The following is a 72,089-nucleotide window of genomic DNA, read 5'->3' as shown; positions in this document are numbered from 1 at the left end:
GATACCCTTTTTGCCCAAGTCGCCTTTCCAGGTTTTCGACTTGCCGGGTGTACAGTTTTTCATTTTATCCCTAATTTTTGCCCGAACCTTTCTTCTGTTTTTGGTTCGCCGGGATGCCCATTTTTGCCTGGACTATTTTGTTCTTTTCGTCCAGCGGGTCTATTTACACGAAGTATTTTTTAACTGCGTCCGCATTCACAGGGGATGGAAAGTCTTCGCCATCCATGGTCGTCAGCAACAAGGCTCCACCAGAGAAAACCTTCTTGACCACGAACGGACCTTCATAATTCGGTGTCCATTTGCCCCTACGATCGTTTTGAGGAGGAAGGATCCTTTTCAGCACCATATCATCTACGTGATATACCCGAGGTCGCACCTTCTTGTCAAAAGCACGCTTCACCCTTTGCTGGTACAACTGCCCATGATAGACGGCCGCTAGCCTCTTTTCCTCAATCAGGCTCAATTCTTCATACCGGGTCCTTACCCATTCAGCCTCTTGCAATTTCACGTCCATCAGGACTCTCAAAGAGGGAATCTGAACCTCAACCGGTAATACGGCTCCCATTCCATATACCAACGAGAAAGGACTTTGCCCCAGTAGCCGTGCGTACCGCGGTACGGTACCCAGGATACCAGCTTCGTATTCAGCCACCAACGTTGGTCCTTCAGATGCTATCCGGGCAACAAAAGGAATGTGGGATCCTTTTGGCATAACCACAGCAACACTTAACTCTTTCACCTTAACCTCCCCATCAGACATCAGAATCCGTTCGGATTCAGGGTCATGCCCCTCCTCCGGGATCGGCTACTCTCAATCTTTCGATCAGAGCACCTCGAGATGTCCTCATCAGGGAACTCAAACCTCATCGGTTGACAATTCTCAATAGCTTGTTGAGCGAGGTAATCAGACAATACCCCTTCATTGCTTTCTGAGAACCCGTCCGGTCAATACTGGATTTTCAAACCCATACTTGATCGGATCCATCTTGGAAATCCACAAAGTGGTATGAACCAGCATACACTGTCTCAGTCGGCGAGCAGCCTATGCCAAAGTACATTAAGTTTTCTCGAACCGTGAATGTACTGTTTCACAGTCTGTAAACTTTTTGCTCAGGTAAATTGCATGCTCTTTTCGACAAGACGCGTCATGCTGACCCACTTCACCTTGTAGACCCCTCGAAGGTCGTCAAGTACAAGATTGACAATTGTTCATTCCACAAGAGGTATCAGAATCAGAGGCTCCTGCGACTTTTCTTTTATTTTTTCAATGCCCCTTGGCAATCATTATTTCACCAGACCGTTTGACCTTTTCTTTTCAACATTTTGAATATAGGTTCACACCTGGCTGTTATATGAGATATGAACCATGACAGGTAGTTCAATCCTTCTAAGAAACCACGAACCTACCCCTTTCCTTTTTCTTGGTTCAGGCATTTTTTTTTTTTTTTTTTTTTTTTTTTTAGCAGGAACCCTAATTCCTCTTTTATAATGAACCCCAACGATTTACCGGATCGCATTCTGATAATGCATTGACTTGAATCCAACCTCAACTTGAATTATCTCAACCGGTCACACGACTTGCCCCGGTCTGCCGAATGCCCCCCTTCTGACTGGGACTTTGCTATCATGTCATAGCATTCGATCTCATGATGAGTTATATCATGAAACAAAGTCGCCACAATTCTCTGGTAGGTGGCACCGGCGTCCTGCTTCTCCAGGGGACAATCTTCTCTCCATGGTAGCTTGTAAGCAACGATATCGGTGTTCGACCCTGGCATATCCTGACATGACCAGGTTGAAACATTCACATGCTCTTTCAACAGGGCTACCATTCTGCTTTCAACTTGCCTCTGAAACGGCCTGAATTCTCCTTTCCCTTCTGACCTCGGCGGTGCTTGGAATAACAATCTCAATCCGCCCCTCAGGCGGCTGAATCACCTCCTCCTCCTGTTTAAACAATCTGGCTAATTCCAGCAAATCACAATCTTCTTCGTCTTCTTCTTCAGCAAGATAGATCGGTTTGTCGAATTCATATGAGGGGTAACCAAATTGTTATCAATGAGATCCGGAGAATTGTTTTTGAAGTCGGAACGAGACAAAACAAAAAGGTGAAAAATGAAAATAAACATTGCCATTTTTATTTGTTTTTAAACTGCAAAAATAGATGAAAAACAGGGAACACCGCTTTTTGACTGAAAAACATCCATTTATTAATGATGCAGAAAATGCAAATTTAAACATGAGGTGGCCCTTACAATGGACCATTACGTGTCGGGCAACACGTATGGCTTTCATGCAGATAAAAACTGAAAACAAGAAATAATACTCTTCCAGCTGAGTGTCAGTGCTGATCTGTTTAAGCCTTCCAGCTTCCTGGTACGCACAATCTTATCCATTGATCAATCTCCCAGTCACTGTCAGTTCCTTTACCCACTGTATAGGCGTGATCTGAATCTAGCATTCCGGCACTGACAAAGGTGAACGACGGACGACGTCCTCCGTTCTGCTCAGACGAGTCTTGACCTGGATGATAACCAATCCCAGACATATCCGCTTTTACCACAATGCCTATGATATGTCCCCAGCCTGGGATCCCTCCACTTCTTACCACCTCCAACGCCTGCTTGTAAGAAGAAATGGATGGCTTTTTCTCTTTCTCAACACCAATGGCATTTTCCACCTTGACGGTTCCAGCTGCCAGACTGAGTGCTTTACACCTCACATCGTCCATTTCTGCTTTCATCATTCTCTGGACCGTTTCCCCAACTACTACACCCTCTTTTGTAGCGATGGCGGCACAACAATCACCAACCCAAGAGAAAGCCCCCTCTTTCCTCCGAGGTTTTGAGACCACAGGCCTCGGAGCTTTTAACTGATCCCCATTCACCAACCCAATCATCTTCCTATCTCCGGAAATTGCCTTCATCTCCATCTTACCATGCGTGGGCATGTGATTATCATTAACATTGGGAAATTGTGCAAAATTAATGACTTTGGAATCCACCAGATCTTGGACAGCATGCCTGAATGCTTTACAGCCCTCAATGTCATGCCCTGGCGTTCCAGAATGGAATTCGCACTTGGCATTCTCATCGTAATTAGGAGGCCTCTGACCAGGTTCTAATGGAGCTAATGTCCTCAGTTGTATCATTCCGAGATCTTTCAATTTCCTCAGCAGAAGAGCATACGGTATGGGTGGCTTTTCAAATTGACGATCAGCCCCCCTTCTTCTTACTCGGTTCCCAGCTATCTGTGCTCCCAGGTGAGGTGACGGATATTTCTGTGGTGCAGATGAACCACCAGCAGGAATGGTTGCAGCGGCGGCATAAGGGTGATAGCGATCTTTACCACGTTCCTTCTTTGCCGGCACACCATTTGGCTCCACCTCCTTCTTAAGCTGACCACTGCTAGGAGGTTTCTGTGCTATAGCGACAGGAGGATTTGTTACTTCGAATGGCGGAGCCTTTCCCAGAACTTTCTCCACCATTAGCCACTTCTCTATCTTTTCCAATCTTTCCGCCGTGGCTTTCTGCCCCAAGGCAAGCCCTTGCACAACACTAAACAAATCCCTCACCATCTCTTTCAATTCGAGGATATCGGCGTTGGGCGGATTCATCCTTCCTGCGTCAATCAAAACAGGTTAGAAACTGACACCTGCAAAACAAAAACAAGTTATTATGCATGAATGCAATGTTTATCCACATGAGGGACACTACGTCTCTTGACCCTGGCATCATCGAGACAAATAATAATCCGGCATTAACATTTTGATTTGCAGCATTTGATTTCATCGTGCAGATCGGAGATATGTGATGCAGCATGAATACCCCCAACCATGTGAGTGCTTGTGTAAGTGCATACGGTAAAGCAAATAAAGCTCGAAGATCAATCACTTGAATGAAAACAACCATCACATAGCAAAAAGTGCACCAACAGTGCTATAGTCATATATCAAAGCTGACAAAGTCAAATACAATCCTCCAGAATAGGAAAGAAATGCAAGCAAGTGAATTCCGTCAACAAGCCTGACGGTAATCCAACACAAAGGAAAGATCTAACTGGATGAGGGCCCCGCAGGTGGCCCCATCTCATCTCCCATCCTCGCGAACTCGGCGGCGAACCTGAGCTCGGTGTTCTCCTGCTGCAATCTCCCAACTTCCTTCTGATGAATCTTCATCTGCCTGAAATAATGGTCTCTCTCTGCCATATAATGATCTCTTTCAGCCCTGATCTTTGCTTTCTCCGCTTCCCACTCTGCAGCTAGTACTCTGGCTCTCTCATCTCTCTGCTTTTTGACAAGGATCTGCCTCCTCTTCTCATCTTCAATCACCTTTGATGCTCTGAACAGCTTCTCCTTGGTGATGTCGTGCTCCCGATTGGACGACGCTAAGGCCTGGCTGATCTTCCCATAATAGGCTGTATCCATCTCGAAGCGCTTGGCTTCCAAGGCGTGTCGCTTGTCCTGATCTTCCATCTTCACTTTCATCTCTTGGTTGGATGTCTGAATCCGAGCAACAGTCATCTCTAACTCCGCTTTCTCTGCAAGTAACTGATCTCTGGCCCTCTTCATCTCGAGGAATTCTTCCACGCTGACAGAAGAACTTGGACCCTCGATCCTAGGACACACAGAATCACCTCCAGGAAACGGTAAAAATGTAAGCTCAATCCTCTTTCGCAACCAATCCTCAAATAGTGGAAAATACCGGCAGTTGACTTTGCCATAGGGAACCTTGCCCTTCCTCTGAATGTTGCGCCATGCCCCAGACACCTGTACCAGCTTGGCCTGATCGCCCTCAGCTGAGAAGTAAAAGGACTCCTGAATCTCCCGCTCGAGAGGAGGAACCTCCATAGCAAACCCCATCTGTCTCCTAAGAAGTGTCGGGTTGTAGTTAATGCAGCCCTGAACTCCTATGAGAGGCACATTGGGGAATCTCCCGCAGCTATATATGAAATCCTGTCCAGCCAAGCCATTATGCGTCCAAGCAATGTTATCAGCCCGCAGACCCATCAACCTAAAGGACCACTTGACACTGGAATCAATCTGAACAAAAGCACCTCGGGAAGGCAAATATCCCATGAACCATTTGAAGAGCAACTGAGAGTAGCACCTGATCAGACCACCACGTCTCTTCTCATTCCTGTTATGCACCGAGTAGTAAACATCTCCGATCAGAGTAGGAATAGGGTTTCTCTGCATGAACAATCTGATAGCATTATGGTCCACAAAATTCTTCTGATTAGGAAACAGAACAATCCCATAAATGCTCACAGCAATCAATGCACACACCGTCTTCCAGTTACCCATCGCAGCATGTTCCTTGGCATTAGCTTCCAAGAAACTCAAATGAAATCCAGGTAATTTTCCTTTCTCCTTCAAACCTTCCTTGACCATTTCCGGACTCAAATAAAGAGCACGTGAAATTCCAAGGACATCTGACTCTCTCTCAATAGCACAGAAAGGAATCTGATCTCGGATCTGCATACCCAGAATGCTAGCATAGTCTTCCATCAGAGGTCCCAACAGATAGTCTGGAAATACGAAACACCTCAGCCCTGGATCATAGAACTGGAGAAGAGTATGAATGGCACTTCTGTCACTGTCAGTGAGCCTGAAAACTGTCTTCAGAATACCGCCGTATGACTCTCTGAACAGCTCCACATGATCGGGAGTAATCAATGCTACCATATCCTTCAGCACACAAATCTCTGGGTCGAAGAAACTGTAAGCAACGTTGTCTTTCAAACCGGCCCTCATATCTGAGCAGAAAATCTCTCAACCAGGATCTCGATCCAAAATGTCCCTGCATATGGGTAAACATGTGTTAGATGCAATTAGTGCAAAATGCAATGATGCTGATGAATGAATGCAATGCGTTGCCATCCTCCAAGCCATCTGATCATTTGCACTGAATCTGGTTTCTGAACTGATCATAACCATCTGAGGAGACTGTAACCATCAATCAGACCCACGGGTTCCGAAATAAACGGAAGACAGATACATCATCATCATCACTGGTCTCTGAGCAGACATATCACCATCATCTGAATCGGCCTGGGGAATCCTGAAATAAACGGATCCCCACTGATAAATATCTCGGCCCGGGGAATCCTGAAATAAACGGATCCCCACTGATAAATCAACGGACAGCACTCCGGCGTCACGGTAATAAATGACCATAAATCCGACTTATAAATATGTCTCTGAACCATAGATCAAAAAGTCACCATCTGAGCAATGCATCTGAAATAATCAACCCTCCCCTCACAGGTAAATTCTAAACAGGTCATCCTAAGGCGGATAATAGTCTCGACAATCGGGCAGAGATACTCAATGGGTTTGCCCTTTCGGGTGTGCCATTGTAGCTCTCCTGAGATCGTTTAAACCAAAGATCCGGGAAATGATCGGTTACCAGAGTCAACAGCTCAAAAGACGTAACTAAGCCAAAGTGAAATATTCCACAATGGAAAGCACTATCGACTGAACCTCGTCCGGCTTGTGGTATGTCACGTTGCAACATTATACTGAAATAGCAAATGAGGAACGTGAGACCCACACTAATCCTAAGTGTACACTCGGGCCTGGGTTTTAGCCCCGCTCAGAACACCCACCCCAAATAACAGAATCACCTGCATAGAGGACGGCAACAACATGATAGTATGATGCATGCAAATATTTAATGCAAATACGGTGGGTTAGAATAATAAATGCAATAAATAACACATACAAGCAACCTAAACCAACCCTAGAACGCTAGGAAGGACTCGCTTAGGGAAGATGGACCAGCACAGGTCTACATCCGTAGTCCCCAGCAGAGTCGCCAGCTGTCGCATCCTGCGAAAAATCAACCGGCGAGACTCAAAGATAAAACACACACAGAGCCGCCACTGCGCGTTATTTATCCCAAGATAGGGAAAGGAAACGCTCAGAGAAACCTGGAAAGGAAATGGTCTCGCGACCAAAGAGACAGGGTAAGGGAGTCGGTTACGCAAGGGGAAGGTATTAGCACCCCTCACGTCCGTCGTACTCGACGGGATCCACGTCCTAGAATAAAGAATAGGTTGCTAAAACATCACACACACACACGGGGAACGCAGGTGGGGTTAAGAGGAACGAGCTCGATAAGGTATCGCACCTTATGCCTACATATCTTGTCTGGAACAAGAATCAGAGCCACTGTAGTTCGGCTTACGCACGCCAAACAACACAAAACAACACAAACAAACAAGAGTGGCAAACATGGAGCCCGACAACCACTTGATGGAATTACGTCGGCATCCGAACCAAAACACGCTCAAAAGGGCAAACGTGGAGCCCGACAGCCACTCCTGGGCTTACGTCGGCATCCGAACCCAAACATACAATCAGATAACAAGTAAACACACGCAAAAAAGAAAAAAGGCGCCCGGAGTGGTCTCGCACGACCACCTGCCTACATACCTTGTCTGGAACAAGGATCAGGGCGATGTAGTTCCCCTGAAAGGGACTAAATTGCTAACCAGAAACCGGGGAAAGACACAAGACTAGGGAGCTGAGACTCGAACCTAATGTTGTCATGCATCGTTTACCCTAAGTTCAGTTCTCTATCCTACTTGCATAAGCAAACTATCCTAACCAGGAAAGAAGCTAACACACAACCATACAATCATATATCAAATGAGAACAAGCATCTCAAACAAGCATGTCAATCAGATGTCCACATAGCACGCACTATAGCCAAACAAGGGGGCTCACACAATAGGTTTGACTGCCGAAGTGAGTCGTCTGTACGGGCTGGGTTTGCTCTTAACCTTGCCATTACGAGGCTAAGGTGAAGCAGATGAAAGGATGAAGTGAGGATCAGACCTCACAGCTCTTATCCCTAACCAGGGAGAGCTTCTGACAAATGAGCATGGGTCCAGAATAGGGGAACCCTTCTATACTCGAAGACACTGACACAATGTGCACTGCACAGGATCTTGGGCTTGTGATCTCAATGCTACAACCATGTAATGGGAGCAAGGAGAAGACTCAACTGAATAGTGGGGGGTAGACTGCATACCCCTACCTTCCACCAATTGCCTTATTTGAAGGACTTTACCTGCTTGGGCTTAAAAATAAACATACACAATCATCGCCTCTTAAGGAGGACTTCAGACATTCATTTGCCCGGCCCGGTAACAGCCGGGTCTCCAGACTACATGAAGTCAAGAGGACCTACCTCAATGCAAGTTGCTTAAGCAAAGCAAAGCAATAGTTCACAAGGAACTGAGCAACTAAAGTACCTGGAAACAATCAAACACAGTTAGTAATCAGACAGACAAACCAAACAGCAAGTGTTCAATCAATCAAACTATACAAAGCAATGCACAATAAAGCAAGCTCGAAGCTCAAGCCTAAGCTTCACCACCTACAAAACAATGTTATGTTAGTGTACAAACATCAACAACATCAATTAAATTTAACTTGATTCATTCTCCATGTGCATTATGCTTTTGATCCTGAAAAATCAAGCAAATATTAGCAACTAGACCACTAGGCTAAGCCTAGGGTCCAAAAGCAAGAAAAAATATTAAACAGCAAGGCATTCACCAACCAAACTCAAATTAATGTCAAACAAGAGCAAACACACTTGGTCTCATGTTTATATCATTCATCATGCTCATGTTATGCACAAAACAATCCACATTGGTCCAAATGAAGCATCAAACATGCAAACAGAATTATTGCATTCAATTCCATATCAAAACAAATCCAAAAAATCTCAAATAAATTATACCTAAACAGGGGATATTCAAGGTCTACCATGTCAAATTTGAGCTCATTTGGGCAAATGGAACCATGTCAATGAAAATCAACAAAAACAGACACAATTATAGGCTCCAAATCACAACATCAATACATGCTTCCACTTCAAAAAATCATAACTCAATGAAAACAAAAAAGAAATGGATGAGACCAAAACAGGGAAGTCCTAACATGTGTCTACTACAAGCATGCCAAATTTCATGTCTATACAATACCACATGAGCATTTCTCAATCAATCTACCAACCTATGTCACACAAGCTTGCACAATTGGTCAACAAAAATGAAAAATCACAATCAAATTGAAAATGCAATGTAAAATTCTACAAAAATTCACAAAGCTTCCTAACATGTTAACTAAGCATCATGCAAAATTTCAATCAATTTCAACATGTATAGGTCACTCAAATAATTCCAGCAATTTGACATCAAGAGGTGTGACACAAATTGTCACACCTAAGTTCAATAATTCATAACTCCATGGCCAGGTATCAAAAATGCATGAAATTTACATGGAAATGAGCATCATCCAGTCAAGAATCATCACAAAAATTGGCAAGAATTTATTTTACATCATGTGCATTTCACAAGCCAAATGGTAAAAGGTATCAAAAATGGACATGTATTGAAGAACCTTAGGGCAAATGAAAAATATACCAATCACAACTTTGACCAATAGGTCAAAAATATTCTACACTCAATAACACAGTCAACAAAACAATTTCCATATTTTTCTGATTTTTCTACATTTTTCTATGAATTTTTTAATGTGCTAATATATTTTTTAAGAATTAAAATGAATCAACTTAAATTAATTAAAATGCCAATGGCATTCTTGTAAATACCAATGGCGCAGGCGGTAAACATGTTTTTTTAAACTTTCAAATCAGATTTTGGATCAAACTGCTATTCTTCATCGTCTTCATCACACAACATTTCCAGAATTTCAAAAAAACGAAGAACACCAAATCTTCACTAAAATGGACGTGCATATAATCAATGGACTCGTATGAACATCAACAACACGAATACGAACTCATTACAACCTCAAAGCTCCTATATCAAGCGAATCGAATCACTTAGGGTTTTGGCACAAAATTTCAATCCTAGATTTCTCCCTACACAGTCATCCATTTCGTAAACCACAAGCATATCCATGACCTACGTGACAAGCACTTTCAAACGCACATAAGCAATTAAAGAACCACGAGATTCGAAAAACCTTCAAACCTGGATATGGCAGTGTCGATTGTGACGTTTCCAAGCCTATGAGTCCAAAACAGCAGCACAGCAAGCTTCAAAAAGTCGAGTTCCAAGCTCAGGTTCAATTGGTTCCACTCCTAGCATGCGAATTCTCGATTTTCCATTGGAGATGCTTGCTTGGACAGTGGTGATTCAAGGCTTAATTGATGAAGAAACCTAGAAACAGATGGAGTGTAGGCTATTACAAGATCAATGCAACAATAATTTTGCAATTTGATCAAAGATTGGTGAAGATTTGTGGATTTTGGTTTTGGAGAGTTCTTGAGGGTTTGAGAGAATTGGAATGGTTCTTGATCTGGTTTTTGAAAAGTGTGCCTTCTGTTATGTTTAGGCCATGATTAAGTTTATATACATGAGCTTAATCCATCATTTAATCATGTAATTAACAATTTGGCATTGTTAGTGAAAATGCAATTCCCAAATGAGGGTAAAAATGGAATTTCCTCATGACAGCACATGCCACCTGTTTTGACAGCTCATGCAACCTCCAAATACCATATGTGAACCATTGCAACTTGTTTCAACTTCATTGGTTGTGTATTTCTCAAATTCACATGTGTATGGCAAAATGTCCAATTTTATCCATTGCATTCTTCAAGCCAAATTCCAATTTACAAGGCCTATACATGAAGTGATGATTCCAACACACTCCAAATTCCATTTATGAGGTGTAGCAAAAATCCCCACTCAAAAATTCCAATTATTTCACAAGTTGGACAATTTTGCCCCTGGTCCAATTCAGCTGTCCAGTTGAAAATTGACTTTTTGCATTGACCACTTTTGGAAAAATCCAATTATGCACCCTCAAAGTACATGTCAAATGGAGTTTGTACATATAAATAACTTGCAATTTGGACAAACCATGTGGAAATTATGGCCTCCTGATTACAGGTCATTTTTGAATTTCACTGAGCCATAATTTTCCAACCATACATTGGATTTTCAAGTTCTTGGACTTTTTGGAAAGGTGAGAACAAGATCTACAACTTTCATGTTGAACAATTTTTAATTTGAAGCTTCCTTGGACACGTGGCTTTGAGGTCAAAAACTTTCCATTTTTGGAAACTTCAGTTACAAGTCACTTTCTATTTTTGGCAGTTTTTGTCCTGACTTGATTTTCTTCATTCTTAAGCTTTGAGATGTCAAATAACACTTGTTCCATCATGAATGAAGTGTGTCCAACCCATTTCCACCTCCAAATCCATCAGATCATGTACAGTTGACCACAGTTGACTTTTCAACTGACAGATGAATCTGGCAATGCATAGATCAATTTAAGCTCCAACCTTCAACTGAAATGGCTCAAGCATGAAACCTTAACTTCAATAATCACAATATAATCCTAGAATGATCCTCAAAACCATCATGAACCCCATCTCCTGATCCAGCCCTGATTGGCCCAATGCAACTGATTAGGGTTGACCAGTGGTCAAAACCCTAATCTCAAGGGATCTTCTTCAATCTTCTGATGACATCCAACCATGATGATGATGATGTATCAATACAATCAAGATGAAGACCAACATCCATTGAGAATCATGAAACCCTAATCTCACAGCCCAATCCTCAGATGGCCATGATCAATCAACAAACCCTAGGCTTGCACTTGGACTCTCCATCTCCTGATCAAGACTTGGGAGAATGGCTTGCACAATGTAACCACATGCTATGCAATATGAAATGCCTAATGCCCTAAAATGATATGCAAATATGTTAATGCTAGTCCCAAGAAAGGAGGGCAAATTTTGAGGTGTTACAGATGCATGCAGACATTAATGCAAATATAGATACACACTGGTTAGAATAATAAATGCAATAAATAACATCACAAGCAACCTAAACTAATCCTAGAACGCTAGGAAAGACTCGCTTAGGGACGATGGACCAGCATAGGTCTACATCTGTTATGTCCCCAGCAGAGTCGCCAGCTGTCGCATCCTGCGAAAAAACAACCGGCGAAGCTCAAAACAAAACACACACAGAGCCGCCACTGCGCGTTATTTATCCCAAGATAGGGAAAGGAAACGCTCAGAGAAACCTGGAAAGGAAATGGTCTCGCGACCAAAGAGAAAGGGTAAGGGAGTCGGTTACGCGAGGGGAAGGTATTAGCACCCCTCACGTCCTAGGTACTCCTAGGGATCCACGTTCTAAAATAAAGAATAGGTTGCTAAACATCACACACACACACGGGGAACGCAGGTGGGGTTAAGAGAAGGGAGCTCGATAGGACATCGCGTCCTATGCCTACATATCTTGTCTGGAACAAGAATCAGAGCCACTGTAGTTCGGCTTACGCACGCCAATCGACACAAAACACGCGAACAAACAAGGGTGGCAAACATGGAGCCCGACAACCACTGGATGGAATTACGTCGGCATCCGAACCAAAACACACTCAAAAGGGCAAACGTGGAGCCCGACAGCCAATTACTGGGCTTACGTCGGCATCCGAACCAAACACACAGAAACGGCAAACGTGGAGCCCAACAGCCAATTACTGGACTTACGTCGGCATCCGAGCCAAAACACACAATCAGATAACAAGTAAACACACGCAAAAAAGAAAAAGGTTGCCCGGAGTGGTCTCGCACGACCACCTGCCTACATACCTCGTCTGGAACGAGGATCAGGGCGATGTAGTTCCCCTGAAAGGGACTGAATTGCTAACCAGAAACCGGGGAAAGACACACTACTAGGGAGCTGGACTCGAGCCTAGTGTTGTCATGCATCGTTTACCCTAAGTTCGGTTTTCTATCCTACTTGCATAAGCAAGCCTATCCTAACCAGGAAAGAAGCAAGCACACAAGCATACAGAATATAAGCATACATCAAATGAGAACAAGCATCTCAAACAGATATCCACACAGCACGCACTATAACCAAACAAGTGGCTCACACAATAGGTTTGACTGCCGAAGCGAGTCGTCTGTACGGGCTGGGTTTGCTCTTAACCTTGCCATTACGAGGCTAAGGTGAAGCAGATGAAAGGAGGAAGTGAGGATCAGACCTCACAGCTCTTATCCCTAACCAGGGAGAGCTTCTGACAAATGAGCATGGGTCCAGAATGGGGGAACCCTTCTATACTCAGAGACTCTGACACAATGTGCACTGCACAAGATCTTGGGCTTGTAATCTCAATGCTACAACCATGTAATGGGAGCAAGGAGAAGACTCACAGAATAGTGGGGGATAGATTGCTTATCCCTAACTTCCACCAATTGCCTTATTTAAAGGACTTTCACCTGCTTGGCACAAAAAATAAACAACCACAATCATTGCCTCTTAAGGAGGACTTCAGACATTTATTTGCCCGGCCCGGTAACAGCTGGGTCTCCAGACTACATGAAGTCAAGAGGACCTACCTCAATGCAAGTTCCCTAAGCAAAGCAAAGCAAAAGTTCACAAGGAACTGAGCAACTAAAAGTACCTGGAAACAGTCAAACACAGTTAGTACTCAGACAGACAAAACTAAACAGCAAAAGTTCAATCAGTTAATCTATACAAGCTAATGCACAACAAGGCAAGCTCAAAGCTTAAGCCCAAGCTCCACCACCTACAAAACAATGTTATGTTAGTGTACAAACATCAAACAACATCAATTGCATTTAACTTGGTTCATTATCCATGTGCATTATGCTTTTGATCCTGAAAAATCAAGCAAACATTAGCAACAAGACCACTAGGCTAAGCCTAGGGTCCAAAGGCAAGAAAAAATCCCTAAACAGCAAGGCATTCTCAAACCAAAGTCAAATTAATGTCAAACAAGAGCAAACACACTTGGTCTCATGTTTATATCATTCATCATGTTCATGTTATGCACAAAACAATCCACATTGGTCCAAATGAAGCACCAAACATGCAAACAGAACTATTGCATTCAAATACACCTCAAAACACTTCCAAAAATTCTCAAATAAATTACACCTAAACAGGACCTAATCCAGGTATGGCACACCAAATTTGAGCTTAATTGGGCAAAGGTAACCATGTCAATGAAAATCAACAAAAACAGACACAATTATATGCTCCAAATCACAACATCAATACATGCTTCCACTTCAAAAATTCATAACTCAATGAAAACAAAAAAGAAATGGATGAGACCAAAACAGGGATGTCTCATTATGTGTCTATTACAAGCATGCCAAATTTCATGATTATCCAATACCATATGAGCATTTCACAATGAATCTACCAACCTATGTCACACAAGCTTGCACATTTGACCAACAGAAATGAAAAATCACAATCAATTTGAAAATGCAATGTAAAATTCCACAAAAATTCATATAGCATCTCCACATGTTAATCAACCATCATGCAAAATTTCACATTATTCTACCAAGCCTAGGTCACACAATTAAATCCAGCAAATTGACATCAAGAGGTGTGACACAAATTGTCACACCTAAGTTCCAAAATTCACATCTCCATGGCCAGGTATCAAAAACTCATGAAATTTACATGTAAATAAACATCAATCAGTCAAGAATCATCACAAAAATTTCCAAGCATTTATTTTACATTATGAGCATTTCACATTGAGATTGGCCAAAGGTATCAAAAATGAATACATGTGAAAGAACCCTAGGTCAAACAATATTTTTGCCATGCACAACTTTGACCAATAGGTCAAACAAATTCTACACTCAACAACAAAGTCAACACAAAAATTTCCACATTTTTTCTGATTTTTCTACAATTTTTTATGAATTATTTCATGTGTTTGTAATTTTTTAAGAATTAATTAAAATTAAGCAATGGCATTTTGGTAATTAGGTTGCGCGGGGGCGGTAAACGCCGTATTTGAATTTTCAAATGGAAATTTGGATTAAACATCAAATCGCGCAGAACTTCATCGTCTCCTTCCCCAGCCACTCAAGAACACTCAAAACTCAAATCAACACCAAAACGAACAAGTGGATAACCGTTCGAATCGTCTGAGCCTAAGGATCACGAATATCAACTTATTCTTGGCTAAAAGTTCCTAAATCGGACGAATCGAGCGAGCTAGGGTTTGACATTAAAACTTTGAATCTAGATTTCGCGCGCTACAGGTCACTATTCCACAAACCAAGCACACCACTACACTCTACGTAGCAAGCTCTTTCAAACGCACATAAGCATGAAGCAAATCATGATGATCGAAATTCGAAGGTACCTGTTATGGCAGTGATAATCGAGCGGTTCTTTGTGCGAATCAACCTCAAACAGATGCAGCATACACTGGTGGAAGGTGAGTAGAACGCTTGGATTCACTTGATATCGCTTCTAATGCTCAAGAACTCGATTCACCATGGGAGATGCTTCACGTGGACAGTAGTGTTCAATGGATAATCGATGAGGAAAACCAAAAACAGATGGAGTATTCGAGGATTTAAGATCAACACCACAAGAATTTCTGCATTTGATCAAGAAATGAGGAAGTTTGATGGATTTGAAGTTTTTTGTGTTCTTGAAGAATTGAGAGAATTTGAGAGGTTTAGATCTGAATTGTGGTGAAAAATGATTCTTCTTTTATGTTTAGGAAGTGATTAAGAATATATATGTGACCTTAATCCATGATTAGCCAAGTTAATTAACCAAATTGGAATGTAAGTGAAAATGGTAATTTTCAAGAGAGGGTAAAAATGTAATTTCCATAGGACAGCTCATGCCACCTCAATGACAGCTCACACAACATCCAAATGCCATGTGTGAGCTGTAGAAACTTGTCTCACCCTCATTGGTTGTGCAATGCTCAATTTCACCTTGTGTTTGCATTTTGTCCATTTTACAACTTCCATTTTTCAAGCCAATTCTCAAATTATGAAGCCTAGCCATGAAGTGATGATTCCAACACATTTCAAATGCCATTCATGAGGTGTAGCAAAAATCCCCACTCAAAAATTCCAATTATTTTGAAAGTTGGACAATTTTGCCCTTGGTCCAATTTAACTGTCCAGTTGAAAATTGACCTTTTGCATTGACCACTTTTGGAAAAATCCAATTATGCACCATGAAAGTACATGTCAAATGGAGTTTGTGCATATAAAGAACTTGCAATTTGGACAAACCATGTGGAAATTATGGCCTCCTGATTATGGGTCATTTTTGAAATTTACTGAGCCATAATTTTCCAACCATACATGGGAATTTCAAGTTCTTGGACTTTTTGGAAAGGTGAGAACAAGATCTACAACTTTCATGTTGAACAAATTTTCATTTGAAGCTTCCTTGGACACGTGGTCTTGAGGTCCAAAACTTTCCATTTTTGGAAACTTCAGTTACAAGTCACTTTCTATTTTTGGTAGTTTTTGTCCTGACTTGATTCTCTTCATTCTTAAGCTTTGAGATGTCAAATAACACTTGTTCCAACATGAATGAAGTGTGTCCAACCCATTTCCACCTCCAAATCCATCAGATCATGTATAGTTGACCACAGTTGACCTTTTCAACTGACAGATGAATTTGGCAATGCATAGATCAAATTAAGCTCCAATCTTCAACTGAAATGGCTCAAGGGTAAAACCCTAGCCCCAATAAGCACAATATAACCACATAATGAACCCCCATAGCCATCACAAACCCCATCTCCTGACTATGCCCTGACTGGCCCAATGCAACTGATTAGGGTTGACCAGTGGTCAAAACCCTAATCTCAAGGAATCCTGCTTCAACACTTGATGATAATAAACCATGATGATGATGATGTATCATTGCAATCAAGATGAAGATCAATGTCCTTTGAGAACCATAAAACCCTAATTCACAGCCCAATCCTCAGATGGCCCAATGATCAGTCAATAAACCCTAGGCTTGCACTTAGACTTCCTCATCCTCTGATCAAGACTTGGAAAGATGACTTGCACAATGTAACCACATGATATGCAATATGCAATGCCTAATGACCTAAAAATGTATGCAATATGTTAATGCTAGTCCCAAGAGAGGAGGGCAAATTTTGAGGTGTTACAGTATCAACAGGCACATATGTGTTTGTAGGTTTTGTTGTGCCTCGTTCTTCCATCATGTTGAAGGAGAGGAGCAATCCAAAATACAACGGAATTTAAAAATTTCTCCTTTAGTGATCCTTATGAGTGGGCATGATTAGTGATATAATCGTTACCTCTTGTGGCGATTGTAACTTTTGATGCAGATCTACGGAGCGATCACGAACGTTGAACGATGACAACGCCTCTACTCAGTCCACACGAACGGATTCCTTCAATCTCAGTGCTACCTGCTACGAATGAAGGCTTTGAGTGAGAGAGAGAGAAACAAAATTGCAACTGCACAATTGCTTCTGCACAAGGGTTCTATTTATAGAACCACTTGTGTGGGCTGCAAGCTAAAAAGCCCACTCAAGTGTATGTGGTCCATATCTTATAATATGCCAAAATCACTTAAGCGCGTGGTACCTTACCATATTTCGTATTCTACTTAAGTACATTGTACCTTACGATGTCCTACAATTCACTTAAGTGCACCGTACCTTACGGCGTTCCTTAGTTACTATACCACTCATCAATCCGTCCTTTTGTGTGTGACCCTGTAGGTTTTCGCGGCATTGACAATTATATTAAATCACATATTTAACATAATAAACAGTGAGCGGTATCTAGCAACACATCACTGCTACCCAAGACACGAAAATGTCATGTGATCTGACAAATCCTTTTGTGTAATACTTATGTGTACAATTACCCTTTTGCCCTTATGTTTATATTGAACACAAGGCATATACCGTGTCATCCTTGTCCAGTTCAATATTTGGCCCATAGACATTTATCATGTTACGCAAGATGGGCAAATTCCATCTAGGTCACCCATGTCCCTCAGCATGCTTCGTGGAGTATCCTTTAAATGTCTTTATGATCATCCAGTTACGGACAATGTTTGATCAACAATAAGGCATTCAACTCTAGATCTAGAGTCCATAGTGGTTTCAAGTCGAAGGGTGGTATACACCATTATCACCATGAGAATAACTTATGACACTTTGCATAACATTCTATATAGTATTCTCATAGTGGGTCAATCCAGTATAAATATTACTCTTAATATTCATACCTATGTTTAAGACTTGATAACTCCTTATCAATGATCCATGAGATGTGATTATCAGTCTATATACATAATAGTCTTAATGCTTTAATGTTATCCCACTTCACAATAAAGCTCGATTACAGATACTTTAAGAATAGTGTCCTTATGTTTAATGTGATCTCATGATTAAGTCACACTTGATACATTAAACGAACTAGCTATTCTATGGACTTTATTAAACAAACATAATAAAGAAAAAACCTTTTATTATTAATAAATAATTCGATACAAGTACCAAAAGTATTGGCCTCTAGGACTTACACCAACAGTTCTGCCACCATGTTGAAGAAGATGACTAAGGCGGTTGATGGAATAAAAAATGGTCGTGGTCCATGTTAGTTTTACTAGGACCCCACGGTGGGCGCAAATTGTACTTGCTAAAAAAGTATAATGAGAGACAATCCTTAATTGTGTAGGATTGTGGGGGTTTTGGGTTTTTTTAGTGTGGTGAATGCTCGCCTACGTACGATTGTGGAGAGTTCCTATATGTATTTATGAGGGGATTTTTGATCCTTTCTCCTTCCATAAACAAAGTATATATATATATTATATATATATATATATATATATATATATATATATATATATATATATATATATATATATATATATATATATATATATATATATATATATATATATGAGATCTCCTAGGCATGGATCTGAGGCCCAAAAGAGTGGTTTCTCCTTCTTTCTATCTAGGACGAGTGAGTGGGAGACTGAGTCCTCCCTGAAATCATGGGAAAAGTTCCGACCCACGCGCTCCACGTATCTTGTCGACTATATCAGTGGGAGAATACGGTTTGATTTGGGCGACTAAGCCCTGACCCAATGTGGCAACTAGCTTCGAGAGCTCCGTAACACATTGTTGGGCGACTCACCTAATGTTGCCTTGACTCATGTCCTTTAAACTATTCCTTCTAGGGCCTAGTAAGATTTTCCTAGTCCATAGGGGTCCAAAAGATGTAAATCCTAATGATTATGAATCTTAGAATTAAACATTTGATCATGTAATTTATTAACACCGACTAAAACCTCTTCGAACTTCCTAATCATATAAGTGGAATTTTGAGAATTCTATTTGAACTTGTGTTATTTCTTAAAATGCATATCTTCCTGGTGTGCTCACCTTTAGAATTTCTAGAAGACTTTGCACACTCTACAAAAGTTGTTAATCTTTGCTAAGTGCTACTCCCTCCGTCCTAGAACGAGTGATCAATTTAGAATAAAAGAGTGTCCCAAAATAAATGATCCATTTTAATTTTCAATGCACTTTTTTCAATTTTATCCTCTATTTAATATTATTTTTATCATTCTCAATATTTAACAAAGACATTTTAATAAAAATATAATTGTCACTCTTTCATTTATTCATTTTTTTTAATCAATGTAAAATGGTCAACTGAATCGCTCATTGTGGGACGAAAAGAATAATCGTCAAAGTCTAGATTATAGAGGGAATAATATTTCTTCACCAAGTCGAAAAAATGATATAATACTCTGTTTGTTTAAAAAGAGGAAGACGGCTAAAGTTATTGAAGATCGAAAATTTCTCTGTAGAGACATTTGAATATTTGTAGAGTAGAGACCTCTAAGATGACACTAAAAATTCTAGGTACGGAGAAAAAATATTTACCATACTATTTAAAATAAATTCATTTATTAAAAAATATATAAAATTGTAATATATATTTAAATGAAATGAATGAATATCCAATTGACAAATTAGATAATTTCTATGATTAGTGGATAATTTTTATGATTGGTGGATAAATTTTTTCAAATTGTCCTCTCAAGCTCTTGTATCCAATCAAAAGAACAATTGCTAACAAATAGAATGTTAAAGAATAAAATTAACCTATATGTTAGCTTCAAAATAAGCATAATATATTTCTTTTATCTTATTCCTTGCTCTTTACCCTGTTTTCCCCCCTTTCACTCTCATACTATCTTTTCCCTCCTCCACCCAACCTAACTCTTTGGTGAGTTAAAGATTGACCCTTCATTTCAATATTTCATTGTAACTCTCCTACTAATATTCAAACTCATTTCAAAGTACAAATGAATGTTTCTGTTCTTTTTCCTTTTTGTAATTCTTCTCTTTCACCTATTGAATCCTTTCTTGTTCCAAAGAAGATCACCTCATCAAGCTTATCTGATTACAAAAGAATCTTGAGAGCACTCCTCTTCAAAGAATCATACTAAAAAAAATCAAACCCTTTCTGCATCCTAAGAAACTGTTAATATTGAGACATAATATCCGGTTCAAACCTGTCCATGATCAAAAGACAAACATAATAAATACAAACTGTGTACTTAAGTTGAAATGAATCTTAAAAGTTAAGAAAGATTTAACATGTCATTTACCTAAATGTGTCTGCCTTCATTGAAGCTGTTGCTTTGGTTTCGATCGTTGAAGCTGTTACTGCGGTTTCGATCATTGAAGCTTACAGCTCTAAGTTTCAACTCTCCCCTGCTGGTTGTCATCTCATCCAATATCTCTGCATCATAGTAATCTTCCGAGCTTCCTTCGGTATCACTACCACATGGCTCCTTATCCTGATCAAGTGTATTCAAAGAATACATGATTACATGTAATTTTGGTCTCTTTTCTATGCAGTATACTCATAACAAGAAATGAATACTCATAATAATCGGTACCTTTAGTGACATACTACGTGCTCCACGTGGAGCACCGATAACTTCCTCGTATTCGGAAGCATCTAGTTCCTGAAGATCGTTAGGATTGAATAGGTTTGGTAGAACGTGTTCTCTTAGAACTATGAGAAGGAAGAACGGTAGCGGAAACAATATTCCACCAATAGGTATCCATGTGACCCCAAAACAGAACAGAAAATATGCGAACTGTAAGGCTGTAAATCCTGCTATGGTTTTGAATGGTACTGTCTCCACGAATGAGGCATGTGATTCTTGCAAGATTCTGTCCAACACAACAGACAATAACAATAATTAGTACTACACTAGCTTCTACATTGAAAAAAAAAGTTAAAGCACAAGGTTATTTAATTACTTGTAACGTCGGCTTGGGGCGATGAAGAGGAGCAATAACCGTTCCCAAAACTGATTCCCCGGAAGACTATCAATTGCCATGTAAGCAAAATAACCCCATAAAACTGAAGTTGGTATCTTCTTGATAACGGAGATGCCTATTATTGATAGGCCAACCAGGAGGGACTGCAATAAGTTGGTCATTCTTTGTTCATTAACCCGGACCGGTAAATTGGCGTCTATGTATTTCTCAGGATCAAAAGGTTCCATTGCACCGCCCTTGGTATCAGATTTCATTACAGCTGCTTTCAAAGTCTCCAGTTCTTTAACCTGTTACGATTTGAAAACCAACACTAAATGTATTAGTATCAACCCAACAATACACACAATGAGCTATCAATCCAACAATACATACGCTAGGGGCTGTATCCATTTCAACGAACACAGCTTGCATTTTCCCGTATAACTCTGAGCTGGTACTGTGTTGTTCCATGCATTCCTTGGCGCTTTTCACAACCTTCTTTCGGATTAGCTGCAAATCAATGATGTTGCACAAGGATATAAACTGAGTTGGAGTTTAAGAGGAAATTAAGAACCAAGAGTCTTGATGCAAAAAATATTGATGCTTATTACCTGCCTCTTAAGAACTGCCAAACTCTTTGTATGCATTGGGGACTGTGGAAGGACTCCATTTGAAGGAGGAAGGCCAAGGAGACCACAAATCAAAGTCATTATTCCAAGTAGGAAAATATCAAAATGGTAGGCAGATGGTTTTTGAAGGTTGAATTCTTTCTGTTGTGCCATCTTAGAAGCCACGCTATGATCGAAAAAGTATAAACCCGCTATCATCGAAGCTGGAATAACTGCCCCAAATATATAAACCACAGGTACCTTCCACATATCCTGCAGTTTGTAGTAACTGTTAGACTTGGATAGATATTAGGACTTTCCTAAACTAAATTGATCCCAGGTTATAGTTAACAGTGTTGAACACCGACATGCGTCTTGAATATGAAGTGTTGGTGCTACACATGCGTACATTACATGGACAAAATCGACAGTACTATGAAATCAATGTACCTTCACTACGGTCCAGTGATAAAGAGATGCGGGTTCCCAGGGAAGCGGACAAAACAGCCTTCTAGGAACATCGTGTGGAACGGTGCTTGGCTTTATATAAGATACTGCAGTCCACAACACTACCATCATTGGAACCCCATAATCTGCAATAAAGCCCCGTAGCTTCCCTGAATTGAAATGCAAGAATAAAGATCAATGGAGTCATAAGGTAAATCAAGTGTAAACGACACAAAAAACCATCTGCATAACGTTTTGGAATCACTTACTTGTTCCATATCGCCATGTTCTTGCTTTTCTGCTTTTAAGTGCAGAGACGATTAGTCCTAGAGAGAAAATGACTGCAAGTAATCCATTTGTATACTGCCATTGAATTTGCACAGAGGAAGGATCTTCAACCTTGCGATTGCTGAACTCACCTATCAGTCCCTGCGGTTCAAACAATTATTGTGTCAATTTGATTGCCAAACTCACAATCTATACATTGTTTTTGCTTGGAAGAGGAAAAAATCATCAACACCTTTATAGCCTCTTGAAAGAAAAGAACAGTGATAAGCATGCCAAATAACTCCCCTGCAATTCTTGTAAATCTAGTGATAATATCGCAAGCATTAAAAACTGCAAGCAAAATTAACATGAACGCCGTCCAAAAACAAACCCTGCAACACAGAAAGCAAGATAGATATGTATTGTAATTTATCAAAAATAAAAAATAAAACCTAGAAACAGAAATTAGTATAAAGCTGAAATTTCTTACCAACCAGCCCAAGCTAGAAAGAGCTCAGCCCCCAAATCAGGTGTATTTTTGCAGAAATTGTAGAGATAAGTATACATTATAACAGTCGGTTCCGCAACTCCTAAAATCAACAAAGGCTGGCCACCTATAATTGAGTGGATAACTCCACAAATAGCAGTAGATGCTAATGTTTCGACCGCGCTCAAGCTTCCATTTGTATCCCTACTAAGTTGCTCTCCAAATGCAATAACAGGAAGTGCAGAAGCAAAGAATATGTAGAAAGTCGGAGCCAAAATACTGTCATTGTTCATAAATCAAAATCACAAACACATATCAATCAAAAATGTTGCTAACAAATCGAACAGATAACAAAATTTCTAGTCCTAGACAGTATGAAATCGAAATCGAAATCGAAATCGAACAAGAACGAACAAACGAATGCATTACCTAACACCAGAACAGATTGCACAGGCCCAATCTTGTTTATAGCATTTAACTCTTCCTTGAACATCTTGAATGATTCCTTGGAACGGTGCCCCCATGTTAATTTCCACCAACAGCTGAAGGAGGAAAGTGTATAGTTTCAGAAAATGTAATGTGTAAAGTGAGGAAGTTCAAGTTCAATTTATGCTAGTAATAATGAAGTGAGTTTATTTGCATGTTAATTAAGAAGAAAGAAGGAAATGAGTGAAAGCGCGTTGATGACTATTTTTGACAGTAAAAAAAAACTCATAAAGGGACAAGATTGACACTTTAAAACAGTTGGATGCATGTGATTTTCAAAATGCATTTAGATAAATAAATAAAATGGTAGAGAATTATTGTCATTATTTCTATTTCATGTTTTCCATTAAAGTGGGACCTAGAATCATAAATGTGTTTTTACTGTATAGAACGAATCTAAAAAAAGGAGGGACCAGTCAAAGTTGAGAGACGCAAAGAGTAATTAAAAATGCAATAAAGGTGGTGTCCCATTTTTCGAAGGAAACGAAGAGGCACCGCGAATGTTGAAGGAGAGGAGCTTCAGCGGCGGCGCGTAGGCGGCACGGGCGGACCCTCGGGGAAGAGAAGGAGGGTCCCCGGAGAGAAGGTGGGTGTGGGCGAGGAGAGAGAAAGAGAGATGAAGGGGAGTGGTGGTTGCATGATAAGCGGGATTTGTGGGGTCTATTTGTAAACATGGGAGATCCATTTCATCATGCTGCTCTATAGGATGGAAACTTAGTTCCTACTAATACTAGTCTATAAGACTATAAGAGATGAACTTATAAAATAAAATAAATGGAGAACAAAATAAGGTATTGTGTATTATTTCATAAAATTAGCTATTGATTTAATTGATAAATTAAAATAATATAACTAATATTTGATTTATTTCGATTTTTATTTTGGGTAATTAATATGAGTCTAGAAGGTCACACTTAAATATATTTTTGGGTCAAATACTAAAGGAACATTCTAAAAGATATTAAGAGTTTTTTTTTTTGACACTTTTATCTCTACAACTCTCATCTCTATGATTTTTTGATAATTTAAGTTTAACCTTTTATAAATTTTATTTTAAATTTTTTTACAACTCTTTTGAAAATAAAAACTCAACCTTTGATGTAAACTTGTAACATATAAATTATGATTTGATTTTGAATTTTTTTTTTATGAACTAATAATGTGAACAAAGTGAAAGATGATTAAAATAGTGTTAAAGAGATGTTTGAGTTAGATTGTAATTATTATAATCACATGCATACTCATGTTAATTTATATATATTTTAGTCAGAATAGATTATCACCTAGCTATTGCTCAATAATATTATGCATTAATATTATTCATGTCTAAAGTAATTGTGTGATATCAATTTCATTGGTTATTCGGCGATCTTTTAATATTAGACTTAAATAATCTTTTTAAATCTTTTTATCTTCTCAAAGATCGAAACTCTAATAATATCATTGAGATAAGATCTATGAAACAAAAAACATATATTAATGGTGGTTATCACATCCACCTCCATTGATTTAGAAAAACACATATCAATGTGTCTTTATCACATTCACACGGACCAAGATCTCTCTCCAAGCCTGCAAGGGTACCACCATGAATGGGTTTTATAAAATTTAATGGGTATAATGAATTCTGAAATTAAGAAAAATGGTTTTCTTGATAAAGATATGAAGATGAATCTTTTGGTCATGTTGATTTATTTGGATGTTTGACATTGTCAAATCATACAAAAATGTGTGCATTTAAATTTGGAAAGCTTATGCGAATAAAGTATGATTTGATTTTGAAAAATGATGTTTACGCACTAATAATGTGAACAAAGTAAAAGATGATTAAACTAGTGTTAAAGAGATATTTGAGTTAGATTGCAATTATTATAACCACGTGCATACTCATAATCAATTATACATATTTTAGCCACAAATTTATATTATTATCCGTTGCTCAACAATATTATTCATGCCTAAAATAATATTGTGATATCAATCTCATCGTTTATTCGTCGATCTTTTAATCTTATAACCAATATGATAGTCCCATAATTCAACTATATATATATATATATATATATATATATATATATATATATATATATATATATATATATATATATATATATATATATATATATATATCAATCTAAATCTATCTCTAGAGTTTAGCTTTTTTTTTATAATAACTATTATAAGTTTAAACTTAAAAAGTGTAATGGGTTCACAAATAATATTATAAACAATCAAATCATTTTAGGCATAAGTACATATCCTTGGTTTCAAGAAATTTTATAGAGAAAAAAAAGGAGTGAAAGCTTTTCTCTATGTATGAATGTGTGTGAGTATGTGATTGTCATAGTACGTAAAGATTTACTCTTAACCTTTTATAATTTAACTTATCGTTCTAAGATGTGACACACAAGATTAGATGAACTTCCACACTTTCACAATCTTTAGATTTTAAAAATTTCCTTGATTGAGATATATTCTTGAGATGAAACTTGAATCAACTTACTGTTGATTATTGAGATATATTCTTGATCAAGTGTCATCATTAGAACTTTTACTTTGAAAGATGAAATTAACTCTCCTACCACTTAGAATTCTCAACATTCACGAGCAGTTTGACCTATGGAGTTGTCATCTTCATCGTCTTCAAATTTGATGCTTCATCATTTGGTATCATCAAAACCTAATTGATGTTGTACCTGCAAGCATATAAATCCATAGTAAGTTGCGTCCAATAAAAGAAGAATCAAAATTTAGATTTGAGTTGCTTAACAATTGATTTAAGTTTTCAGTTTGTCTATGATTATTTGTAGTATAAAAAGACACTTGGGAATTTCAAATTAGTGGCAAACTAACAAATTTATAATGATCCACGATTAGAGACTGGACTAGTTGCAAGCGAAGACAATGCGCCGAATCAGTATAAATACCGATGTACAATTCTCTTTATCTCTCTCTCTTTTAATTTCTGTTTAGTTTTCATGATTTTAAATTATTTTTTTCGCTTTCTAATATTTTATGATTTTAGGGATTTATCGCTTTCTAGAATATATGTTGTTAGGTTTATTGTTCATTGAGTTTTAATGTTTAAGGTAAGATTTGTCTGCTAAATATTCTTTCGGATGATTATATCGGTACAAACTTATAATATTAAATTATTAATTCGATCGGTAAAATTCTATTCAAATATCTTATTGTGAATTGAATTTGATTAACTGACACATCGTGTGTTACTAATTTCATCCTTATAATGTTCATTGTATTTTTTGTTCATTGAGTAAATCATATAATTTGTCTATCGTGTGTCTCTGCAAAAGTTTCGTTTGCGCGCAATTTTAATATTTTGATTTTGATTTTTTTTTTAATTTTTTAATAGGGAATGTCTATTCAACACCCTTCTAGATAAATTTACTCTTATCTTCAACCCAACAAATTCATTTTATGCATAAACATGAATTATTTTTATGTTGCTTTTGTGTACAAATAAGTGAATAAGTGCGTGTAAAATTAATAGTAATATTAAGATATATAACACATTTATCATCCCTCTCAAACTTAGCATTTTGTTCATTCTAAAATAAAAGTAAAGACAAGTACACATAAGCAGAGCTAGATTCAATGTTTTGAGGGGAAAACATATAGATAATAAATATATTTTATTGTAAAAGTATAGCAACACTTGTTATTCACATTTTTGCCTAAAAATATTAATAAAAAGGTTACTGTAAAGTTCAAACTTTCGACCTTCATAAGACAAGACAACACACTTATCACTCGACCAATTTGAATTTAATGTAATCTCCGCGCAACAAGTATATGTGTATAAAACTAAATATTTAAAATTCCATATAATATATATTTTTTAATATTTAAATAATTTTTGGGGGTGACCATGGCCATCTTATGTCCCAACGTGACTGTGTCATTGAGCACTGCCACTCTTTGTCTCAACGTGACTCTTTCACTTAGCACACATGATTTTTAAATTATCAGCCTATAATCTCAACAACGTAGGATTTTTAATCTAACATGGTTTTTCAATTTCTTATCAGCTTGCATGGACTGATCTAACTCAAGATAATCAAATGACACAATTAATATAAATCATATATAAGAAGAAATTGCTACTTCAAAGAATACAATCTAAATTTTCAATCCAAAGTTAACCAAATAAAATCACTACCTCACAAGTGTATCAACTCAATCAGAGTCCGAGTTTTGATCAAACATGCAAAACATTTCACATCAATCAAATTGATTTTCATTTAAATCAATGCAAATAAATTTTCAATCATAAATCATTGAAATTTTTTCATATTGTAATGCGGTCAGACTCAGATGTAATCAATATTACACGTAAAACCATTTTACAAACATCAAGTGTACAGATCTCTAAGTATGCAGAGAACAGTATCCAAGAGACAATCAATAAAATCTTCAATAATTTAGCTTTATTACTTTCAACGTCCAAGTTCATTTTCATCTCTTTATTTTCCTACACTCAAAGTCTTTCATAATGCTAGTTAAATCATTCACAACCTCAGAGCAATTGCAAGTGCTTAGGATTCTGAACTCACTTGATATGTTGAGAACATCTGGAGGATGCTCCTCAAGTTCATCATCCCATATAAATACCTTACAACTTCTCACTGCCTACGAATTTGAACAATGAACATTAACATAATCATATGAACAATGAAAAATCAACAATGAACATTATCATAACCAGACGAATAATGAATAATGAACAATAAACAAGTTAAAGTCAAACTTACCCCCGAACTTGCACATTTTCAATATCTCCTTTTAGGGTTTTTATTGGAATTGAACATGAACATCCTCATTGATCTATTGTAACCACATTTTGAGATTTGAAACGAGGTTGAGTTCCCATCAGAGGAGGTAAACATGTTTCAATGTGCAGAAATGGAAGAAAGAAGAAGATAATGCAAGAACAAATTGGAATGAGTAAGATGAATTTGAAATATCACTTTCTTTTGGATTTGGTCCTTCCTTTTAAAACAATCAAGATTGTGGGCAGAGAGAAAATTCTGCAAAAAATATTCTTCTTCATCTCCGACATTCTTTTCTTTCTTTCTCAATCGTTCTTTTCTTTTCATTATCATTGCATGGTTGATAACAATCTTGTTCATCAAGATTGATAGAAATTCTCAATAGGTTGTGGTGGATTTCCAACATCTGGTATCTAGAGCTCTAGTTTGAGCGATTTGTGGGAAGAAAATCACGATGGAAACGAATAATCCAAACGGGCATTTTCCAGCGAATCTTCTGATTCTCAAGAACAATAATTATGAGAATTGGTGTAAGCAGATGAAGGTTGTGTTCTGTTATCAAGATCTTTTGGATCTTGTGAAGGAAGGAGTAACAATGCTTGCAGAAAATGTGACGGATCAATAAAGGAATGCACATCAAGAATTGAAAAGGAAAAATTATAAAACTCTCTTTATAATCCATCAACTTGTTGATCCAAATAACTTTGAAAAGATTAGTGATGTAGAGTCAGCGAAAGAAGCATGGGAAATTCTGGAGAAGTTATTTGGAGGCGCGGAGAAGGTGAAAGAAGTGAAGTTACAAACTCACAAAATGACGTATGAATTGCTTCAGATGGAAGACAATGAAAGCTTAACTGATTTATTCACTAAGGTTACGAAACTGGTGAATCAAACCAAGGTATATGGAGAAGTGTTGACATCAAGATTTGTTGTTAGAAAGATCTTGAGGTCGTTGGGTCCAAAGTTCGACCACGTGGTAGTAGCCATAGAAGACTCGAAATATTTGTCAAAACTGACAAAGGAATAGCTTCAAGGGACGCTTGAATATCATGAACAAAGAATGTCTGAAAGAGCTGCATGAAAGTTGAAGAGTGGCGTGGCTTTGCATGCGTAATCAGTAAAAGAAAGGAAAGGCAAAGGAAGCTGGAATGGAAACAAAAGCAGAGGAGGCTACATTAATTCGACTGGTCGGAATCATCAAGAAGGAAACTGGTCGAATCAGAGAAAACCTTGGAATCAAGGAAACCAAAGAGGTGGTGCTGCAGGTAGAGGAAGAGGTGGTGGTCGAAAGCCATACAAGAGTCACATTCAGTGTTACAATGGTCAAAAGCATGGTCACTATTCTAGTGATTGTCCAGAAAAGCAGAAGAATCAAGAAACTGATGCAAAGCTGGCGAAACATGAAGAAGTAAAGATGTTGTTGATGGTTACAACAAGAGATGAAGAGGGATTCAAGGACCAGTGGTACTTGGACTCAGGATGCTCATCATATATGTTTGGAAGGAAAGATTGGTTTGTCAACATAAAGCCCTAAATGAAGAACATGTTGAAACTTGCAAATGACAATACTCTAGCAGCTGAAGGTGTTGGTGATGTTCTGATTATGAGGAAAGTTGGCAAGAGGTCAGTAATTTCAAATGTGTTGTACATACCAGGCATGAAGAGCAATTTGCTCAGCATATGGCAGTTTGTCGAAAAGAACTACAAGATGTCGATCGAAGACAAGATGATGAAAGTTCTCGACTCAAATGGAAGGTTGATCTTGAAGGCTCAAATGTCTTAGAATAAAACCTTCAAGATTGAGCTTAATGTGATGGAGCATAAGTGCCTTGCAGTAGCAGCCAACAGAGATGAATGGTTATGACATTATAGACTTGGCCATCTCAATTTCAGGCATCAGAGATTTGAAGAGAAGAAATATAGTTTCAGGATTACCAGAAATCCACATTTCAAACAAAGTGTGTGAAGAATGTGTGTAGGCGAAGCAACACAAGAACAACTTCAGTAAGGATGCAGGAAGCAGGTCAAAGGCAATTCTTGAAGTCATATACTCGGATGTATGTGGTCTTATCCGGGTAGATTCGATTGGAGGTAACATATACTTTGTTATAGATGATTTCAGTCAAAAATTGAGGGCTTACATGATCAAGAAGAAAAGTGAAGTAATCGAGGTATTTACCAAGTTTAAATCTATAGTCGAAAGACAAAGCGGTCGAAAGCTCAAGATTCTGAGAACTGATGGTGGTGGAGAATATGTGTTAAAAGAATTCGATATATTAAGTGTGACAGAAGGGATTTTGCATGTGGTGGTGTCACCTATACTCCACAGTATAATGGAGTCGCATAAAGGAAGAATATAATCATCATGAATATGGTGAGAAGTATGTTGAAAGGCAAAAATCTACCCAAAGAATTATATGGAGAAGTTGTGTCGACTGCAACATATATCCTGAATAAATGTCCGATGAAGAAGCTAGAAGGAATCACGCTAGAAGAATGTTGGTCTGGTGTCAAGCCTAGCTTGAGTCATTTGAAGGTGTTTGAATCTATAGCACATAGACATGTGCCAGATCGGTTGAGAAGAAAACTTGATAACAAGTCGAGTCAGATGATCCGGATAGGATATCATTCAACTGGAGGATACATGTTATTCGACCCAGTGAACAAGCAATGGTGATCAACATGGACGTGATCATATGTGAGTTTAAGTAATGGGATTGGACTGAGAATGTTAAGAAGGATTCAGTGAGAATATTATGTGATGAACCAACTAATGAAGTCGAAAGAGAAATTTGACAAGAAGTCAGAGGTGAAGCAGGCCCAAGCAGACCTCAAAGAACAAAATACATGCCTATAAGGTTGCAAGAATGTGGGATTACATCAGATGATGTGGTCAATGAAGAAGGTGAGCTGGTACGTTATGCTTTCTACGCAAATGTCAAACCAGTTAATGCAGTTGAGGCATTGAAAGATTCGAAGTGGGTGAAAGCAATGAACGAAGAACTGAAGTCAATCGAAGTCAACAACACTTAGTCACTTGTCGAATTGCCCCAAGACAAGAAGGAAATCGATGTGAAGTGGGTATACAAGGTGAAGTTGAATCCTAAAGGAGAAGTGACTCGACACAAGGTGATACTTGTGGCGAAAGGATTTCTTCAGAAAGAAGGAATCGACTTTGACGGAGTTTTTGCACGTATTGCTAAGATCGAAACAATCAGGTTGGTTGTTAGTCTAACAAACTGAACAATTGGCAGATGTGTCAGATGGATGTGAACTGTGCATTCCTAAACGGACTCTTAGAAGAAGAAGTTTATGTTGCACAACAAGCTAGGTTTGTGAAACAAGGCGAAGAAAGAAAGATGTACGGGCTGCATAAAGCCATGTACGGACTTAAATAAGCTATAAGAACTTGGAAAAAGAAGATATATGACTTTCTAAGGGAGAAGGAATTTGTGAAGTGCACAACTGAACATGGAGTATATGTAAGAAGAAGCAAGAGTGAATTTCTTATACTATGTCTCTATGTCGGTGACTTGTTGATAACACGTAGCTGTAGGAAGGAGATCGAAGACTTCAAAGGTGATCTCAACAAGGAATTCGAAATGTCAAATCTGAGTGACATTTCATATTTCCTTGACATCGAATTCTACAAGAGTGGTAGAGATTTGATGATGCATTAAAGAAGGTATGCAGACGAAATACTCAAGAGATTTGAGATGCAAGATTACAACCCAACTTCGACTCCAACTTAGCCCATATTACAATTTTTGAAAGATTCAGATGAAGATGATGTCGATCCAACCCAATATAGAACACTTATTGGGTCACTTCGATACCTTTATCACACAAGGCGTGACTTAGCATACAGTGTAGGTATGGCGTGTAGATTCATACATAAGTCAAAGGTATCACATCTAGCACCGACAAAGAGGATACTAAGGTATCTGAAAGAAACTCTCAAATATACCATTTTATTTCATGCAGCTGATGAAGGAAAAAAATGCAAATTAGTAGGATACACCGACTCAAGTTGGTGTAGTGATGTTGAGGATCGAAAATCCATAGTTAGCTATGTGTTTATGCTAGGTGGTGCACCAGTTGCTTGGAGTTCAAGAATGGAGTCAGTAGTGGCATAATCGTCGTGCGAAGCAGAATACATAATTACTTCCCTTTGTGCATGTCAAACAACGTGGATGGTGAATCTGGTCGAAGAGATAACAACGAAGAGTCACGGAGCAATTACCATGAAAATCGACAACATGTTAGTTATCAATCTGGTGAAGAATCTGATAACACGTGGTCGAAGCAGGCACATCGAAATGAGGTTCCATTATCTTCGAAAGCAGGTAGTAGATGGGAAGATGAATTTGAAACACTGCAGAACTAAGAATCAGATTGCAGACATCATGATGAAGGGAGTGCAAGTCAAAGTATTTAGAAGACTGAGAACTATGATGAATGTAGATAGCTTAGACACAATGAATTAGATGGTCTGTTGAATTGTAATTCCTTGTGTCGAAGCAGGTTGCTTGACAGAACAAGGATGTGTCAAATAGCCTAGTGTGTCGAGTTGTATTAGTGTGTCGAAGTATGTTGCTTCACACAGGATTTCAACTTAAGCCTATTTTTTAGTAGTGTTAATTATTTTAGGCTTTTATAGTTTTGTACTTTAGCTTAAGGAGTAAGCTAAGCGAAATCTAAAAATAGGATGAGTAACTCTTATTCTTTATATGAACTCATAACATTGTATTCATCGAATTTTACAGTTGTAAATTGAATAAAGAAGTTTTCTATAAATTGTGGACAAAGAAAAAACTCTGCAGAAAATATTCTTCTTTATCTCCAACATTCTTTTCTTTCTTTCTCAATCGTTCTTTTCTTTTCATTGTCAGTGTGTATATAAATTATAATTTATCATGTCATTTTAAATTTTTAACGTTAGGAAAATCCAAGGATGATATTATTGAATTAAGAGATAAACATATATTTATATTAAAACGTGTACAAGATTTATTAATAACATGTATATATAATAACAAAAATAAAAATGTAAATATATACTATGCGGATATGGAACTAATGAAAAAAAATCTGAAATCTAGAAAGAATAGATTTGATTGATTATGGAACGAATCTCGTGTGAATGTGTTTTTTTTCTTCTTTCTTTCTGCTTCAAAAAAACATTAACAGTAGAGAAAAGATAATTTTAACCAAATGAATATGGACATCGATTTCACAAAACCAGATAAAAAACCGGATCCAAAACCATTGTCAATATCCAACTTTTAAAAAACCAGATCTGATTATATTTGTGGTTTGAATGTAGAACCGGATATTGGCAGTTGGCAACAATAACATAAATCTTTATTTGTTAAACTGTCGCAATTTATATTAACATTCCCCGTTACATTCTACACTCATTTCTATACAATCAAAATGGCATCAGCAAGCATGTAAAGCAGAACTACACAAGTTACAAACATCAGTAAATCTAATAAAGCCTTTTGCATTCTTGGTTCTCACTTACAGCTATCAAAAGCACATAAACGATAGAGCTTCACGGGTACGGCCCAGTAAACTCAACGCTGTGGCAGCAATGTGATGTCCCGTCAACCCCGCTTTGTCAAGCTGTTGATTTGGTGTTGCATGTTCAATGTAACTGTCAGGTAAGACAATTGGACGCCACTGGAAGAGTTGATCCCGAAAAACAAATCAGAATATCAGAAACTCGCTCACAAGAAAAACAAAATTGAGTCATGCCTTGCCAGAGAGGTTATGTCAATAATTACCAATAGCACATTTATAAGCCCCGGATATTTTTGAAAGCATAAAACAAGGTACAACCTTCCTACGCTGTTTAAACTAATAATTACCTTAATTCTCTGGTCAAGAAGTCCATCAAGAGCAATAAATTGAGCAACGTGGGAACCAAATCCTCCAATAGATCCTTCCTCAACAGTAACTAGAAAAGAATGGTGTTCACAAAGCTCCCTCAGAAGCTTGATGTCTAGGGGCTTGCAGAACCTTGCATCCGCAACAGTCACCTCAACGCCAAGATTTGCAAGAAGAGAATGAGCATTTAGACAGTTATGAACCATTGATCCATATCCCAGTAAGACAACATCTTTACCTTCAACAAGAACTCTTCCCTTTCCAATCTGTGTATGAATAAATTACAACAACTTCATAATTAAAGAAAGGAGATACAATATTTATGACAGATTTTTGGAACGTAGAAATGAATGACACTTTGTTAAGTTAGAAATTAGTTTTTCCTTTTCAAAGTAATAAGTGTCAGCATAACTCAAAACTATCAAGAAAACAATGTAGCCCAATTACCTCAATTGGGACTCCATCATCTATAGTGTGGCCTTTATTAACCAAGGCACCCCTAGGATATCGAAAGCAAACTGGCCTGTCATTAATGCGAGTAGCAGTAGCCACCATGTTCACAAGTTCAACCTCGTCAGATGGTGCCATGACAATCATGTTTGGTAAGCACGACATGAACGTTATATCAAATGCTCCACACTGCACGGGACCATCCGAACCTACCAATCCTCCACTTGTAATGACAAAACGCACTGGAATTTTCTGTTGATCAACATCATGAACAACCTAGACATGACATATAACATGTTCAAATTCATAACTTAAACCATTATATAATGTGCACTAACTATCTATTCAGCATACAAGTAGAAAGTGTCAGATAATTAATTACTTTCTCAAGAAAATGTCAGATATCCTGAAGTCCAGACTCTCTTAAGATTCATAAAGTACAATCCCCTTCAACCTTTACAATTTGGCCGTTTAGGCATGAATCAGATATGTAGGACTGTTACCACTTTCCTTCATTTTTACTAAAAACATGGCAAGCTCGAAATATATCTAGGTCTAAAACAAAATTTCAAATAGATCCTTTTAAACCTTACTAAAATAAATTAGGGGATTTCATGAGGAGATGAGAGCCCAATTTTTTTGGGGAAAACTTAATAAAATGAACAATTTATTCATATGAAGAGGGGCAACTTTTTAGAGCAAAAGATCATAATAAAGTTAACAATTCACTTTTATGAAGTGAGGGTCTAAAACAAAAGCTTTAGTAGTTCTATGCAGTGACCTGCCCTGACTAAAGATATGATGTTTTCTGAGAAACTCTTAGAGTCTGTTAACAACATATAGTGGTTATCAAGATAGATTAGGCTGAAATAAGGTTGGACCTGATCATAGGCTCTTTGTAAAAAGGAAGAAGGTATAATGCAAAATGGCTTCAATCCACCACATGACAGACCAGAAGCAAACGTGACTGCGTGTTGCTCAGCAACTCCCATATTGAAAATCCTATCTGGAAATTTTTCCCGAAACAGTTCAAGTGATGGCTCTGATGTGATTCCTGCATGAACAACCACAATATCTTTGTCTTTCTCAGCTTCTGCAACCAAAGACTCCACAAAGCAATCGCCATATGTTTCAGGCCGACCAGCATTGTTGAACAAAACAGAACTAACATTATCTGAAAAGTTAACATACACTACTAATTAGAAAGTGAATGGACAAATCACATATTATTCAAGTATTCAAATATTCAAAATATTGAGGAAGTCAAGCAAATTCCTGGTATTCAAAAGCATGGTACTACACCTATAGAAATATTAATTATCCACCAGATGCCAAATAAATACAGTGTTGGTTTCACCTCATATCAGGAAAAGGTAAAAAAGCTTGGAAGTAATATTTAAATGGATAGAGAAAAACCTAAGAAATAATTAGGAGAAAACTTTTAGGCTCTGTTTGGAAGAAAAGACTTAGGAAGGAGAGAAGAAGAGGGAAAAATAAATAAATCTTTCACATTTTTTGAGAGAATGTTTTTATATAGAATGATAATGAATACTTATTATTTATAGATATTTAATATTAAAAGTATTATAACAACATAGGTTAGATCTGAAGAACACCCTCAATGCCCTTCCCTCCCAATACCTTCTATTCTTTCCACTTCATATTGTTGAAAAGTCACACGTTGAAAAGGATAATGTCTCAATATATGCTTATAAGTGAGGGATAATCATAACCTTAAAAATCGATTTTGTAGGGATGAGTTAGGCCAATCACATTTCTTAAGATGGTATCCGAGCCTATCCAAGATCTGTTGGGCCACCTGCTATTAGGTTTCAACTATCGGACCGCCCACCATTTATATCCATGCTCTAGATATTCAGTCCTGAGCCTGAGGGGGTGTAAGAGACCCGCATTGAAAAGGATATGTCTCAATATTTGTTTATAAATGGGGTAATCCTCACCTTAAAAGCCGATTTTGTAAGGTTGAGTTAAGCTCAACCACAATTCTTAAGACCATCCTTTATTTTTTCTCAAAGTGCTTCCCACCCCTTTCTCCTAAACTCCCAAACAAAGCCTTAGAGTTTTGTTCTATACCATAGTTCTACAATGGTTATGTCTCATGACCATTTTAACAAAAAAGTATGCAACAAAAGTTACTGTCTTGTCCAGTTCCTGGCAAATTGTTATTGTCGTTTTAAGCAAATCAACAGACTCCTAAATTGAATTATCATTTTAATTACAAGAAAAACCACTTTACAAAAAGAAATAGTATGCAGTGGAACAAAACATATGATACATTTATGACAGAATAGCAAAAGCAATACCATCCTGCTGCTTGTCTGTTATATTGCTTTTATTATTGTGTTCTTCAACCTGATTTTCATCCGTTACTACATGAATCAGGACAGGACCCATCGAATCCAGGGAAGCTACTTCTTGAAGAACACTTATGAGATCTTCAATATTGTGTCCATCCACTGGCCCTATATAATACAACCCAAGCTCTTCAAATAGAGTAGAACCTAGTGGACCCATCATACCACGAGCATATTCATCTACTTTAGCTGCCAATTCATGCATGCCCCTGCCAATACGTTTTGTAACACCCTGTGATAAAGCAGAAAAATTGCCACACACTTAAATATAACGTGAACATGTAGAGTGAACCATTTAAGATTTAGAGACTAGAGGCCAAAGAGGGATTATCATAATTACTTTTAAGACGGATCACTTATTTAGAATGAGAAAAATATTGAAACGCGTAGTGTTATATTTGTAAAGGCCCTGAAAAGGGTGGGGCTTTGCAGCCCCTAGGAAAGGTGACGACCATATGCTGCCCTCCAAGAAGTATCGCCTCGCCCCAAATACCCCCACTCGTCCAGTTATGGAAAATGTGGGACAAGATGTTTCTTTGTCAGAGAGAAGTAAGGGTAAGTCCTTCCTAGGAAGTAGGGATTCAATGGTCTGCCATTGACTGGGTGGACGGTGATTCTTCTCGAGAAAACCCTAGGCCCAAAGGCCTTCATAAATAATTCTCCCCAATAGGAGAAAGGGACATCTGATAACTTAACACAATACCTAAAGCAACACGCTTACATACAGAGCCTCTCACCTTAGATGAGCAAGTCCTCTACACCACCGTAAACACTATAACACCACCGTACAAGGCTTCTCGCCGCCATGGGCAAGTCCCTGCCACCCTAAAGTGTTATGATCCTACTAAAGCCTCTGAGTATCCTCTACCCTTGTAGGAATACCACGCACACCTGTACGTTTTGACCGGTACACAATGCTAGAGCAAAGATGAATACAACCATTAAGAAATACAACCGAGCATTTTTGTTTTTGGAGTTGGTGGGAGAGGGAGATTTGCACATACATTTATGAATAAAACTATCAGTTTAGTCCTTAAACTATCAATCTCTCTCCAATTTAGTCCCTAAACTATGTAAATATAATAAATAGTCTCCAAAGTATATAAAATTCATCAATTTAGTCACTGCTACTAAGATGTAATGGACAAAATTGACATACTTTTATGTACTTTAGGACTGAATTGACCGACTTTCATGTACTTTTCTACTTCTTACATTTATATACTTTGGATTAAATTGAAGAGAAAGTGATAGTTTATTCACTCATTTATATTTCCTAAGCCACACAAAGACTGAGCTGAGTAGTCACGTTAAATCAAAAAGGAAAGCAATGTATATTTCTTACAGGCCTTAAATCATTTCCTAATACTTTTTATTTATTCGTTTTATAGTATTTATCTATCATGCAGACTTTCTTTTTATCGAAAGCCCATTTAAAGTAGAATGATGTGGCATTGTCACGTGGACCCTGCATGCTAGCAACACACACTGAATGCTGATTTACAGCTATCTTGCATTTTCTCTGCAAAGGAGGAGAAAAGGATGCATACCTTAGCAGCTTCTCTAAACCTTCGGAAAGATTTACTGGATTGGAGCCTGCTAAGAGTACTAGATAGGGCATTGACAGAGGTTTTTGGGCCCTCCTCAATTTTGGAGAGTAAAGAATGGCGGCTATCATTCAAAATTACGACCATATTTGAGTCCAAATATCCCGCATTTCCCATTGCCTCATACACCTGACCAGACATAGTGGTCCAATTGCTGATAACTGCAACTATACGTTCTCGTCTCCCTTTAATATCCCGTGCAACTGCCATGCCTGAAATTAAATATACTACATATTAATTTGAGGACATTTGAGGTTTCACCTATAGGAATTTTATTAGTTCATATAAGAAAGAAAATGTGAAGTGGTTATATTCATTGATAAAATATATAATCATCAACCCACATGCATATACTCAGAAGAGTCAGAACAGTAAATGACAATTACAGTAACATAAACAAAGCCTGAGTAATGTTCCAAGAGAGAAATATAATGCACCTATTATGAAAAATATAAGAAAAATATAAATTACCAAGTCCAGCAGATATACTGTTGCATCCATGACCTGCACCAAATGAGTCATATTCACTCTCAAATCGAGAAGTAAAACCAGAAAGTCCATTCTTTTGTCTGATTGTCCTCAACATTGATCTCCTTCCGGTTAGCATCTTATGTGCATATGTCTGCAGACAAATACAAATAGGTTACATTACCTGTAACACGTTTTTCGTTGAACTCCCTGAAAAGGGAATATATATATTTGTTGCAAATGAACTACACAAAAGAACAATGTTAACAATTTGTAATTTGCAATCAACTTTCCACTACTCAAACAAGAAAACTTGAAATGAAAAGGGAGCACTGGCATTTTTGCTATAAGAAAAATCTTACTTGATTACCGACATCCCACAGTATCTTGTCTACCGGAGCATGGAAAACATGATGCATTGCAACTGTCAGCTCCGCCACAGCCATACTTGGGTTTGGGGATATTTGTGTACATGACAAAACAGAAGACAAATCTAAACGGATTTCAGCAGCGAGTTGTTTCAACTCCTGCAAAAACAATTATATAGATAATCAGATACTTCAGGATTACAAGTTCCATGTAAGGTGATAGCAAACAGGGGGAATTCTTAAAATAAATGCTAATGAGCTGCTTACAACTGACCCTAAGGGATAAGTTCTTCAAGCAAAGAGGGCTTTCAATTGTGTCAAGAATGGGCGTTGGAGCTTTCTCCCAGTAGAAATCATCAATATCAGGCCGTGCACGTACTCGATGAACTAATCCCTGAATCCATGAACATGATCTATTAGATACTACCAACTCATCACTCTTCCAGTAATGAACTGCATATCAGCTTCTGTTGTATATAACATTCAACTAGGATGGTAAATACCATAACATAGTAAAATTAAGATCCATTATGAATCCATAAAGCCGTTTCAAATCCTACAAATTCTTATGATATAAATCCAAACTAGAGTAGTCAATAGAAGCACTATAGCAGAGCAGAGGTAGGCCACTATGGGAAGGGCATTAGCGGGGCAGAACACTATAGCAGCCACTATAGGGTAACTAGAGGGATAGCAGAGCGGAGCGGTTCCTGGCCCGCTATTCTTTTCCCCTCTGAAAATCGAAATTACCCCTTAAGTTTAAAACAGTTTAAGGGTAATTTTGGATTTCTCAATCAAACTTGAGTTGAGACTCCTCCCTCATCTCTCTCTGCACTTTGTTCTTCCCCCTTCCTTCTATCTTCCCTCTCAGCCATCATCCCCCCTCTGAATATTTTATGGATTTTGAGTTATTTGTTTAATTTTACATTAAATGCTATATGTTTATAATTATTATATGTAATTTGTCCAAAAAAATGATCAAATAGAAATCATCCCGCTTTTACATTAAATATATGTTTATAATTATTACTCTCTCCGTCCCAAATAAGTGTTACTTTAGCAAAAAGAATTTTGTCCCAAAATAAGTGTCGTTTTATCTTTTCAATACAACATTAATTAATTTATTCCAACTTTACTCTTAATTATTATTTTCTACACTACTTTCAAATCACCAAATCTTCCTAATCATTTACGACAATTTATAATAACCAATAATAAATAAGGGTAGTTTTGTAAAATTGTTATCTTTAATCATTAATTTTCTACTTCTCTTAATATGTGCGGAAAAATCTTAAACGACTTTTATTTTGAGAAGGAGATAGTATATGTAATTTATCCAAAAAAATGATCAAATAGCAGTCATCCTGCTATCCCACTATCCACACTTTTGGGGGCGGCCGCCCCGCGCTACTATCGGGATTGACTACTCTGATCCAAACTACCAAATTTTGATTACAAAAGTCCTTTTGAAGAGTTGTAAAACTCTAAAAGCTTTTTTTATGCCAAAAACAATCCAATACACTCCCTTAGTATCTTATCATCATTCCAAAATGTGCCATAAGTTCTACACCAACCTCGAACTCGAAAATAATACAACACCACCTTAGCTACCACTCAATTTCAATCTACATTACTAACTTGTAGAAAGCCTTTCAAATCTTAGATACTAAACAATAGATAGAAGTAAAATGCATTAAAATTCCCCATTGATCATCATCTATGAAGCTCGGACTCGGACACGACACGGACACGAGGACCCCGTTAATGTAAAAATCATAGAACACAGACACGACTATATATATTTTATATATTAATATAATAATGCAATTTATGGGCAAAATTTGTATAGAGCTTAAAATGAGAAGCAAAATTTATGTTTATTTAAAATAAAACAATCAAAAATTCTTTCAACACTTTCAAACAAATTTTAAACATGATAATTGATACTCATAAATAACTTGTGAAAACCGAAGCAATGGTGTATAAAGATGAAAATAATCGGAGAAGATAAAAGAATTTTGTGGAGACAAAAGCAATGACATATAAAAAAATAAGAAATCCTAATTGTGTTGTTTTTATAATAAAGAAGTGGAATATGAAAGCTAAAAAACATATTTATTTTGAAATTTTGAAATTTTTTTAGGAGGGCTTTTTTTAACAAAAACTTCTTGAATTTTCTGAATTGGATAGTGTCTTTATTTGAAATAAGGTGTCGTATCCATGTCCAGAACAACTAAATTTTTCTTTTTTATTGGACACTTCAAAAACGTGTCTGACACGTGTCGTACGTGTGTCAGGTACGTGTGTCGGTGTCTGACACGTGTCCGACATGGCGACACGCTGTGTGAATGGCATGTCGGAGCTTCGTAGATCATCATTCATGAGCCTAAAACACCATATCAATTATCTAATTTCATTTCCACTTGAAATGATTATCGAAATCTTACCAAATGAGAAAGTAACTAATTGGTCCTAACCTAATCTAAGATCGAATGGAGTAATATATCATTAGGCAGCATGCAATAAGATAGAAAACAGAGATACCTGTGAAGAAGAATACAAGGTGATTCTGGAAAGGTCTACGTGAAAGGGAAAGTGGGAGATTGAGCAATCCAATCTGCGAATTAGGGTTTGGGAATGGAAATGGATTCCAAATGGTTGTCTAGCAGAAACAGTAGCCATTCAGATTGTTACTCAAATCTTCAAACTTCCCAATTTTTTTCTTCTTATCTTCCAGAATCGAAGTTACTAGTTGTTTGATTCGAATCAATGTAACATCAACCAAAAAAATTGATATAGGATAATTTACGAAAACAAATTGTTAGAAAACGAAGCAAGAGACGAATTTGCCCAGAATCGAATACTCTCTCGTTAACATTGCGTTATGTGAAAAGTGGACTAAGATCATTGAATCAAATATAAATTATGTTATTTGTCCAATTAAGTCATTTCAGTGGATTGCTTCCAGAAACATTACCTATATTTCTTAAATCGCATCATCCAACTTATTTATTAATTTTTTAAAAAAATTTAAAATTTTCTTCAATATAAATTTTGACTTACTTTTAATTTTGTGTTATAAATAAATTAAGAGAATTTTGTATGTGGAAACGATTTTTTGAGAATTTAGACAAATACTGAACAACTCCTCTTCTACGATTGAATCTTCTTAACTTGAATGAAACATTACCAAACAATTGAAAATAGATATTTGTATTTTCTCAAAGTTTATCATGTTCAATTAAATTACAATTCAAATTAAGATAAGACTCCTTTTTCTTTTATATTCCATCCATGTCTCCTCTTTTTTTCTGTGTTTGTAAGAATCATCAATAAAATTTAGTATCATTTGTGCATCTTGTGAATATAATTGTCGACAAGAACATGAAAAAATATCTTTATTACAACTTTCAGTATTTCAGGTGTATATGTGCTTAGTGTTTTTTTTATCATATTAACTTTGATAGGACGTGTATGATGTAAAAAATAATTTATGATTTGAGGTTTGATATTTGGAAACTTATTTTATCTTTCTTTTTTAATTTCAAAAACCAACTTTGATATATACAAAGTAAAAATATAGAGAGAGGATTATGTGAGAAATTGTGTAGTATTTTTATTTTTATTTTCAATAAATATTAATCATTCATTACATCCAACGTTCTATCTTTTTTTATGCCTCACGCATTTGTTAGATTTATCTATTATAATAATATATTATTATAGTATTTTAAAAATTAAAAATATGTTAATGATAAACACTCTTTTATCATTTTATATAAAATTATTTTTTAAATAAAAAAATTAACAAAAAGAATATGGATTTTTTTTAAAATAACCAAATTTTTCAAAAAAAAATCTGAAATAATCAATTTTTTAAAAAAATAATACCAAAATAACCGAATTTGGTAGAGGATGCGCCAGATGGATTGGTGCACCTCCATACCAATAAGAGGAGGCGCCAGTAGCATTGACACACATGCATTGGGCCTCATGAGGAGGCACCAATGCCTCTGGCGCCTGAGTGTATTTTTAATGGTGGGTGTATGCGCCAATTTATCTGGCGCATACACCCCCTCCTATTATTTTTATATTATTTTTATTTTATTTTTATTTATTTTTATTTATTTAGTTATTTAATTTATTTATTTTTAATATTTAATATTTATTATTTAATACATAAGAAATAATAATGAAAAAAATAAATTCATTAAATATGTAATAATTAGTTACACTGGATAGACAAAAAAACTAATGACTCGCCCGATTATAACGTCCCCCGATTCCACATCCCAGTGCGTTAGTTTGTCTTCGAGGTCTCCCACGATTTTCTTAAGGTGTTTGTGGTCTTTGGGTGCTGACCTGATCGAGCGATGACTGGTTGGAAGGTCCGGCGGAAGTTCCAACGGTATTTGACAGATGTGTCATCATTTGCTCCCAATATTCGGAGGGGTTCTGGCCAACGGCGCTTTCGTAATGGAGTTCGGCGCCCATGTCATCGTAGTTAGGGCATTGGGGTTGGGTGAATTGGGGACGGTATAGTTGTCCAAATTGGGCCATTGAGTCGTTTTGAAAACGAAACAATGGTTCCTGGGGCGTACTATAGTTAAACAGTGGTTGGGTTACGATGAAGTGACCCATATGAATCATTTGGGTTATAGACGGTTGTGGTTGCGGGGTTTGATTCTTGGTTTTTTGTTTGGGTGGGTGGTATGAATGGATTGCGACGTTGGATGGTTGGTTGTTGGGTGGTTGGCATGAATGGGTTGCGATGTTGGGTGTGTGGTTGTTGTGTGTATGTGGTTGGTTGTTGGGTTTGGGTGGGTTCACGTTGGTGTTGGATGGGTTCACAATGGTGTTGGGTGGTGAATTGATGTGGGGCATACTATGACGAAGCAAATTGGCGCGGATCCATCAAATACCGCGGCTCAGATATAAATTGTTGAGTTGTTACAGACCTAAACCATGCCATATATTGTTGAGTCGGTCTTGCACCTTGGATGACTGGTCCGTTCAAGATGTGTTGTCGTCGATTCCTCCATTGACGACACATGTCTTTTGCAAAGTCTCTCTAGTCAGAATAATCTCACTGTGCATCGACCCTTTTTTGATGCCAATTCTCCAAACACGTGGGAGATTCTGGAATCTGTTGTAGCATTCCGAACTGCAGTTTGACCCGTCACTTTGGTGCATTTCCACTGTAGTGAATCGGATAATCAGTGTCTTCGCTGTCCAAACTGCAGCATCGTCATGGTTCACATCATGATTCAAACCCAGATATGGCCTCCAAACAAACTGTAAAACAATACCAAATCGTTAGATGAAAAATAATTTGAGAAGTATTTTTAAATTAAAATATAGTTTGGTAGGAGTATTACATCGTCATGTCCAATGTGGTCCAATAGATTTCGATAGACTACAATAGCGTGTTTCGGACACCTATTGTAGTTCATTCCCCTTACTGACCACCTAAGATAATAAAAAGAAGTGAAAAATATTATTTACTATTAATTATAATAATAAATATAATTAACTAAATGGTGAATGGTAAAGTGTTAGACTTACTTGGTTGCAAACGGGAACACGAATGGACGCTCATTTATCAGGGTGAGCGACGGCATTCTAGACCACCCCCAAGCTTGAAGCAAATAAGCACATCTGAAACAAAGAATAGAAAAGAAATTGCAGTGTAATAATGTGGGTCAGATCATCTATAAAAATCCGGTTTGGTTTGCAGAAAACCAGGTAAGATTTTATCAGAAGAAGATTCGAGATGATGATGATGTTCAACATATGTTTGGCAGTCACGAACAATCTGGTTACAACGATATAGAGTTGTATATATTACCACATCAACAACAGGAGTCTCAGTACATTGATCAGTCACAAGTGTTTTGTGAGACTGATGACGAACAAGTTGAGGTGAATGTTCCAGACGATGAAGAAGAGGAACCTGAGATCACAATTGATTCGATGGTGAACGCTGAAGAGGGAGAGAGGCCAATACCAACAAGTCATGTATATTGCCCACCCCAACACATAACAAGGTTAAATTTGGGTTCAGATGAACCTTTGGCAGATGTATGATACAATCCTTACGTGCAAATGTAAGGATCTCTGAAACAAGGAGACACATTTCGCACAAAAGAGGAATATGTAAAAACCATTTAGAAATTCCACATGCAACTATCTGCAGATTTCAGAGTTGACAGAACTGACACATTGAGGTATAAAGTTTATTGTCCGAATGAGCATTGCCTTTTTAGGTTGTCAGCTTCATACCGGAAGAGGAGCGAGTCTTGGGAGATTGGATCAATGGGTCCAGATCACACATGCATGCTGACAAACCCAATGCAGGATCATCGTAAATTAAGCTCTCAGCTAATATGCGATGAAATATTGCCTGTTATTGGCGACAATCCGTCGTTAAAGATGAGTACAATAATCTCGCATATTAAGGCAGAGTACGAGTACACTCCATCATATAGGAAGGCATTGATAGCTAGAACAAAAGTTGTTGAAAAAGTGTTTGGCAATTGGGAGGAGTCTTACAAACAACTTCCAAATTACCTGTTGGCTCTAAAACACTATGCTCCCGGGACAATTGTCAAGATGGAAACATTGCCTGCATATACACCAGATGGTACGTGTGCTGTTGGAAATAGAATATTTCACCGTCTATTTTGGGTGTATCAACCGTGTATCATAGGTTTTTCTTTCTATAAACCAATTATACAAATTGATGGTACATGGTTGTATGGAAAATACTAAGGAACGTTACTGATGGCAGTGACACAAGATGGGAACAACAATATTTTTCCAATCGCCTTTGCCCTAGTTGAAGGGGAGACTGCTGATGGATGGAGTTTTTTCCTAAGAAATCTCCTATTGCACGTTGCACCTCAGCCTAACTTGTGTTTGATCTATGATAGACACCCCTCAATCATCAATGCATATAATAACATTGACAATGGCTGGCAAAATCCTCCTTCGACGCATGTGTTTTGTATTAGACATATTGATCAGAATTTCATGCGGGAAATCAAAGATAAGACGTTGCGTAAGAAGGTTGTCAATGCAAGTTACGCAATATCAGAACCTTCTTTCAAACACTACCGTGAGGAAATAAGATTGTCGAACGAAGATGCGGTTCGGTGGATCGATAGTATTCCGTTGGAGAAGTGGACTAGGGCATACGACAACAGTCAGCGTTGAGGCCACATGACAACAAATCTTGTGGAATCAATGAACTCTGTCTTCAAAGGCATCCGTAACCTACCAATAACCACTTTGGTGCAAGCTACATATTTCAGGCTAGGGGCGTTGTTTGAAACCATACGCTCAAAATGGAGTTCAGTGTTACAATCTGGACAGTTGTTCAGTGTTGCAATCTGGACAGTTGTTCAGTGATGCTTCAATGAAATTCATCAGACATGAAGCTACCAAAGCAAACACACACGTGATTACGATATTTGATCGAACTAAAGGTTGGTTTAGTGTTACCGAGTCCATGGATCACAATGAGAGCATGCCGATGGGACAGTACAGAGTCGAACTAGATAGAGGTTGGTGCGACTGCGGAAGGTTCCAAGCCTTTCGTACCCCCTGCTCCCATGTCATTGCGACGTGCTCAAAGGTTCAAAGAGATCCATCCTACTTGCTATCTGAAGTTTACAAAGTCGATAGCCTTTAAAATGTTTATAAAATTAGTTTTTCGGTAGTGGAAAAAGAGGATTATTGGCCAGAATATCAAGGGGACATCGTCTGGCACAACGAAGTTATGCGAAGGAAGAAAAAGGATCGCCCTAACAGCACCCGGATTCAAACCGAAATGGATACGGCGAACAAAATGGTTAGACTATGTAGTTCATGCCGTCAACCAGGTCACAATCGTAATAACTGTCCTAGTGTTGGAACGAGCACAACCAGATAAATTCAAATATACCTCTGTTGCTATATATGGAAAACTAAATTTATTTCAAAGTATCTCTATTGCAATATATGGAGAACTAAATTTACTTCATAGTAGACGTCTGTGACGAAAAGACAGTTGTTCATAAAAAATAACACAAACAATTAAAATAACTAGAATACAAAAACTATGCGATTACAACCATCAAAACAATTTTGAACACGTAATGCATCATCCTACGAGCGTCTTAGTCGGTCTTAATATCCATCCATTCGCGCACTTCTCCGTGTTGGTTGAACGTGGACACAAGCCATTGTATTCTTCTAATTCGTTCACCCTCTCCAATTTCTCCCTCTAACCAACTGTACAACGTCCGATTAAGACGTTCAAACGTATCTGTGTTCCAAAGTTGAACCTGTATCGGAGCCGCAACGACAGAAAATATTACATCAGCATTTCGTTTCTGAATGTATGCAGACATTGTTGAAACAAAGAAAATTGAAATTGATGGTTGAACTAGACTAGGAGATGAATTTGAGTGAAAATAATTGCATGCAAGGTGTGGTATTTATAGAGACGGAACATCTATTGGATAAAACACGTGGGCGCTAGTTGAATTGGCGCCCACATGACCATTACAAGCAGGCGCCACATGAATTGACGCCCACCTTTAAAAATGCACTCAGGCGCCAGAGGCATTGGCGCCTACTCATGAGAGCCAATGCAGGCGCCACAAGCATTGACGTCTCCTCATGAGGCCCAATGCATGTGCGCTAATGCTACTGGCGCCTCCTCTTATTGGGATGTGGGTGCGCCAATTCATCTGGCGCATCCTCTACCAAACTTGGTTATTTTTGTATTATTTTTTTTTTGAAAAATTGGTTATTTTAGAATTAAAAAAAATTGATTATTTTGAAAAAAAATTCAAGAACATGAGTTTATTTTTTAGAAAACATTTATGTTACCTAAAATAAATCAATAGAAAAAGAAAAAAAAAATGTAGGTTTAAGTAGTTAATGCAAAATTATAATATTTTTAGTTAATTAAATAAATAAAAATTAAATAATTAAATGAATATGAAAAATTAGTTAATTAACATTTATACTCCAAAATTTTCTTCAATAATTTAGAAATTTTTGTAAATTCAAAATTATTTCAATAAATCAACAATTTTATATATAAGATATGATTAAGAAACAATAAAGAAAATTAATTTAAAAATAAAAAATAAAAAATAAAAAAACATAGGTTTCATTTATAAAATTTGTTGATTTATAATATCAATAATTTATTATATAATATTTCATGAATATAAATATATATTATCGTTATGAGTTGAACATTAAATCATCGTATTACATTCATTTAACTCACCTAACACATTAATTAATTGAGCTACTTTTACCAATAAAAAAACATGAGTCTTGTGGGAACAAAATTTATATATTACTTTTGTCTATTAAAATATTATAATTAACAAATAGGATTGAAATATTTTTAAAAAATAAAGAAAACTAATGTGGGTTTAGTTTAATTTTTAATAATCACTTTAACAAAAAAAACAAATAATTGATAAAATGATTTCATTTCAATTTAAAATCGGTAAAGAGTTGATTTGTATTCATAAATCGACTATAGTCAGTCCGCAATTATAAATTAATTTTATATGTTTAACTTTTTAGAACCAACTTTATTTAAGGAATTTTTTTTAATTTCTAAATAAATACTTTTTAGATTTTTTTTTTTGGTTTTAGAAAACAATAACAACATTTTTACTACAAATTTTTAGAAAACAATAACAACATTTTTAGTACAAGTTTTTAGAAAAATAATATTTTTTAGGAATTTTTAATTTTTTTTCATAAAAATAATTTTTTAAACAATGGAATATTTGGTTTTTCATTATTTTAAGGAAAAAAAATTTTAAAAATAATTATTAAAATTGTATTTTCATAATAAGATTTATTTATTTTAAAGTATTTCTGGATTATGTTTTTTAATTTTTTTATATTAAAACTATTAAAAAATAATTTGTTAAACAGTTTAAACGAATTTTTAACCTAAATTTGGTTAGCTGAATTGCTTTTAATATATGGTTCAATTCATTAATCATTTAAATGGTTCCGTTTTTTTTTATTCGGGATAATTTAGTTTGGGATATGCTTCAATTAACCATATTTTTGCACATCTTTAATTTAACTAATTAGTGGAACAAAACTTAAATCTTTATAGCTAATTAATGGAAGAAATGTTTTTTTTAGTCAAAAATGGATAGAGTGTCGTTGGTATAAATGGAAAATAGATACAAAAATAGTTAAACACCAATACAACTAAAATCTCACATGTTTATTGATCGCGCCTTTATGAGTCGAATTTGGGGTACAAACTGCAAGTGCATAGTTCTATCGCGTAGTTTTAAAAGATATCGATCCCACAGGGACTTATGAATCGATATACCGTTTTCTAAGGTTACTTCGTAAAGCTAGGGCGGATGATACTTTGATTGTTCGAAGGAAAAGTTAAAACTAAAATAAGATCTAGATTAAATATCAATTAAGCGGATATCGGTATGTAGTTTGTCGTAATTAGGGAATCAAATCTTCGTTGGTTTCTTGGTTTTTTAAAATAAATCTTTTCAGTAAATACTATTGATTAAAAGTCTTTTCTCAAACTTTCGCTCTGTTGAATAGACTATGACTTTATATTAACGCAGCTGTCACTTATTGCTTAAGTCCAAAATCACTTTTTGAAAACAACAGAATCTATAGAAACTCTTTTTAAGAAAACACTAATCGTTTAAACACCCTCGTCTCAAACTCTCGCTCTGTTGACTTAGATTATATAATTAAATTCAAATGCTTAACTCTCGTCCTCACATTTAACTTTTAAAAATACTTTTTGAAAAAGATTAGAATTTAATTAACTCTAAAAATTGTTTTCGCCCTGATTTAGAATTAATGCTCAATTTACTATGTCCAGTTAAAAACTCAAACTCTCGTTCTATTGAATTTAACTTCTTTATGTCTTTTACTCTCGTACAAAAACTTTGTTATTAAACCTGTAAATTGAGACCATAAAAAGAGTGACTTTATTTTTAAACGTAATTTAACCAACTTAGTTTTGATTCCTTCATTCCGCTTACTTTACATACCGATACCTAAATAAATTAGCCGGACATGTTAAACAGACCTAAACAATGCTTAAATAAATCCATCTCAGGCAAATAATATAAATAAACAATAAAGCAGGGCATATATAAATTCAAACAATAATTAAAGAACCTGAGTAATTAATAGCAGTCTTGAACACTCCACCACAGACCGGTTGGATTTGTTCTTGAATTCTTCAATCGGACAGGAAAATAAAAAGTGAAGGAATAAAAATCTAGGATCTAACGTAAGGTTAGATCTAGTAAAAGGTACACAATGATTTCCGGTGTAGAAACTATTGTGTGAAAAATTAATTAAGTGCTTAAAGGAATTGCTGGAAAGGAAAAATAACAATTGCAAATGAAAGTAAAAACTGTAAAAATAATGCTGTAAAGTATGCTTGCACGGCTGGAAGAGAAAAAGCACGAAGAGGAGAGACCGGAGAGAGAGCGCAGGGTTTGCCAAAAGCCACTATTTATATTACTCACTTTTTGTAACGGTTTCCAAAAGCTTTCCGTGTAAAAATCCTCACGTTCCAATAGTCAAGCGTAACAATAGGCTTCAACGTGCCTCTGTTGCGCTTCTGAAGCAAAAAATATAGGAGAATGATGTGACGTCCGTCACACCATGTGTTACGCTCGTAACACAAGTAGGCAGGGCGTGACGCTCGTCACACCTTGTGTGGCGCTCGTCACAGGCGCAGCGCCTGTGCTTTTGGGTTGGGCTTTGGCTTGGTGGAATTTGCTTCTTTTCATTTCTTTTTTGCACCTCCTTTTCTTCCTTTTTTCGCTTGTGCTTCAAATAAACTACCTGAGATAAATAGAAAGCAAAATACCAAGTAGTATCGAATAAAATGAAATAAATTGAAGTGAATAATAATATAATTTAATTAAATCGAGTCCTAGAATGTGATATTATTTCATGTTATCGAACTCCCCCATACTTAGACCTTTGCTTGTCCTCAAGCAAAATACAGTATAGAAATCGTTTAAAAATTTAGCCAGATGAAATTTCAAAACACACATCAATTCGTACTAGGTTGCAAGTAGATTTTGTTTAGGAGTAACTTGAGTTTAATCTTGACATCAACAACTACCGTTACAACCTCAGGTAACCTCACCTTATGCAAACTAGTTCGAGTCATGCCATTATAGCTAGCCTAGTTCTTTTACTCTTATTTCACCCATTTTCATTCTAGCGAAATCACATTAAGCCCTTTATCGTTTCACGCACATAGTGGAGTGACCGGTTAGTGATTCTGATCCCTTTTTTAACTTGAAGCTCTGGTACATTAGTCGGATAACTTCGTTATTTGGTCCATTGCAAATTGCGGGGGATCGGACCGTAGTCCGCCCTACCAAGTTCAGCACCAGATACCTGCCGAACCAACTCGTAATGGATCTTTCGTATTATGCTTTCGTATGATCTGCAACCTTTAGATTAAATGATCTGGTAAGGATCACCTAACTTAATTAGTGCATTTCCTGATATATATATATATATATATATATATTATATATATATATATATATATATATATATATATATATATATATATTTATTTATTTTTATTATTTTGGGAATCATTCACTTATATTCATCGGCCCTCCACGTAGTTTGCTATTAAGATGGTGCTGACTTCTTGTATAAACTACTCGGGGTTACCATAAAGTTAAAAATCCAGGGACTTGTATAACAAGTACCTTTTTGATCTAACATGTTGAGGTTTGTTTAGAGTGTTGGGGCGGTAATCATTTTTGTCTTAATTTGTCTCAAGTTTGAGAAAATAGGCAACCTTTATACTTACTGAGTGTGTTGAATTTTTGTTATGGCTCATGAAGATTTTGAGGGAATAGATAATAGAAATTTTTCACACTAAGGGCTTAACTTAAAATAAATCTATATTATAAATTTTTTTTTATAAGGGAAATAACAATGAAAAGAAAGATACATACTTGAAAAAGGGAAGATAGAAAGAACACGGTTTTCCCCCCCACACTTAAATGAAACATTGTCCCCAATGTTTCAAAGAAAACAAAAGAAATACAAAAAAAGAAAAGAAAAGGAATCTAAAGTCAATGCTGCCTTCCGCCGCGTGTTCTTCGACCTGGTGATCTTTGACGTACTTCCAAATCATCAAACCTGCTGAGCAACTGAGCGAACCGCTGATCGGTTATTGCATTCCTCGCTTCCTGTTGTTGTTGCATCTGGCGCATCATCTGCATCACTTCGAGATTCTGCGCTTGCATACCATCGATAGCATCCATGATGTCGTCGTTGGTTGCTGACCTTCTTCGTCGACGACGTCGTGAGGATGGACCAGCTGCATTATCGGAAGGGTTGAGCGGGACTGATTGTTGTGCAGGAACCTGATCACCCTGCTCCATTTCGGCAAACTCGTCTGAAGGCGGGTTTACTTGTGTAGGCTCGGTGGCTTCGGGAGCATTCAGATCATAGATGTGGCGGTTGGGATTGGTGACATTTGTTAGGGCAATGTTGGGTAGAACAACTCTTGGGACTTCCTGGTTGTTCACCATAAGGTAATACCCTCCGCCTACCCTGTTTTTGATTAGGCGGCTGGACCGACAATAGCTTATATCCATCAATAGGGGTGGGAGAGATTGTAAATTCTGAAGTCGATCCCCAAGATTTAAGCCAAGTGCTATGGTGGTGATTAATCCACCAATTACAAAAGGTTGACGGCCTCTAGCACATAGGGTGCGGATATGATGAAATAGAAAGGAGGCAGCGTTTACCTGTGTATCTGTTGCAAAGACGCAATGGAGGAAAAATAATTCCTTGGCGTTGACTTTGCTGTTGTTCGGTCGACCAAAAATAGTGTTTTGCAGGATGCGGATGAAGTACCGGATGGTTGGGTTATGTATATGTGAAGCAAGTAATACATCCCAGTTGTTGGTTTCCACACCGGAAATTTTTCTAAAGAGGTCGAAGGCATTTATATGCCACTGGGAGTTCGAAGGTATCCTAAGGTGGACTTGACCTTCTACAGGGAATTGTAGCATGGTGCTCAATTGGTTTTGGGATAGGGAGTATTCGGTGTTGAACATACGGAAGGTTGCGGTACCGATTAAGTACTCGTCTTCACCGGTGGGAGTGTTGTACGAATAAGAACTTAGAAATTCTAAGGTTAGGGATGGGTAGGTAGGTTGATTATGAGTGCAAAGAAAGGTTAAATCAGCAAGGCAGAGCATCCATTCTATACCTTGAAGTAATCCTAATTCTTGTAAACAAGTTAAATCAGGGTACCTGGTGGATTGGACGCCTCGCTGTTGGAAACGCTCGAACTGCTCCCTTTGATGATTATCATCTTCGGATCGGAAGATGATATTTTCGAAATCTTGGTTTCCCGCCATACCGATAAGTGGTTTGAAAGAAGTAGAAGGTAAGAAGATGAAATATATTTTATAGAATGGTTTGTGGTGTATGAAGAAAGGTATGGTGGGTATTTATAGGAAAGGATTTGGAAGTTGGAAAGGGAGTGGTTGAAAAGTAAATAAATGTGGGTAAATGTGAATAAATGGGGAAGGTAAAAAGGTGGGATGGTGTAACGGTCTTGTCCCAACGGTTAGTAACGTTCACATAGCCAGAAGGTGTCACGCTCGTGACAGGGGTGTTACGGGCGTGACAGACACTCGGTGTGACGTCCGTCATGGATTGTGTGACGCTCGTCACACAGTCATTCTGGCAACGTACTTTGTTTTTACCATTATATTTTATTGTTGTTATTTTGTTATGCATATGTTTTATTTTATTTTGCTATTGTGATACTTTTAAATTGCCTTGCATGCTATTCTACTTTCCATAATATATATATATATATATATATATATATATATATATATATATATATATATATATATATATATATATCTTTAATAAGTCATGTAGGTAGTAACAGTAGAGAGCATTATTGATAGATATTTGCATAAGTCATAATAAAGTAAAATAAATCAATAGCTTCATAAAATAATCATAATGTAACATTGGAAGACAAAAACAAAAATGCGAAAGAGAAACAAATACTAATATTAAAAATAATGTAAAAACTAATGAATAGCCTAAACTAAAACTAAGTAACTAAGAAAAACAACTTCTAGCCACTTGCGGGATCTCTGGCCGGAGGAGCAAAGGAGTTAACACGGTTTAGCAACTCGTGGAATTGATTTGTCATAGTGCTCATGTATCCCAGAAACTCTTGTCCCATATTAGCTAGCTCTTCTCTGAGGGCGTCCTATTCTGACATCAAAGCTTGAATGATGGTGTTATAATTATCTCCGGGCATATGATGTCTAGGATCAGGTACTGCCGACTCTTCGGTCGGGACAGGTTGAGGAGGAGGGTCAATATCATAATAACCAGATGGTGTCTGAGGGTCAGATTCAGCATAAGGAATCTGGTCGTCACAAATCTCGTAGTCCTGGATGGATTCAGTAGATCTAGCAGGGGAAGGTGTTCCGTTCAGGTTGTAGAGCCAGTTACTGCGGTTATGAACACTAGTCCTCGGGCTAGGCAAGGTGAATAGGCAAAGAACTTGGTTGTTAATTATAAGCTCAAACTCTTCAGGTCCTAGGTTTGCTATAAACATAGTGTTGAAGAGGAAGGGTATACTCATAGTCGCAATGCCACAAAAAGGGCTTAAGTCAAGCATAGGCTGACATAATCTGATAGCATTACCAATCATGGTTATCAATCCGCCTATTTGAATTGGTGCTTGTTCATCTTGGATAAGGTGGTCAAAATTTACCAACATAAAAGTGGCACCGTTTACTGGACGGTTCTGGGAAGCGCAAAATATGATGAAGAGTTCATCACGTGAAACTGAGGTACTATTTGACTTCTTCCCGAAAAGGGTGTGGGCCAGGATCTTATGGAAATAACAAAAGGCCGGGTTATGTATGTTTCCAGAAAGAAATTCATGTTCCTCGGGATCGTCATTTTCAGTCAAGCTTCCCCAAAAAAAGTTCAAGTTCTCTATATTCAAAAAGGTCTTCTTGGCTCACTGTGAATGTATCAAAAGAGGTAGGAAAACCTAAAAGGTTGGTAAAGTCTTGGATGTTAAATTGATACTCCATGTTGAACATTCTGAACTGAATGAAACCTCTGCTTATTCCTTTTCCATGGCTGGGTAGATAGATAAGAGAACTAAGGAATTCTAGAGTCAGTCTCCGATAAGTGACGAATTGTCTACGGATAGGGGTGGTTTCCCACCCTATTGGACTCAGCAAATACAAGACACTCTCTCTTAGTCCAAGGGCAGTCATTGCCCAATCATCCGCATACAAACTAGGTAGCATCTCTCTTTCTACTAGTTCTTCAAACCTTTGTTTCTGAGCTTTCCCTCTGAATTTGATACCCATACGGTCAATTTGGCCCATCAGGTTAGTGTTAGCTAGAGAAAAGAAAAACAAGAGTTTTAGTCAGGATTTGGCCAAATGCCGAAAGAAAGAAAATTTTTATAAGTTAAAGTAAATTAAGAATGAATACTAAATAGAATTTAAAAGAAAAAGAATAATTAAAGAAGAAATAAAAATAAAATAAAAATTTGTGGGTTGTCTCCCACGAAGCGCTTTGTTTAATGTCGCAAGCTCGACATAAAAACTATCAAATATAATCTATAAATTCTGGAGGCATTTCGTCTAAGTGCAGGACTTGTGAATCTTCATTGTTCTCTGCATAATGATAATGTTTTAGACGCTACCCGTTTACGATAAATGGTTCTATAGATTTTCCTTTAATTTCCACCGCTCCACTTGGAAAGACCTTGGTGATTTGGAAAGGGCCTGACCATCTAGAACGTAGTTTTCCTGGGAATAACTTAAGTCTAGAGTTGAACAAAAGGGCTATATCGCCTTGTTTGAAGATTTTTCTCGATATACGTTTATCATGCCATTTCTTCGTTCTTTCTTTGTAGATTCTGGCATTTTCGTAGGCGTCTTGTCGAAGTTCCTCTAATTCGTTTATGTCAAGAACTCGCTTTTCACCAGCGGCCTTATAGTTTAAATTTAGATTTTTAATAGCCCAGTAGGCCTTATGTTCTAATTCTACCGGGAGGTGGCAAGATTTTCCATAAATAAGCTTAAATGGGGTTGTCCCTATGGGAGTTTTATAAGCAGTTCGATATGCCCATAAAGCTTCGGGTAGTTTCGATGACCAGTCTTTTCTTGAGGTGGCGACTGTTTTTTCTAATATTTGTTTAATTTCTCTATTAGACACCTCCACTTGTCCACTGGTTTGAGGATGGTAAGGTGTTGCTACTCTATGTCTCACACCATACTTAAACAGTAGTTTTTCGAGTATCTTAGATATGAAATGCGATCCACCATCACTGACTACTATTCTCGGGACACCAAATCTTGGAAATATTATATTCTTAAAGAGTCTAGTTACTACTCGCGTATCGTTTGTTGGAGAAGCTATAGCTTCAATCCATTTTGATACGTAGTCAACCGCCACGAGTATGTATTTGTTACCGAAAGAGGATGGAAAAGGTCCCATGAAGTCTATTCCCCACACGTCGAAAATCTCTACTTCCAAAATGCCTTTTTGTGGCATCTCGTCACGTCTAGATATGTTTCCTGTGCGTTGACATCTATCACATTTCTTAATAGCCGCATGCACATCCTTCCATATGTTTGGCCAATAAAGACCGGCTTGTAGGATTTTGGAGCAGGTCTTGAATGTACTTGCATGTCCACCATAAGGAGCGGAGTGATAGTGTTGGATTATATTTTCTACCTCTTCTTCAGGTATACACCGACGGAAAATACCATCGGGGCCTCTTTTGAAAAGTAAAGGGTCATCCCAGTAATAGTGTTTTATGTCATAGAAGAATCGTTTCTTTTGCTGGTAGGATAAAGTAGGTGGAACTATTCCGGCAGCTAAATAATTGACGAGATCAGCGTACCATGGTGTAACAGATATAGCTAAGGTGGTTTCTACCTGTTTATCAGCTTTATTTTCTTCCAAAGTAGCTATAAGTTTATCGTACGAGAAATCATCGTTGATCGATGTTCTTTCCAGTTCCAGGTTTTCGAGTTTAGAGAGGTGATCTGCTACTACGTTTTCAGTTCCTTTCTTGTCTTTGATTTCCAAATCGAACTCTTGTAGCAACAAGATCCACCTTAGGAGTCTAGGTTTAGCATCTTTTTTTGTTAAGAGGTACTTGATAGCAGCGTGGTCAGTGTAAATGATTATTTTGGCTCCGACCAAGTAAGAACGAAATTTATCTAGCGCAAATACTACTGCTAAAAGTTCTTTCTCGGTTGTGGCGTAATTCATTTGTGCTTCATCTAGAGTTTTACTTGCGTAATATATGACGTGAAGCTTTTTATCCTTTCGTTGTCCTAAAACATCACCCACAGCGTAATCACTGGCATCACACATTATTTCGAATGGTTCATTCCAATCTGGTGTCTGCATTATGGGCGCGAAGATCAATGCTTGTTTAAGCGTTTGAAATGCTTCTAAACATTTATTGTCGAATATGAATTCAGCATCCTTCATCAATAGTCCGGTCAAAGGTTTAGTTATTTTAGAGAAGTCTTTAATGAATCGTCGGTAAAAACCGGCGTGTCCTAAGAAGCTTCGCACTTCTCTCACAGTTTTCGGAGGTTGAAGGTTTTCGATTACCTCTATTTTGGCTTTGTCTACTTCAATTCCTCTATTTGAGATGATGTGTCCTAAAACAATTCCTTCTTGTACCATAAAGTGACATTTTTCCCAATTAAGTACTAGGTTTACTTTTACACATCGTTCTAGAACTCTTTCTAGGTTTTCAAGGCATTCTTCAAAGCTTTGTCCGCATACGGAAAAATCGTCCATAAATACCTCCATGATGTTTTCGAGAAAATCGGCGAATATCGACATCATGCACCTTTGGAAGGTTGCAGGAGCATTGCACAAGCCAAACGACATTCGTCGATAAGCGAAGGTACCAAAAGGACACGTGAATGTTGTCTTTTCTTGGTCATCAGGGTGAATTGGTATTTGAAAGAAGCCTGAATAACCGTCTAGATAGCAGAAATGAGAATGTTTTGCTAATCGTTCTAACATCTGGTCAATGAATGGTAAAGGGAAATGATCTTTTCGGGTTGCTTTGTTTAGTTTCCTATAGTCAATGCACATTCTCCATCCCGATTCGATTCGTTTGGTTATAGTTTCTCCTTTTTCATTTTCAATAACTGTTATACCTCCTTTCTTTGGTACTACGTGTACCGGACTAACCCATTTGCTATCAGATATAGGATATATGATACCTGCCTCTAATAACTTGGTTATTTCCTTCTTCACTACCTCACTCAGGATCGGGTTTAGTCTCCTTTGGTGTTCCCTAGAAGTTTTACAGACTTCTTCTAGCATGATGCGGTGCATACAAATAGAAGGACTTATTCCTTTAAGGTCGGTGATGTTGTATCCTAGTGCGGTTGGATATTTTCTTAAGATATGCAGGAGTTTTTCTGTTTCGAGTTTTCCTAGGTCTGCATTAACTATCACTGGTCGTTCAAGTTCTAAGTCTAGGAATTCATATCTCAGATTTTTGGGAAGTGTTTTCAGGTCTAGGGTTGGTTTGTTAAGGCATTGTGTAGGGTCCGGTGTTATTGCTAAACATTGGTTAAGTTTGTCTTCTACAAGATAGTCAGATGATTTGTCATTTTCTAACTCTGTTTCTTTTATGCATCATCGATGATATCCATGAAGTAACATGTGTCTTCTATTGCAGGTGCTTTCAAAAATTGGGAAAGAATGAACTCAATTTTCTCTTCTCCTACTTCGAAAGTGAGTCGTCCTCGTTTTACGTCTATGATCGCACCGGCGGTTGCTAAGAATGGTCTTCCCAATATAATGGGTGTGACTTCATCTTCTCTTATGTCCATAATTATAAAATCGGTTGGAATGTAGAATTGACCTATGCGCACGGGAACGTTTTCAAGAATTCCCACAGGATATCTAACAGAACGATTTGCTAGTTGCACAGACATTTTAGTTGGTCTTAATTCTCCCATTTCAAGTTTCTTGCATATGGATAAAGGCATAACACTAATACCGGCTCCTAAATCGCATAAGGCTTTATCTATGACAAATTTTCCTATGTGACAGGGTATAGAGAAACTACCTGGATCTTTAAGTTTAGGAGGCATATTCTGGATTATAGCGCTACATTCAGCAGTGAGTGTAACGGTTTCGCTTTCTTCAAGTTTCCTTTTATTATAAATAATTTCTTTTAAGAACTTAGCATATGAGGGCATCTGCGTAATAGCTTCTGTAAAAGGAATTGTGACGTTTAATTGTTTCAGTAGGTCAACAAATTTTTTAAATTGGCCTGCATCTTCGGTTTTAATAAGCCTTTGAGGGTAAGGGATAAGTGGTTTATAAGGTGGTGGAGGTACATAAGGTTCTTTCTTTTCTACGGTTTCCTTATTACTCTCTTCCTTTTCCTTAGGTTTATTTTCTTCCTCAGTTGACTTTTTAGAGTTTTGGTTTTCTATCCTTGGATCAGACGGTCCTTCCACTTCCGTTCCACTTCTTAGTATGATTGCATGAGCGTGGCTTCTCGGGTTAGGTTGGGACTGTCCAGGAAATGTACCAGTTGGGGCAGCAGTAGGCGCTTGTTGTTGAGCTACTTGTGATATTTGCGTTTCCAGCATCTTGTTATGGGTAGCCAGGGCATCTACTTTACTTGCTAGTTGTTTAATTTGTTCGCCAGTGTGTACATTCTGGTTTAAGAAATCTTTATTGGTTTGTTGTTGAGAAGCTATGAAGTTCTCCATCATGATTTCCAAGTTGGATTTCCTAGGAACGTTATTGTTAGGTGTAGATGGGATCGACTTTTGATATCCAGGAGGTATAGCTGGGGCTTGATTTGGAGCTTGTCCAGGCGCGTATAAGGCATTATTACTCTTATATGAAAAATTAGGATGATTCTTCCAGTTGGAGTTATAGGTATGCGAGTAGGGATTTCCTTGAGCATAGTTTACTTGCTCTGCTTGGATTCCTGTTAGGAGCTGACAATCTGCAGGAGTGTGACCTTGGATTCCACAGACTTCGCAATTCTGAGTTATGGCAACCACGGTGTCTGGAGGTGATACATTTAAACTTTCAATTTTCTGGGCCAAAGCTTCCACTTTTGCATTAACATGGTCAAGGTTACTTATCTCGTACATGCCACTTTTCGCCTGAGGTTTTTCTACCATTATTCTTTCGCTTCCCCACTGATAGTGGTTTTGGGCCATGCTCTCGATAAGTTGATAAGCATCAGCGTAAGGTTTGTTCATAAGTGCACCACCTGCGGCGGCGTCTATTGTTAACCTCGTGTTGTACAAGAGACCATTATAGAAGGTATGAATCACTAACCATTCCTCTAAACCATGGTGTGGACAAAGTCTCATCATGTCTTTGTATCTTTCCCATGCTTCAAAAAGAGACTCGTTATCTTTCTGTTTAAATCCATTTATCTGGGCTCTTAACATAGCTGTTTTGCTCGGCGGAAAATATCGGGCAAGAAATACTTTCTTCAACTCGTTCCATGTGGTGACTGAGTTAGAAGGAAGAGACTGAAGCCATCTTCTAGCGCTATCTCTTAACGAGAAAGGAAAGAGACGAAGTCGAATTGCCTCTGAAGTGACACCATTAGCTTTAACAGTATCAGCGTATTGGACAAATACGGATAAATGAAGGTTTGGATCCTCGGTAGGATTTCCAGAGAATTGGTTCTGTTGCACTGCCTGCAACAGTGAAGGTTTAAGTTCGAAGTTGTTTGCTTCGATTACGGGTGGAGCAATACTCGAGTGCGACTCATCTTGCGATGGAGCAGCGTAATCTCGAAGAGCACGAGCTGGTTCTGCCATCTCGGGTATCGGTGAAGGAAAAAGATTTTTGAGATCAGGAATTTCGACTGGAGGGAGATTGTTTGCAGCACGATATTCCCGAATTCATCGTAAGACTCAGAGATATAGTTCGATGTCGTTGATTCGTAAGTAGAACGACTCGCCTTGTGAGCGAGTGTGTGGCATACAAATCAACGAAAGAAATAAAAATAAAAATAAGCCTTAGTCTCTACAGCGTAACAGAAGAGTTACGATATCGACTAAATAAAAGTCCCCGGCAACGGCGCCAAAAACTTGATCGCGACTTTATGAGTCGAATTTGGGGTACAAACTGCAAGTGCATAGTTCTATCGCGTAGTTTTAAAAGATATCGATCCCACAGGGACTTATGAATCGATATATCGTTTTCTAAGGTTACTTCGTAAAGCTAGGGCGGATGATACTTTGATTGTTCGGGGGAAAAGTTAAAACTAAAATAAGATCTAGATTAAATATCAATTAAGCGGATATCGATATGTAGTTCGTCGTAATTAGGGAATCAAATCTTCGTTGGTTTCTTGGTTTTTTAAAATAAATCTTTTCAGTAAATACTATTGATTAAAAGTCTTTTCTCAAACTTTCGCTCTGTTGAATAGACTATGACTTTATATTAACGCAGCTGTCACTTATTGCTTAAGTCCAAAATCACTTTTTGAAAACAACAGAATCTATAGAAACTCTTTTTAAGAAAACACTAATCGTTTAAACACCCTCGTCTCAAACTCTCGCTCTGTTGACTTAGATTATATAATTAAATTCAAATGCTTAACTCTCGTCCTCACATTTAACTTTTAAAAATACTTTTTGAAAAAGATTAGAATTTAATTAACTCTAAAAATTGCTTTCGCCCTGATTTAGAATTAATGCTCAATTTACTATGTCCAGTTAAAAACTCAAACTCTCGTTCTATTGAATTTAACTTCTTTATGTCTTTTACTCTCGTACAAAAACTTTGTTATTAAACCTGTAAATTGAGACCATAAAAAGAGTGACTTTATTTTTAAACGTAATTTAACCAACTTAGTTTTGATTCCTTCATTCCGCTTACTTTACATACCGATACCTAAATAAATTAGCCGGACATGTTAAACAGACCTAAACAATGCTTAAATAAATCCATCTCAGGCAAATAATATAAATAAACAATAAAGCAGGGCATATATAAATTCAAACAATAATTAAAGAACCTGAGTAATTAATAGCAGTCTTGAACACTCCACCACAGACCGGTTGGATTTGTTCTTGAATTCTTCAATCGGACAGGAAAATAAAAAGTGAAGGAATAAAAATCTAGGATCTAACGTAAGGTTAGATCTAGTAAAAGGTACACAATGATTTCCGGTGTAGAAACTATTGTGTGAAAAATTAATTAAGTGCTTAAAGGAATTGCTGGAAAGGAAAAATAACAATTGCAAATGAAAGTAAAAACTGTAAAAATAATGCTGTAAAGTATGCTTGCACGGCTGGAAGAGAAAAAGCACGAAGAGGAGAGACCGGAGAGAGCGCGCAGGGTTTGCCAAAAGCCACTATTTATATTACTCACTTTTTGTAACGGTTTCCAAAAGCTTTCCGTGTAAAAATCCTCACGTTCCAATAGTCAAGCGTAACAATAGGCTTCAACGTGCCTCTGTTGCGCTTCTGAAGCCAAAAATATAGGAGAATGGTGTGACGTCCGTCACACCATGTGTTACGCTCGTAACACAAGTAGGCAGGGCGTGACGCTCGTCACAGGCGCAGCGCCTGTGCTTTTGGGCTGAGCTTTGACTTGGTGGAATTTGCTTCTTTTCATTTCTTTTTTGCACCTCCTTTTCTTCCTTTTTTCGCTTGCGCTTCAAATAAACTACCTGAGATAAATAGAAAGCAAAATACCAAGTAGTATCGAATAAAATGAAATAAATTGAAGTGAATAATAATATAATTTAATTAAATCGAGTCCTAGAATGTGATATTATTTCATGTTATCATTTATTTCACTCAAAAAGGAACTAAGGTGATTTTTAGAGAAACAAAATAAAATAAATATAGGTGAGAATAAGAAAAGGATGATTGAAATATGAAATTTGGTGTGTTTGAAAGTGAGGAGGCGCCCTCTTTTTATAGGAGAAAATCTGGTTCAAAAAAGAAAAAAATCCATGCGATTTTTAAAGCTCGTAATCGATTATGCACATCAAATAATCGACCATGTAGTTTAAATATGGAAGGTCTTTAAATGGTGTCACCACTAATCAATTATAACTCTGATAATTGATACTGGGGTGTTATAATGGATATAACTGATTAATCTTAATATTTTAATTGATTATCTAGTGTAAACTACATCCATAAAGGATTTTTCAAACTAGTAACCAATTATATACTTGCGTAAAATATTTCTTGGTTGATTTAAAAAATAAGAGGGTCCTTAAAAATGTTTTGATAGTGTCTGAGTGTTGCCTTAGTAACTTATGATTTACTCTAGCAAATTTGCAATTATGTCGTCACTTACACACTATGTTGCACACACGATCGATCAGGCGAGCATTTTTTATTGCAAAATTTGACCTTTATCTGTCTATTTACCAGAAGTTTATTTTGCATAGATCATTTTCGTGCATTCTTTTATTTTTTCGAGCATTTTTACGCTTAATTTTTTATCATTTTAATATTTTTTATTTTTATTTTTTTATCAAATTGTTAGGGAAAAAATAGGATTAATTATAATTTTGGTTTAATTTTGTCTTGTTTATTTAAATTTATTTAATTTTTTTGCATTTAAATATTTTAGACTCATTTCACACTCAAAACATCTAAAATGGGGCATTTGTGGAACTTTGTAAAAATAAGTGTTCCCTAATTTAACTTATATATATATAGTAAATGATGTGTGAAATTGAGGGAAGAACACACATTTAAGTACAAGCGGCAGGTTCGGAGGTTCATAAGGGCATTCATTTTCATTTTGATTAAAAAAAAGGTTAAAGAAATAAAGAAAGAGTTTCTTTGAAAAGAAAAAGAAAAAATCTCAATTTTTTAAATGTCTTCTTATTTTACACCCCCTTTCTGTCTTCCTTTCTCTTCAGCACCTCCTTCCCAACTAACTCATCTCACGATCTCAGTCCGACCTCGTTCCATCTCTCCTTACCATTTCCTTCTTCCACCTTTTTTCGAAACACCACCACCCGCCTCACTCATTTCCACCATCGAAAAATGCCTCTGACTCATCCGTTTCTGGTCATCTCACCATGCTCCCTCAACTTTTCTCCGCCTCACGCCAACTTAACACCTTGTTGTGTTGTGTTTGTCGCTAGCAACACTATATATCCTGAAATTTTAGTTTAACCAACTGAGGTGTTAGATCGGTGAAACCTATTATGCACATGAATTCTCTGAAGCCGAGTTGGTGTGACAGTCGAGTATGATAAAGCTAATAGGCCAGATGGTCGTGTTCACATCTACTAGTTGGAGCCGATTTTCTATAAGCTGGGAATGACCCAAAGTAGGCAAGAAGGATCCCACTTCCTATAAGCGGGGAATGATCCGGTTAACGCAAGTCAAATCCGATAATAAGGCTAACATAAAAGTCAGAATTAAACAATTCAGAAACATCACCCACAAGAGTACCTCACAATAGCATGTTAATTCCTATTAATCTAACATGTTATTATAATGATTTAACCATAAAAGTCAGAATTAATTCATGCTTTAAAAATCCCAATTTAATGTCAAAACTCATGTTTATGAACAAACAACATATGTAACAACCACACCAAATACAGTACATGAATTTACAATTAAATCATGGCATGAAAACATAATTATAATCATATTATTTATCACACAACACAATTAACATAAAGAGAGAAAATCGTATTGGAGGTTAAGGGAAACCTCTCTACGCTTTCATGAATTAAGCACCCATAAATGAAGAATCCCTCAATTACCTTGTAATGCTAGAAAATTCAACAAGGTAAACTTCAATTGACCTCTTCTCTTATGCCCTAGCATTCCCTTATCAAGTTCTTTTCTCCAATTCCCTTGTTTTTTTTCACGTACTTATCAAAACAATTGATAAATACATGGTTGAATTCCATCCAATTCATTTGTAGAATAACGTCAAGTTGACTTAAAGGTAAACACATAAGCCAATCCCCAAATCTCTCCCAAAAATTGTCAAGGGACAATTCCGACATACCAATGAAGTAGTCATTGCACCACTAGCTAGGGTATCAATGATCATGCTACCATTCATAGAATAAACTTCTAACTTCAACCTCGACACACACTCAACAAATATAAATGAATACGTCACACTCATATCAATAATAGTAATCAAAGGAGTATTATTGATAAAGCACATACCTTAATTCAAGTTATCTGACGCAGTCGTTTCTACTCTAGACAACACAAAAACCTTCCCTCATAACTGAACCTTCTTAGGTTTCTCACATTGAGTACTTATATGACATTATTCTACATAGTTAAAACAAGTCAGATCATTACTCCTACATTCAATAGCACGGTGACCTAACTTCCCACACTTGAAGCAATTCACAGTTGCATTCTTGCACTCAGGAGTATGATGTCCATACCCACTACATTTAAAGCATCTCACAAAGTAGGAGTCTCTCCCCTAATTCACTTCTTCTCATTTGGAACCCTCTACTTTCCTTTGTCGGTTGGAGCACTGTACGACTTTCCATGAATCAGGCGCTTCCGTTTCTTCTCACTAATACTTTTATAGTGAGCATATCAGACACTACTATCCTCATCATAAATTTTGGACTTATTCACTAATACATAAAAGTGGCGGATTTCCTAGTAACCAATACCCTATTTGATATCGGGATGCAACCCGCTCTCAAACCGGATACACTTCGAACCCTCAGTATCAACACTGTTATAATGCGGACAAAACTTCACTAGATCCTCAAACTCTACAACATACTCTGCAATTGTCGAGTTGCTTTGCTTTAGCTCAAGGAATTCAATCTCACTCTTGCTACACACATCCTCAAGAAAGTACTTCTCCAGAAACTGTGCTCTGAACACCGCCCAAGTAATCTTAGTACCAATCTCCTCTAGCCTCTGACGTGCGTTATCCCACCATTCTTCGGGTTCTTCAGGCAACATGTGAGTACCAAACAATATCCTATATTCCTTAGTATAAGGCATCACTAGGAAAATATTTTCAATCTCTTTCAGCCATGCATGAGCACCCTCCAGGTCATACCCGCCCTTGAAAGTTGATGGATTATTCCTCTGAAATTTTCACATGCCACGTACCTCATCACCATCTTGATTCTGATGTCTATGCAGTGTCAGAGCCATTGACTCCAAAGCATAAATAATTGCACGATTCTTTCTTCCAGCCATTTTGTACACCATTAAACAAACATTATAAGAAATCATGCATCAATAATGTTCATACACATGTCGCATACTAGCGAACAATTAACATGTCGAAACCTTGACCAGATGGACCGATCTACTATGATACCACTATGTAACACCATGATTCCCTACTTGATAATTCAATAAAAAACAATTATATCGCAATTAATCACCAAGCAGGATATTACTCGCACAATCAAAAACCATTTCAAACCACATATTTAAAAGTTAAACCATTTGATAAGCAACGGAATTACAAAAACACTTGGCATAGAAGCCACAACAATATTATTAGTTTGAAAAACGGTTCATCGTAAAATAAAATCAAACAAAAAGATACGCAACATAAATAAATATAGGACAACCCAATCTCCTCGTGTTACGTATCAGAGTGACTCCAACTATAGACCCGAACGATAAACAACTACACATGCATAACACCGTTCTCAACCTCAAGCTCCTACTTAGGTACCTCATTATCTGTACTCCAGAGGAGAACACACACAACAACACAAAATGGAGTGAGAATACATTCAAATAATAAATGGTGCATAAACATCCATGATAGATTCACACATCTACAGAATTATCCACATGTCAAAAAACACACCAACATCATGTATTCACATCTCACCCACATCACAATCATCGAATCACGACCATACAACATAATGAAACAATGTCTCGATTCGTGCTTGTCATGATCCCCATTCTGAACCAGACTTACAACTCAACTTTATATGCATGCGGTACCGACTCAATGTTTAGTTCTTCATATGAATCGGGTCCCAATCACTGGGAACCCCGAGCTGCAACTCTGAGCTCCAAACGTCCATTCAAAGCTTGGGACAAGTCACTAGTCCCTACTTTAAACTAGAGAACATGCCTCTTTCACAACAATGACACACACGATATATGACATATAAAATGCAGTACAATCTCACTCTAACTATACATAATTCACTCAACAACAAAAGATGCAATACAACCCCACTTTGACTGTAAACAAATATATATATATATATATATATATATATATATATATATATATATATATATATATATATATATATATATATATATATATATATATATATTCACTGCATCAATAGTAATTCTCATCTCAAATCACATGTCTCATTAACTCATTAACAAATATTCACAAAATCTACATCACATCATACTTGCACTTTCATCACATATATTCACAATTACACATAACTCACATTTATGGATAATATCACTTAATTAATTTTATCATTTAATTAGTTAACTACTCATCAAAATACATCAAACAACAACCAATCACCGACCTCCAAACGAAACCACCCATAAAACCCAACTCGGCAAGTTAAAATACGCTTTCTGAATCGATGACGAGTGACCCGTCACCAGGATGATGTCCGTCATCCTTCCCATCACTCAACACATCACCCTTGTGACGACCTGACAAGATCACACTTGCTTGGTGACCACAATGGTCTCCCTGTCATATGCCCGATGCGCGTCAGTGCTTCACAACGCATGACACTCGTCACCCCACTAACAAAAGCAGAATTCGTGTTCTACACTTGCAGAACCTCAAAAACCCTCTAAAATCACTCCAAACTCTTCGAAACAGTCCAGAAACACTACCCACTGGACTACCACACAATAGCATGTTAATTCCTATTAATCTAACATGTTATTACATTGATTTAACCAAAAAAGTCAGAATTAATTCATGCTTTTAAAATTCCAATTTAATGTCAAAACTCATGTTTTTGAACAAACAACATATGCAACAACCACACCAATTACAATACACGAATTTGCAATTAAATCATGACATAAAAACATAATTATAATCATATTATTCATCACACAACACAATCAACAAAAAGAGAGAAAATGATATTGGAGATTAAGGAAAACCTCTCAACCCTTTCATGAATTAAGCACCCATAGATGAAGAATCTCCTACCTTATAATTTCAAAAAATTCAGCAAGACAAGCTTCAATTGACCTCTTCTCTCAAGCTCTATCACTCCCTTCCCAAACTCTTTTCTCCATTTCCTTTGTTTTTCACGTACTGATAAAAATAGTCTCTAAAAACCTAATTTTTATCTAGCTTTTAGAATATATAATATTTTATTTAATTTCTCTAAATTGTACTTTTTACTCAATCAAAGTTCAGCTCCCCCACTCACCACTAAACTCTCTCAAATTTCCAATTAATTAATTAATTAATTAAGTCTTACTAACCCAATTAATTAACACAAAATACCACAAATATCGACACCGACCAAACATATCATATATTCACAATAATTATTTAAATAAAATACTCAGTTAAATTAAATAAATAAATAAATAACAAAATAATTAAATCGGAATGTTACAGTACGCCTTAGATGCGGCGGAGTAGAGTGTATTTGCAAGATTAACATTCCAACGTCTAAGTCAGTAAAATCAAAGAGATTTAACTTTTCAAGAGAATAAAAATGTACATATTGTGGCGCGTGACATGACTTATATACAATGAGCAGTTAAAACCGCTCCCACTTTACCTTGTGTTAGGTGCAGTAGCCTGTTCGATTGAATCTGACCGTTGATAATGAACAAACAAATCAGATATAATGTATGATCTTCTAGAGTTGTGTCGATCTTGTTGGACCATTTAATTGACCCAAAACAAACGAAATATAACCCATTTTATCCATGTTTTTATCAGTTATGACAAAATCACATACTTTAGTATTTTATCTATCAACATTTATCATATTTTTGGTCAAATATCAAAGTTAATATGTTGATCAAAAAAGTTAATCCCATTAAATGATATCCAAATGGGAGTATTCCTGAAATTCCAAATCAATAAATTCACCTAAAATATAAAAGTGGAAATTAGTTAATGTTTAGTCAAAATAAATAAATATTAGATGTCACATACACCGAACCGAACAGAATCAGTGTTAAGTAACGTAATGGCGAAAAAATATATAAGTTGAGTCAATTGATTATCTTTTCAGTTACTTAATCGTTTCCTGAGATACTGATATTTATCTGCTCATCATTTTGGAGTACTCATTCATTCATTTCCAACTATTTCATATTTTGTTATAAAGTGAACACGTCACATCAGGTACGTCAATGTGTTTGATGATTTTCTTCTTTAATATTGTGATTCTTTTTTTCCAGTATCGCTGTTTCATGTGCATTTTCCCAAATTTTGAAGAACCTTTGATTTCAAGATTTTACTTCCAATGGTTATTGCATTTTTACTGATGTTTTGAAGTGTGATAGAATTAGATTAAAAATATTATTTATTTATTTATTTAATTGTGATTGAACTGATTCAGTTATGATAGAATTTTTGACGAATTGTTCTGTAAAATAGAATTTTTTATTATAGAAAACTTTAATAACAATGATAAAAACCTTTAATTGTGATTTGATGGGGCGCCAAGCCTGCAACGCTATTTAAAATGAAAAATAATTATAATTCAATTTATTAATAGTTGATACCTATATTTATAGGAGTTTTAGACAAGATAATTCCTAAAAAATAAATTGTGTGCTTGTGAGGTGAAAGGTTTAAATGAATTGTTTTTTTTGAGCCGATGATTTATGTCATTTCTCTGGACTTAGGGGGTCCGTTCTTTGGTTCTTCGTGTCTCTCACCTCTAGTATGCAGATGATATTATTTTTTGACAAAGATTGATTTAGGTAACCTTTGGTCGATTAAAGCTGTTAGTTTGTCTCAGATCTTTGAGTGAATTTTGTAAAGAGTAGTCTCATTGAGGTTAATATGAATTTTGTCTTTTTGGACTTAGCTAGTATTTTTCTTCACTACAAGAAAGAGTCTTTCCTCTTCAAGTATCTTGGATTATCGGTGGAAGTTCACAATGTGCTACGTGGAAGCCTCTAGTTAGCAGGTTGTCTAATTGGTTAGGCTCATGGAAGCATCAATATGTTAGTTTGGGGGTTAGGTGATTTTACTTAATTTGGTCCTTAATGTTGTCTCTATCTTCTTCTTTTCTTTCCTAAACATGTTTGTCATGGTTTGGAATAAGATTCTCAAGATTCAAAGGAAGCTCATTTTGGATGGGGTTAAAAGGAAGTCTAAGAATGCTTGAGTTAAGTGGTTCGACGTTTGCAAACCTAAGCATGAGTGGAGCTTGAGAGTTTTGGTTAATTTGGCCATTTTGCCCAAGTGGAGATGAAGGCTTATTTCAAGAGTCACTAGTCTATGGTAAGATATTTTATTTTCCATATTTATGGTGGTCAAGAGTTCTCCTTTCCTCTTAGGGGTGAGTCTGTTGGGTTTTGCTATGCTTCATCCATGTGGAAAATGGTGGCTCTCATGGGATTGAAAGATGTAGACGCTCCTAATTAGTTTGTGGCTAGTCTTAGTAAGAAAATGGAACCGGACCTCCAAACCTCCCTCTAGAAGGAGGTTCCATATGCTCTTTAGTGTTTATGACCAACAAGATTTGACCGCGGGTTAATTTGGGGTATTCGTGGATGGTAATCTAACTTAGGATTTAAAGTGAAAAATATCTCTATTTTTCTACCAAGATGTGATGGTCTATAATATGCTTTAACCCATTCAGAATGTGACTTTCTTCCTAGTTTTTGAGAGATCGGTATGATGTTACTCTGAGGATGGTATTTTTTATGTCGCATCAACTTACTCTTGTTTCCTTAAGAGTGACATGTTCAGTACTCCTCTGACAAATCTGGATAATTGGGTTTTTCCTTTTATCTGAGATTTTAAAGTAGTTTTTTTTTCTTGCAACTCTTCCAAGAGAAGATTCCTACTAGACATAACTTGTTTAGGCATGGGGTGCTTATGGATCCTGAGAGCGTTCTTTGTATGTTGCGTGGGTGTAGGGCATAATTAGTTACTCATTTGTTTGTGTCTTGCAACTTAACATCGTCTGATTGGTATGGGATCTTTAGGTGGCTAGGGCGGTGCTTTGTTATTCCTAGGATAAGATGCTTGTGGATTCTGAGAGTATAAGGCATAATTAGTTACTCATTTTTTGTGACTTGCGACTTGGCAACGTCTGTTTGATATGAGATATTTAGGTGGTTAGATGGTGCTTTGTTATTCCTAGGGTAGGGTTTGAGTGATGGGGTAGTTTGGTCATGATATGACAATATGATTTGTTCAATATGAAAATAGTAGAATGATATTTTTTTCAAGCTCCCTTACCATTGTGAAGGATGTAAGAGATAAGAGTATATTTTTAGCTTAAAAATTGTGTATTGGCAAGCATGCGAGAAACTTTTGTGTTTTCTCAGCTTGGCTTGAGAACCATATTCTTTATCTAATAAGATAAATAGGTGAATGTTTTTTGCCATGTGATTGTGAATTCT

General features: G+C 36.9%; 3 protein-coding genes and 1 non-coding gene across 4 annotated transcripts in view; 2 read left to right on the top strand and 2 right to left on the bottom strand.

Annotated features, from left to right (window-relative positions):
- Positions 1–19,852: 19,852 nt before the first annotated feature.
- On the bottom strand, positions 19,853–23,749 carry LOC127086731 (probable boron transporter 6). Its single transcript, XM_051027524.1, has 11 exons — positions 23,405–23,749; positions 22,979–23,254; positions 22,742–22,880; positions 22,491–22,650; positions 22,225–22,391; positions 21,778–22,047; positions 21,560–21,676; positions 21,167–21,474; positions 20,797–21,076; positions 20,503–20,694; positions 19,853–20,406 (listed from the first exon to the last, which is right to left on the bottom strand). Exons 1-10 carry the CDS (start codon positions 23,497–23,499, stop codon positions 20,503–20,505), a joined length of 2,004 nt encoding a protein of 667 aa, XP_050883481.1. The 5' UTR covers positions 23,500–23,749; the 3' UTR covers positions 19,853–20,406.
- Positions 23,750–33,593: 9,844 nt separating this feature from the next.
- On the bottom strand, positions 33,594–42,367 carry LOC127086730 (probable 1-deoxy-D-xylulose-5-phosphate synthase, chloroplastic). The gene is made up of 10 exons (XM_051027523.1): positions 41,956–42,367; positions 39,686–39,805; positions 39,406–39,570; positions 39,047–39,197; positions 38,519–38,787; positions 36,918–37,200; positions 35,475–35,767; positions 34,591–34,869; positions 34,125–34,409; positions 33,594–33,936 (listed from the first exon to the last, which is right to left on the bottom strand). Exons 1-10 carry the CDS (start codon positions 42,091–42,093, stop codon positions 33,784–33,786), a joined length of 2,136 nt encoding a protein of 711 aa, XP_050883480.1. The 5' UTR covers positions 42,094–42,367; the 3' UTR covers positions 33,594–33,783.
- Positions 42,368–60,852: 18,485 nt separating this feature from the next.
- Positions 60,853–60,959, top strand: LOC127090187 (small nucleolar RNA R71). Its single transcript, XR_007791715.1, has one exon. It is a non-coding gene; the product is annotated as a small nucleolar RNA R71 (small nucleolar RNA).
- Positions 60,960–69,755: 8,796 nt separating this feature from the next.
- The window catches only part of LOC127086980 (EG45-like domain containing protein 2), a 4,599-nt gene continuing 2,265 nt past the window's right edge, over positions 69,756–72,089 (top strand). The window contains exon 1 of the mRNA XM_051027808.1: positions 69,756–69,849. The gene's annotated coding sequence lies outside the window, so the exon portion shown is untranslated. The remainder of the gene's footprint in view (positions 69,850–72,089) is intronic.

The sequence above is a fragment of the Lathyrus oleraceus genome, chromosome 5 (genome assembly GCF_024323335.1).
Source record: "Lathyrus oleraceus cultivar Zhongwan6 chromosome 5, CAAS_Psat_ZW6_1.0, whole genome shotgun sequence".
NCBI classification, from domain to species: Eukaryota; Viridiplantae; Streptophyta; class Magnoliopsida; order Fabales; family Fabaceae; genus Lathyrus; species Lathyrus oleraceus.
Note: the sequence above shows the minus strand (reverse complement) of the source record. Positions and strands in the feature narration are given on the sequence as shown.

What these genes read in the sequence shown, in the direction of transcription:
- LOC127086730 (XM_051027523.1), bottom strand. Translation starts at nt 42,093, where the DNA reads ATGGCTACTGTTTCTGCTAGACAACCATTTGGAATCCATTTCCATTCC. An exon ending in TGAAGAACTTATCCCTTAGG is followed by an intron (nt 39,571 to 39,685) that starts GTCAGTTGTAAG and finishes TTGTTTTTGCAG; the next exon opens with GAGTTGAAACAACTCGCTGC. An exon ending in AACAGACAAGCAGCAGGATG is followed by an intron (nt 35,768 to 36,917) that starts GTATTGCTTTTG and finishes TTAACTTTTCAG; the next exon opens with ATAATGTTAGTTCTGTTTTG.
- LOC127086731 (XM_051027524.1), bottom strand. Translation starts at nt 23,499, where the DNA reads ATGGGGGCACCGTTCCAAGGAATCATTCAAGATGTTCAAGGAAGAGTT. An exon ending in ATCACTGGACCGTAGTGAAG is followed by an intron (nt 22,048 to 22,224) that starts GTACATTGATTT and finishes TACAAACTGCAG; the next exon opens with GATATGTGGAAGGTACCTGT. An exon ending in GCCCCAAGCCGACGTTACAA is followed by an intron (nt 21,077 to 21,166) that starts GTAATTAAATAA and finishes TGTGTTGGACAG; the next exon opens with AATCTTGCAAGAATCACATG.